Source organism: Telopea speciosissima, chromosome 7 (genome assembly GCF_018873765.1).
Source record: "Telopea speciosissima isolate NSW1024214 ecotype Mountain lineage chromosome 7, Tspe_v1, whole genome shotgun sequence".
Classification (NCBI taxonomy): Eukaryota; Viridiplantae; Streptophyta; class Magnoliopsida; order Proteales; family Proteaceae; genus Telopea; species Telopea speciosissima.
The window spans coordinates 66,399,657-66,464,687 of record NC_057922.1 but is presented as its reverse complement, the minus strand read 5'-3'; the positions used below and the strand labels follow the sequence as shown (position 1 = coordinate 66,464,687).

Below are 65,031 nucleotides of genomic sequence, written 5' to 3'. Positions count from 1 at the left end.
ACAATAGGTAGTTCAACCGGTCAAGTTTCACTGGCAGAAGTGAAACGATATTGGTTGGAGAGATGAGGGTAGGAGAAGAGGTGGCGGTGAAGCTTGTTGTTGTTGTTGAGAAGTCAGAAGAGGCCATGATCGATAGGGGCATTCTTGTTGTGCTTTGATACCATATAAGGAGTTGAGATATGGTTTGAATTCCCTCAAGTCTTGGTTTTTTTTTTTAGCCCAAATATTCTCTGGGACCCGGGCTGGCCCCTAGGATTTTATTAAAATTGAATAGAATGAAGCAATACAAGAGGGGGGGACATACCCGCCTTACCCCTGGCCCAACTCAACTGACACATCACATACTGCAGCTCCAAAGAGCATTCCCCGACCCCCGTAGACACCCTAGGCTAATGCCTAATGATCAGTAATCCCATAGCATCTTCTTAGATAATCTGTCGCAGCTCAAGAGGCATGTTATCCTCCCCTTCAAACACTAAACTCCTCTCCATGTTGCAGGCTAAATTCGCCAAGCAATCCGCAGCTCTGTTTCCCTCACGAAAGGTAAAGGTAATCGTTGAACCCAGACAATCCACCAACTCCAAAACCCCTTGAAACCAGTACCAACATTCCCAGCTACCATGTGTTTTCTTTGCTATGCTCGACACAGTAGTCATTGAATCTGAATTGACTTGAAAGTCCTTAAGTCCCAGGCTTTCACAGAGCTTTAAGCCATATCTTAAGGCTCTTAGTTCTGCAATCGTGTTCGTGCACACTCCATAGCACGTGGCAAAGGCAGCAATCACACGCCCTTCCCTGTTTCAAATTACCCCCCCCACCCCCTCCTAGACCGGGATTGCCTTTACAGGCCCCGTCCACATTAAGTTTGATATCCGAGGTGGGAGGGTACCATGAAACCGAAATTGGCATTTTCATCGCTTTGGGGCAGTGCTTTAAGCCAAAGAACTGTAATGTAATTTCTTCCTTAAAGGAAGGGGTCTTACCCAAGGATAAATTGAAGGGCATTTCAGCAATCCATCTTCTTATAACCTTCACAATGCTGCTCGTAGGTCTCCCATTTTCCCCATGTCTTCGGTTGTTGTGCTCTTTCCATAATTCCCATACAATGAGAGAGGGCAGTAGGCCTATAATTGTGCCAAGTAAATTATAATCCTTCGCATGATTATGCCAGTGTAGTATACAACTTCGAACATCCTGCAATTGAATCAATTCCACGTCACATAAAAGTGAAAAAAATTCCCATACCTTACTAGCCGTTCCACTTGTCACCAGCACATGAGAAGCCGTTTCACATCTTGGCTGACCACAACACAGGCACTTCGATGCCAGCAGCACCCCCATCCTCATGACTGCATCGTCAGTAGGAACCCCCCCCACACATTATCTGCCATGAAAAAAAACCCACCTTGGATGGGAGTGTCCGGTTCCAAAACCATTTTGCAAATGGCTTGACACTAGAGCCTTGTCTTACTTCATTCCAAATGGATTTAGTTGAAATGTTGCCATCCCTCGAAGTGGTCCACACCAGGTAATCCTCTTTATTAGAAAGAATGAATTTACCATTCAATACGCTCTAGCGCACCATATCTGAGTCGATCATGTTCATGATCCCCATATTCCACAACCCATCTCTACATAGCACCTCATTTGCACGAATGGAAAGGTCCACCTATTTACACCATCTCTACATCCCCATAGTCCTTCAAGTCTTAGGATTGGGATTATGTGTATTTATATCTCCAATGTAGTTACAATGTACAAGAGTTGTGGATCGACTAGAACTGTTTACAAGAGGTGTAGATAAGATAGAACTGTAAGGACTGTTACATTGTTACAAGATATCCCAACTATGGTTGTGCTACCAACTTTTGAGCGGGAGTGCTAGACGCATGAGGTTGAGCTGGAGAGATAGAGTTTGTTGAGATTAGTTTAACATCCTTGATAGGTTGGAAAGAAACTCTGATAAAGATGATATTTTCCATCATTTTGTAAGGATTAATTTATTCTTCAAGATTTTAGTAGGGATTCTTGGATTTTTTGTAGGTGCAAGAGAAGGTGTTATTTCGACAAAAGCTGTGGCCCACTATTTGACCCATCCAATGTCCAAAATTCCAGATGCAAATGTCCAAACAGTGAATGCCCCAATTCAGCTGAAAAATCTGTAAAGTTTTTATGAAAATTTAATTTTGCCCAGGCTCAAGAACTCTGCTATGAAAACGTTAGGTAATTTCTTTCTTACAAGGCTCTAGTGATTGATCCCACTAGTCACACTCAAACCACACTGAGATCATGTTCAATTTGCACTTCCAGGATTGAAATAATTTAAGCCCCAAGAATAAGGGTTTGGTTCAGTTTCAGATTAAACAGTTCGGTTCAGTGCAAGTGTAGTTGGTAGAAACCGAAATCGAACCGTTTATCAAATGGTTTCAATTTGTGATATCGAAATCTTTTATTAAATGGTTTCGATCTGAATTTTGTTATACGTTTTAGGTAATAGGTTCATAAATGGTCCTTAAAACGGATTGTTAATGGTTCTTAAATGATTTCTCAGTTCTACCCCTTTACTGATTGTATATTTTGCATTTCTGTAATTTTTTTAAGTTGGGTTGAAAGTTTATCTTTAGATCTACATGCAAACTTCCTTTTTTCTGAAAGGGTACTTGTAATTTCATAGATAGAAATCCAAAAAAAAAAAAAACTTGTACATTCATAAGCTATACGAAATCTCTCACAGTCCACAAAGACCTCTACACAATAGAAAAACTAAATGCATTCGTATAATACCAAAGTTAAAGAATCCCTTGTACCTCCTTTCACCTCAAACAAATTTTCCCATTGGTAATATATTTGATTGTTTAAACAATAAATTTTGGAGAGTATCCAGGGAAGCAGATAAACGGTTAATACTTAATAGTTCTAATAAAATTGGTTTAATGTTTTGTAAGTGATTCAAACCCGATGGTTAAACTGTTTAAATTCAAACCAAACCATTTCATAAACGATTGTATTTTTCCAAACCAGAATCGAATAATTTATTAAATAGTTTGATGGTTTCAATTTAAAGGATTAGGTTCAGTTAGAGCAAAGGGTTTTTGTTTATATTTAACATTCTTACTAAATAATTGCTGGTATAGTGAGTGGCACCTTGCTGCCAGTAGATAGCAAGGGTCTTACGAGGTCATGGGATAAACTCTCGTACTGCAACAGAGAAAATGGTTGGGACTTGGGAGAGTTAAAATTAATATATTTTCCTGTACCCGATGAAAAAAAATTTGAACTCATTCATCCTCTATTTCTTTGCCCAACATTTGTGGAAATATAGTTGGATTAGGATTAATTTCTGTAAGTACTCTCTAAAAATTTAAAAACAAAAACTACAAGTACTCCAAAATCCAAACTGGTTTCTCTTAGAATAGTTTGAATATAGCTTGGACCAAAGGGTGTTACATAGTTAGCCTTAGATAGGCAATTCTTGAATATTGGTTCTTCCTCTACTTCAATTTTGGCTTCTAAAAATAAATTGTGCCACCTAATTTTAAATTTTGGAGGGCTGAACTTGAATGGCATGCGTGTGTTGCATTGGGTTATCAAAAACATATCCTGTCATTCTGTCAATAATTCAATGTAATACTTTTATAATCTGCTCGATAAAATGTTTTTATTTATAAAAAAAAAAAAAAAGGGCAATTTTGTGGTTAATATGAAGCTTACATTTTTTGGACAGGACCCCGAGGTCCACTGCTTGCCAGTGACTGGCTTAAGAAGACGTTTCAAATACCATAAATGAGTTACTAAACATGCCAATTTGACACATCCCATTTGATATATTCTTAGCCTAGAATCGACAAACTCGACTCCACATTGTTCACAGATGGTCGGGTCTTTATTTTCATCTTCGATTACTCAATAATTTCCACAAGCACAAATTCCACTTTTGATAGGAAAAATTCTAAAAACAATCCATCTTTTGCGGTTTATTGGTTTGCTTATACATCTTCAAGCCACAGTAGAAAACTGTCGGCCCAGCAAGAAATGAAGGGAAGCTCTTGGAGCTCTCTCCGTTAGCAGCTTATGTAGTGTCGGTGCTTCAAGAAACCAATTCCCAAGGTATGATCAGGCGATGTGTACAGACTTGTGTGAAAATGGCAAAAGCCACTATAAAGGGAAGATGCACATCTTGTACCTACATCTACAAGTTTAATCCAGTGGAGTTGGCCAAATGACAAAATAAAACATGAAAAAAACCCTACACCATAGAGAGGATGTATGGGTCTACGTATACAGAGAGTGTACCATTAAATGGAACAAAAATGATTAACAATGAGGTTGAAATTTGACATGTGACCAATTAAAACAATTTCTTAGATATCCAATTCTCATAATTACCACATCACTCTTCCCTGTGGCAGAGAACAGATGCTCCCATCCACCAGTTCTACTAGAGAGTTGCCAACCACGAAAACTTTCACCAATGAAGTTGAGATCGGGACACTTTTACAAAGTTCACTGATCCTCCATACAAAACTACAAACTTGTAAGGCTACCCAACCTACAAACCACCCATCGGACAGACTTTGACAAGTGTGATAATCAAGATAAAAGTGAAAATTGTAAAACCCACTGTAATCGGGAAGGGTGTGGTTATTAGATTTGGTGAAACTTCCAGCATTTTGCTACATAAAATGGCCTGTATGATGCATTTTGACAATGCAAAACCAGTGTCAAACAATTTGTGTTCTTTACAAAAACCTTGGCAGAATTACAGTTCCAATTTTTATCCTCTTAGGTTCTCTGCCCGGTACTGTTGTCTGGTGCCTCTAATAAGAAGGGGATGGGGAGGGGGGCGGACCCCACCTGGGCAGTGTGTTAGGGTGGGGGGGATTAGGTCGTCATTTCCGCCCCCCCCCCCCCCCTATGAGAGGAACCGGATAACTGTACTGGGCAGGGAACATGAGAGGATAAACATCCCCTAGAGTTCAAGGACAGTTTTTTAAAGAAGTGAGGGGAGTTCATATCACACAAAAGAGAGGGCAGTCCAACTCCAGGTGAAGGTGGGATCCATTCCCAGGTCTGAGCTACGACAAGCTAGAGACTTTTCCAGCCGAACCAGTTGGTACCATCAGCAGAAGTATTACCTGACAGAATTAGATCTGCTTTTTGCTGCAGTAAACTGCTACTACAGTGCAGAGACATTATCGAGCGCTACAACAACAACAAACTCAGCCTTATCCCAACTAAATGGGGTTGGCTAGACATTATCAAGGGCTAATAGTCAGTATTGTTTGAGAAAAGGACAAAATTAACACTACTCAACACCCATGCAGATCTCTTCCAGTACACTAAACAACTTTTGTACCAATATTGACTTTTTTTCCTCCAAAGAGGGGGAAAATTAGGGGAGGGGATATGGTCTAATTCTAAACACATTTCAGGAACTGTAAGGAAAAAATGAAGCACCTATAATGCAAAAACTAATTCATCACCAATTGGAGCAGAATTGGAAAATTGTGAAGAAGAATTAGTACTCCCGCTATTCTATTTCATAAAGAAAAAACTAATTCATCACCAATAAAAGAAATTGCATAATTACCATGTTATAAGTAGATCCCTCTTCTAGTATCAGCCAAGAATGGGGAAGATTCGGGTAATGTGCTCTAAAGGAATTCTATCTGCAGTGTTTTGCTTTAGCTCCGGCTGGTTAAACTTATTGCGAGGAAGGACAATAAGCTGGCTCCGACCATGGCCCTTCTCAAGAGCCCACCCACAGTTGGAAACCTGATGTTCCAGGTACTTGTCCAGTGAAAGGCCTTCAATGTTAATAGCCTGTAAATTCATCCAAAATTGGGGGGAAACATTCTAAATAAACAAATCCAACAAGTTTTACAACAAGACTAGAATGAGACAGGAACATCTCAACCCTTGAAAAACTTAGGGATTGGGTGTCAACCATATATAAGGAAACCAGATAAATCAAATGGAAGGGCAAAAACAGTGGAAAAAAGGGAAAGAAATCATAGGTTACCTCCGCAAGTACAGCTCTGGGAACCTTTTGGAAAGTCAGGGAAAGGACATGAATTGCGTAAGCTTGTATTGCTTGCTCAAAACCTAGATTTATTCACCAAAGAAAACAAAATTGCAATTTATTATCTTGTAAGCAACAGAAATGGGTGAGACAACAAGAAGACTGTATTAGCAGGACATCAATAAAAGGGGAGTAGTGAAATAAGTCTCTGAAGACTTCAAAACTAATTCCCCAGAAAAAAAATTCACCTCCCCCCCACCAAAAAAAGGCAGAGAAATAACAAAAAAAAGCAGAAATATAGCCAATTGAACCACATTACGAATGCCGTCCAACTGAAGTGAATTGTTCTTCCACATGGTCTACCTATTTGCTCATTCTGAGTGTTGGATAGATGTGGAATAAGCTGGACAAGCCACATTTCAATTTAGGATGCTACATCAACCATATGGCCACCACGTATATGTTTTTTGAATGGTTCCTGTACTGCTCCCATTACCAAACAAAATAATTATTTGGAAGCCCTACTCTTTATGTGGAGATATCAGGTTGAAATGAAGACAGACTCATGGTTAGATGGTGACATGGACAGTATTTCGACAAACTTGGGCCCCGTCAGAAACTGCTATATGGCCAAAAAGCTGCTTCAGTTGCAACACTTCCCAACCGTGTGTTTCAGCTGGAACCCCACTCCCAAAAGGAGAAGAAAAAATATATGTGAACCCTCTAAATCCAAGTTTAAAAAGGACTCCATTCATGCTAGGTGGCTCACTGGCTCATGTTTTCTTCTGTTTCCTCTAGTAATACATACACATCTGTCCTATAGTTTTTAAGAAGAAACATATTTATCTCAACTTAACTCAGCCTTATCCCAACTAAATGGGGTCACCTAAGAAACATCATTCATTTATAGCTCTGAAAACATGGAGGAAAAGGAAAGGAGACGTATGACAGAAAGATGACTCACAAATTGCTTGTCCAAGCAGTTTAAAACAGCGCAATAAATATATACCTAGCATATCAACTGATTTATATGAACAACGAAAAATAAGCCTTACTCGTTGATTAACCAAATGAACTAAACAACACTTTAAGAACTCATAAAGCCCCTATTCCCTTTATCTTATTCTTTCTCCTTCGAGTGACCATAAAGGCAATGATTTTCAATCTATTTCAACTGTTATCTGCCAGGATAACATAATCTATAACTTGCATTTACTAGCAGCTATAATTTTAGGACCAAATCTGCAGGGAGGTATGAAGTAGGACCACTTCTTTTTTACTATTGTTTCCTTTTTTTTTTTTTCTTTTTTTTCAATTACTGCACGCCTTCTGCCAAATATTTGATGCAGTCATCTTATTATCTTACTCGATTAATTGGTAGTTTTTTTTTTTCTGGGTAAAGATTAATTGGCAGTTTGAGATCTATAAATAGAAATCACTTATGCTAATAGTGCATATACAGAATACTACCAATTGTGTATTTTCTGAACAGAAACTAGAAGCTTCATTTTATTAGTCCAACCAAGCCAACCATAATAACACTCCCCCCCCCCCCCCCAAAAAAAAAAAACAAAAGAAAAACTGCCCTACTAAATAATTCTACTTCATGCTCCAAATTATGATGATTCAACAATCTTTCTTGGGCAGAACGAATTATATCTCATTCAAGGGAAAGAACAGGGAAATCCCATATGACCTAAAATGTCAAACAAGTTGCACTATACGTCAACCCAAACTGCATCTTCCTCTCCGGGACCATAAAAAGGGACTTTTGGAAACCAACAGGCATTAAATGAAAGAAAATGGGGTTAAGTGCTATAGAACTACACAAGACTGAATTGTTACCTAGCACTACTTCAAGTATATGGCGATTCTTTGCTGCCTCATCACAGAATTGGCAGAATCTTGCTGTCTGTAAAGGATGCATACACTCTAAGGCCATTACAAGCATGTGTTTACGTGTATTAAACGACAAACAACAAAGACATACCTCCAAATAGTGTGAGAGGACAATCAATGTTTTGAACTGTTCTTCCATTTGCTGATAATCAAGACAGCCAAATAAAAGCAGTGTCACAGCCTACTTATCACAAGAACTTAGAAAAGAATAAAAGAGGGTGTAAAAAAAATGTCATTTGCAATGAGACAGAACTTGGTCTTCTGGAATTTCAATATCTCTAAATTCTAACCAAACCACCACCCCTCGCTCCAAAGAAAAAAGATATAATTGAAATGAAAAGGAACCATTAAAAAATAGGGGAAGCATTAAAGTTCCAATTCAATCTTGATTAGTATAGATAGAACATCAACGAGTCAATTGCAACCAGATGCAAGCTGACGTAGGCACTAGTCGAGCAGTGTTGACAATTTTGGCCACATTTGGAGCCAACTAAATTCAACCAATATCAAGTTGGTCTATCAACTAGGTCAATTTTTTTCACATATAATTTAACCTGGGGTAGGAATATCAAATCAAGCTTTGTATTGCATATTTATGTTGTTAGTGACTGCCACTAGCCAATTTCTTTTTCCCCATCACCCCTCTCTCCAGATTTTTTTTTAATGAAAACTGAGCAAACCTGACCTCACTAACCTCAGGAAAAAAATACAATAAGCTTTATACAACTCTGATGACATGTTAGTTTAAACTTTCAAGAACACAACTCATTCCCAACACATTGGGACATCAATAATTAACAACCAAACTAAATGAAGAGAATAAGAAAATAATACCACTCGCTCTGGGATTAAAAAGAGACAAAGGCTGAAATCTGGAGCTGGCATTGCCATAAGAGCCTGCTCAAAAAGGAAAAGAAAATAAAAATCAGGCATTTAAGAGAAACTTGGATATAGAAAGTTAGACAAACTTCTTAAATATTTAAGCATGTTAACAAGACCTTGACCAAAATGCGTGCGACAATCTGGGTACTCATTCGCTCTGGTTCAAACTGCAGAATGAACATGATTTCAATGGATGTAAATAGCACACAATACTTCATCCATTTAACAAATAGGGAATCTTAAACCAGGAATTTCATGAAGAAATTAAGGCATCTATGAGTGTGCGTCTTTCTGTGTTTCATTGTTTGTGCTTGTGTTAGGGGTAGCAGGTTGTGTGTGTGTGCACGCTTTGGATAGTGAGAGAGCCAACCTGATAGAGTCGAAGTAGGCACAGATTTGCATCCAGACTGTATGTTTGTGAAGAAACCTATTTTGGAACAAAACAAATATACCTCCAACGTCATGAATGGGAAAAAATATACATATTACTGACCTGTATATGCATCAACAGATAATACTTCCTTGTCATAAATCAGAAAATTCTAGGGTTTTAGTAGTTGATTTGCAGTGTCCTACTGAAATTGATGGGCATATCTAAAAGGTTACAATAACTGAAAACACTATCCAAGATGAAAATAGCATAAAAGTAGGCAAAAAAATTCATTAAATCTTCTGAAAAGATTCATAAATTACCATGCTCAATCATTGGAAAACTTCTCAGGGGGTTCTTTTTTTGGCAAGCAAAGCCTTAGTAATGTAGTACTGTATTTGAGTTGTCAAAACAGTACCAAAATAGGATCTTTTCTCAGAAAATAAAAATCCAAATTAGGAGAATAATTAATAGAAGCAAATCAGATGGTCAGACAACCACCAAACTCAAATCGATTTCAACAAATAAAGGGATGAACACTTGCTGAAATTCTTTGGTAGATCCAATGGCTTGATCAGAAGATAGGAGGTAATCCTAGTTGTGCTAGGAGGGTAGAACAGTAACTTCACTACTCAAAACAGAATTCAGAAAAGAGGGATAGATAGCTTAATTGATCTTGAATATATATTATAAATCTCAGCAATATCAGATTAGTAAAACCAGTAAATAAAGTCAATATTCAGAAAGCAGAATCTCAACTTAAGAGATAAGGGCAGAATGGGAATTTCAATATAATTCTAGATTGGCAAGTCTGATCTGGACCAAATTCTGATTGGAGGATTTCTTAAGGTTGAAGAACAACTGATCAAAATTTGAAGATGATCTAATGGTTGGATTTCCCTCGTCAGAATTCATGCAAAAAAAAAAGCCTTGCATATGAATTCTAGTTAGAACAGAATTTAATTTCAGAACTAGAACAGCAAGTACTAGAAGATGAATTGCAGAAAATAACTAGAACCTGAACTGGTGGAGGGCCGGTTAGGAGAGAGGGAGGATTCCGAGAGGGGATCAGAGCGGGTTGTCCGTGCATTGGCCATGTGGGGGCCCATGGCCCAAAGCTGGGGAGAGTTGATGCAATGAGTACGCTCCTTGCCAGGAATGGGAGGAGAGTTTAGTCCCATATTGATCAGGTAGTGTTCAACAGTTTGGCATATGGCCTTGGAAGTGCCTCTCTGCCCCGAAGCTCGGGCTTTTAGATTGGCCGCCATCAAAAGCTCGATTGGTTGCTTGAGGTTTCTTGCAACAATATGAGCTAGATTATGACGACACATTCAATCAGGTTGCCAAAATCCCAACTGCACGGGTTTTGATAGCACTTGCAACAAGAAAGGCATGGACATTATAGTAGATGGACGTAAAGAATGTCTTTCTTCACAGAGAGCTTGACCATGACATCTACATGGAGTAAACAAAAAGATTCATGTGTCAAGACCGACAAAAATAAGTATGAAAAATACGAAAAGTTTTGTATGGATTGAAGCAAGCACTAGTGCATGGTACAAAAAAATAGCTTAGTTCAAAGTGGATACTCAGTTACACCTCCATATTTGAGCTTGTTCGTTAAAGTTCAAAATGGTAAGATATCAACCATACTCGTCAACATAGATGACCTAATCATCACAGGAGATAATGAAGATGAATTGTCAAATCAGGGAATATTTATCTGTACGATTTCATATAAAAGACCTCAAGCATTTTTTAGGCTTGAGATTGATCGAGTCAAAGAAGGGTTGTTCCTTTGTCAGCAAAATTCACATAAGAAATCTCTTACTAAAATACAACTTGAAAAGATTCCAAGTCTATCTATACGCAAGTAGGGGTCAACACTAAACTAAGTATTGATGATGGAAATGATTTGGAAGGCTCGACCATGTATGGGCAACTCATAGGTAGTTTATTTTCTTGACAATGACTCGACCTGACATCACTTATGCAGGTGACCTAGTGAGTCATTTCATGTAGAAGCCAAAGAAGCTTCATCTGGAAGCAACTTGTTGGAATTTGTAGTATGTGAAGGGAATTGTGGATTTTGGTCTTCTATATGGAAAAGGAGAAGCTTGCAAGCTATTTGGCCATTGTGATACTGATTATTCAGGTCACACAAGCAAGAGAAAATCAATGATTGGATATACATTCAGTTTTGAATTTGTAGCAGTCTCTTGGTGTAACAACAATCAAAAGTATCTATGTCAATCACAAAGGCAAAATATAAATCAACAATGGCAATACAAGAAAGCCCATGGTTGATGCAATTAATGAATGATCTACATCAGCCAGTGAATTATTCAATATCCCTATACTGTGATAACTTTTCTCTCATACGATTGGCAAAAATGCCTGTTTTTCATGCAAGGACCAAACATATGGAAGTAAACCATCACTTCATTCGAGAAAAAGTCTTGCAAGGAAAAGTTGTTGACGTGTTCACCAAAGAACTGTGCTTTACCAAGCTTGACAAATACAAAGATGAACTAGGCATGACAAACAAGATTGAATTAAGAAGAGTCGATATTGAGGGGAGAATTAAAGATCAACACTGACCGTGGTCATCGATTATAGCAACCAATTTGGCCATGTGGTCCTTGAAACTAAGGATCGAAACCTACAAGAAAAACTCACTTGGCTCGAAACCGAAACTTTGAACCTTGTTCCCAGTGTACATGCAATCATAGTTCTAAGTTTGCAATAGAATGTGTTTTTTTTTCCCCTTCTCTATCTCCACATATATGACCCTAAATATGTTCCAGGAAATAAAAAGGAGTATATGATGGCATGGAGACTGATTTGGGAGCAGCTCTGATAAATGATAAGCTATAAGAAAGTTGTTTGAGGTGGCAAGGCTATGTTCAACAAAGGCATTTGGATGCTCTAGTACGGAGGAGTGATTTGATTTAGATTGAAGGAACTAAAAGACCCAGAGGCAGACCTAAAATGATCCTAGGAGAACTGGTGAGGAAAGACATGCATAGCTAAGTATGACCTCCAATAAAGCTGATTGGAGGGCAAGGATCCATGTGGTGAACCCCATTTAGTTGGGATAAGGATGAGTTGTTATTATTGTACCTGACGTCATGGAGACTACCAAAACTCTCTTATACACTGGCAAGATACCCAATATAACTTTTAGAAGAATAATGATAAAGAATTAATCAAGAATCCTACCCTTTCCTTCTTCCTCTGTTCAAATAAGTTACAGGCCAAAATTCTTATTAACCTAAAATCAATTTCAATCGTGATGTTTACTAACATTTAGGTCCAAAAAATGCCACATTCTACTCCACCATGGCTCTTTTCTTATTTTTATTTTCAATTTCTGGCGTATTGGGGTTTTTTAAAGTGGCTTTCAGTAAGAAGCTTAACATCCTACACCAATACTCAAAGCAATGTTGAACTGATACACATCCTCAAAACCCAACAATATCATCAAGCAGACTAAAAAAAATACATAAAAAGTCTCCTGTCCCGGACTCTCGGTAAAATTCCTCACCTTTCACCATAACTAATTATACTTTAAATTAGTAAAGTAAAAGAATCAAGAGAAACAGGAAACAGAAAACATAAGTGAAAAGAATTACGATATACGAGGAGAGAAAGAGAGAGGCCTGGATCTCTCACCTGCTCGTTCTCGTAGCTTTCGAGATCAGGTAGAATGTCAGGATTGTATGGGTTCACAGCGATAAGCTGCTCAACCGTGTACGAGACCGGCTGTTTTGGAACCTCTCGCTCTCTTCCCATGGCGTACTTCTGGGATTCGCCCAGTTACACAGCCTGCTACGTTCGGGAAGGGAAACAGAAACAGTAACAGAATAGACGAACTACAGAATGAGTGAGGAACTTTCAGTTTTAGGGCAGGGGTCGGAATAATATTCAAACGTCTTTAATCTCTAATCTCTCATCTCTATACGACTAAAATCAGATAGAAGGGAGGGTCACCAATTAAACCCGTTTGCCCGTTTTACCTGCCTTACCCGACCCACATTTGGAGGAGGGTAAGGATTGTATTGGCACCGGTCTAGGTCTTTGCCGATACACATATGTACTAGATGTAACGGGCTGTATTGGGCCAAAACTAGGGATGTAAATGGATCGGATCCGTATCCGCATCTGATTAGCTTTCGGACGGATTCGAATAGTACTAAACGGATATAGACATGGATACGGATCGGATATTTTATCTGTTTACATGTAAATATAGCTTTTCGGCTTTTCGAATAGCTATAGCCTATCCGCATCCGCATCCATTTATCTTGCTAACGGATTCGGATAGTGCTATACAGATACGGAAACAAATTTCGGCTATTCATTTACACTCCTAGCTAAAACATCATTTTTTCGATCAATGTCCGTATTGTATCAACCGATCTGTATCAATTAGGTATTCGTATCGATCATCGAATATCAATACCTAAAATTGTGCATGGAATCCTCTCGTTATCGATGGTCCATGCACCACGTGATCGACTCCATTAATTTGTCTACACCTAGTTATATCACATGGAAGGATGGTGTAATATTAATTATAGGATTTTGAGGAAATTATATGATTAAATTCAAAATCATACATCTCCTCATACTATGCACCAACCTAGTAGCCTTGAAATTTTCAAAGCTTAAATTTTTGGGGAATTATTAGTGTAATAAGGGTCTGTTATTTATCCAAACATAACAAGGCTATAACTACCCTCTTAAACTACAGTTAGGGATACAATTGAAAATACATTTATGAGGGTAATTGAGTGAAATCGCATTCACTACTAAAAAATCAAAGAAATCTTAATACTTTAACTAACTTTTTTTAAAAAGGGTTAAAATGTAATTGACCACAACCCATCTTCCCCAAAATCATCTATATAGTCCCTCTTTCCCTCCCTCTTATTTCCGGCGAAGCTAAAGTTTCTTCTCCCTCGGTACCTCGACTCCCTCCCCTTCTCTCTCCTCCCATTCTCTCATTCCCTCATCCCTCATTTCTTCGTTCACTCCGCACCATGCGAAGGTCGGATTTGTCGAACTCTGCAACAGAGGCAGCGGTGCAACACTGTGCTTTCATGACATTGTGAACAAATCCTACTTCTAGGACTGTTTTTTCACGGATCATCTGAAATTCACGACTAGATCGATATCAGCAACTTGGTCCAGGATCTATTGCAATTTAAATTAAACAAAAAAAAAGGATCATGAGTTACTGACTGAACATTCCTCCAATCTTGCTTTATGGAAAACAAACACAACCCATCAGGTACAGTTTGTTAAAATCATTCATCAATGAACAGTCTGTCAGCTTGGATGCGAGTTTGGGGCATGTTTGAGTTTGGGGGTGGAGGACTACTATACGTTTATGTTTCCAACGCTCTCACTATGTCGCTTTCCTATTATCAAGAGTGGTCACCTCCAAAGATAAGTCACATGCCAATTCAAACCACCCAACGAATCAAGAGGCACCAAGATTGGCTGGGTTTGGGCATATGAAAGACTTTAGATTGAGCGCACACTATTTGAAACAGAAGAGAAACAAGAAGAGGTTTTCAAAACTTTTTTTTTTTTTTTTTTAAAAGAAGAAGAGAAAGAGAAGAAATTAAAGCACTTCAAATTACTTAAAAATCAGAAAAATAAAGTGGTCAATAATTTCCTCGGCAACGGCGCCAAAAACTTGTTTGAGTTTAAAAATTACCGCAAGCGTACGGGTCAATCGTAGCTACGGGTCGAACACGAGGAGATATACGTCACTCTATTTAACTAACTTAAAAGTAATGCAAAGTGAACAAAATTAAAGTGTTAAATTAAACTAATGAAAATTAATGCATCCGAACTCATAAACATCTAACAAAATTAAGGGATTAAATTGGCATCCTAACACATGAACATCTAACCTATCAAACTAACGTAAATTGGAAGGAATAACAAAAACGCAGTCACACTTCATAATCACATAAAAAGAAATAAGGAAATAAAAGTGCATCCACATATCACAACCATATAAAAAAAATAAAAGAAATAGAGGGAGAAGAAGAAGAAGATAGAGAGAGACAGAGGAGGGGGAGAATGAGATTGAGAGTTTAGATAGTAAAACCTGGATGTGCTTGCATGAATATAATTGAAAAGCTTGAATACTTGCATAAACTTACCATGGCCTCCTCTTCTAAATCTTCAAGTCTTGTCATCAACTTAAGAACTTAGACTAGAAGGCTTAAAACCCAAACTAGAATTAAGAAATTACAACCCAATTGAAGACTTAAATTGAAATTAAAGCATAAACTAAACCTATTACAACCATTAAATGAAAATAAAAAAGCAAACTAGAACTTAGAAAAGCCAAAAATCACAACTTAGAAGGAGAAGAAGAAAAGAAATTTTACTAAGTGAATGAACTAAAAATTACACTAAAAACTGAATTAAAATTGAACTAAAAACTAACTAAAAACTGAACTAAAAAACTAACTTCTTACAACCCAAAGGGCAAGAGGTATTTATAGGGGGAAGAGAAGAGAAAAGAGAAGAGGGAAGTGTAGGAGAAATATTCCCTAAGAAAAGAGAATATTCTCTTCTCCTTCCTCTATTACAATGCCTTGAATCCTAAGAAAAAAGGAAAAAATAGAAAAAGAAGAAGAGAAAATTGTTTACATGTAACTCTATTTCTACAGAAAAGTAAACTTTCAATTCTAACAAGTGATTTCTTTTCTTTGTAGATATCTTCTCCAAGCAATAAAATCAAAGATGCTTTGACTTTTCAACTTTCCATAGGTGAGAGAATATCTTTCAAAATAAATCTATCCCAAGTAGAATTTCAGAAATGCCCTTGAGAAGTTGGAGGAGAGCGAGAGTAAGGGTGATGACTAGGATTCCTTCAAGAATAAATAAAATATCCATTCTGTCATTCAGAAAACGTGGAGTATGGGATGCTTATATAGGCATCACCGTTGTGTTCCTTGCGAAAAATCACCCAAAATAGACCCAAATTTCGTCCAATTTGGAGTTCGGGAGCCCAAGATATCTCAAGTTGAAGTTGGATTGTCCAGAGCCCTCCAAATGGAATCTTTCGGGTACAGGAAATATAACTTCTGGTTATTACGTTAAGGCTCATAGAATCCGAACTTTCGCTTCACTTTGTCTCCGATCGACTGTCAATAATTGCAAATAAACCCCTACAGACCATTTTCGCGCTTCATTACGGAAACGGCCGTAATTTCTTTGTTTCAACTCGGAATCATATACCGTTTGAACCGTTGCGAAGCTGACTCGATGGGCTACGCATCCAAGCCATTAACACCTCTAAATTGCTTTAAAATATTTTCTTACATCATCTCCTCCATTTTCATAAGAAATCACCTAAAACCTGAAAAGCACAAGAAAGCAGCGAGTAACTCTATCCAATGTGGTAAAATGTATGTTTTATGCCCTAAAATTTCACACATAAATGTGCTCATCAGATTCCCCCACACTTGAACGTTATTTGTCCTCAAGTAAAGCAAAAGATAAACTAACCTAAAATACAAAAAAAATCCTAACTCACTTTCGTAGGAATCACGGTTGCACTTAGCATGTGCAACAAGCCTTTCAACCCCTAGGTTACCCCTAGTGGACGAGTTGTGTCTTGTGGGTGTTTGCAGTGAATATACACCCAAAATTCAATAAATAAAAAAGAATGATGTAAATTTTTCTCATGGCATAAGTAAGATAGGGCACACAATCTCAAAGAAATACTCAACTAAAGATTAAAGAGCCAAAGGTTCCCCCACACTTGAATTTTATCACCCCACATCAATTCAAGTAACAAGCATGCAACAAGTTCAAGGGATCTCCTCATATTTTCTGAACATTACTCACTTTCAAGTAAACCCCCTCATAGCATCGATGGAACCAAAGACTTAGGCATTGAGTATTGTTGATCATACTTTTTTTTTTTTTTTTTCAGGCATTAAGGCAAAAGTTTTTTTTTTTTTCTCAACCACAAACTCTATTTCTACTCCACTATTGTTCTCTGAATGACATGGTGGAGGATACACCAAACACTCAAATACTTGGTAGCTTTGCTTTTTTGCATATATCCATAGAGACTTTGAGACATTGATGCAAGAGTTTTTTGAGTTTCCTTCCAAGGATTTTCGATCAAGTCACCCTGCTTCATGAGACACAATGCTCTGTCTAGTCCCAAGGAATTCCACTTTCTTTTCTGTTTCTTTTTTTTTTCTTGTTCTTTTTTTCTTTTTTCTTTTTTTTTCATTTACTTCCACTTTCATGCCTTGCCTTGCCACAAACAACTTGGTCTCAACTACTAGCCAAAAGATCAAAGGGTCCGTAAAACACATAAAGGAATCTAGCCATCAAATGAAATAACGTTCATATTTTCAAACTCAATTCCCATCACCGGATACAAATCAACTACCGTCCTTGAAAATGGATTTTTTATTATTTTGCATGTTAGGACACCTAATTCCCTCTCTCTCTCGTTTTGCAATCAAAGAGACATATGCACAAAACCAAACTATTGTCACAATCAAAATTCACCAATTAAGTCCAACATCCCCCCCACACTTAATTCATGTAGTGTCCTCAATGCATGCATAAAAGAAAAAAAATAAGGACAAAGGAGGAGATGAAGGGGTTTACCAGATATAATCAACAAAGAGGATCATGAAGAGTCATGAGCTCTACAAAAAGTGCTAGGAGTAGCAATAGAAATCTCAATCCATGGCCAGTAAATGGAGAAATAGCTTCAGAACCAGAAAACACTTGACCATGAATTTTAGTAAAACGAGAAATAATACGAAAGTTAAGAACAACTGAGAAATATCCAACAGAAAAATCTATCCTCATGGGACAGTGAAAAAATGAAGGCAATAAAACTCAGGCCATAAATCCTTCCCTTCTCTCTCATTTGCAATGTAGAACACCTATTATTCTTTGAAATACCAACAAAAAACGGATCACAATAAGCATAAAAAGGATTATGAATAATTTTATCTAAATAATCATAAAAAATTGGAGGTTTACTCAAATCAATCCTAGCAATACAACTATCCGCTCTTTGCATAACTTGGTTTGGCAAATAAGGATCATGGAAATATGCTTGAAAGGCATTATGACTAACATTGTCCTCGTCAATAAAATCGTCAAACCTAGGAGGTTTGGACAAATCAACATGTGAGACAATGGAATCCTCAAAATGACAATTATCTAAGTTTTCCAAATAGAGAGGGGGAGATCGAATTTTCTGGGTTTCTATGTTATCATGAAAATTTGATTCAAAATCAATAGAAACACTAGGCTCACTAAAATCAGAAAGTTCAAGCAAAAGTTGGACTTCCCCAGGTAGCTCATCAAATCTCGCTTCACTAATATCCTGAGGAGACTCAATCTCAACAAATAAGTTATCATGAAAAACAGTTTGTTGGGAATGACTCTCATTAACCTCAAACTGGGGTGGTGGACTTTCAATATCATTAAATTGGGGATGTGGTGGTTCATTTTGAACAGGAATCTAGTAACATAGACTAGGTTCAGGCTGACTAGGTAATGCACCCATTTCCTCCTCCTGTAACATGGTGATCAGTTGAGAGAGTTGCTTCTCCATGGTATTATGGTTTGTTGTGAGAAGGGCTATGTTCCTCTCAAGTTCACTCAGTCTAGCCTCCTCACCCATGTTCTGAAATTCAAGAGGTTGGTGGTATGGTTCAAGGAGAGGTGGCCCATTGAGATTCAATGGAGGGTTGGGCATTGGACTACCAAATTGATCATGATATTGGAAATTGGGTGGTCCAACTTGGTTATTCCATTGATCCCACGAAAAATAGGGATGATCACTCCACCCGTGATTGTAAGTGCCAAAAGAATTATATTGAAATTGAGGACTCACATTCTCATCACCATTGCTACCCCCATAAAGATTAGGGCATCCTTCCATAACATGGATAGTCTGGGGATGTGACCAATTTAAATTTTTCGAAAGCCCATAGTTGGGTTGGGGAGCAAAATTGTACTGGGATGGTGTAAAATTGTTCTCTATCTCACTACTTTTGGTTTCTCTAACCTGTTTAAATATTTTCTCCAAAATCATGGTTGCCTTAGCATAGGTCCAACTTTCCCCTAAAGTCTTATATGAAAGTGTATCTTCCATTATTCTAAATTAACCACCTATCTCAAATTGAGGTCTCCCATAAAAAAAAAAGTTTAAAGAAAAATAAAAGACTAGAAAAAAAATTACTAAAAACAAGAGGGAGCCCAAGGTAGATAGTGCATCTATCCCTCAGAAATCGAAACAATGGTTCCAAAGCTGTAAGATTGTCCTATAGGTTGACAGCAAAGGAACCCGCATAGTCTTCACGAGCCATCTACGGACAACTCCAAATGGATTCTGATGTAGGGTAGAGGACTACTAGACGTTTATGTTTCCAACGCTCTCACTATGTCGCTTTCCTGTTATCAAGAGTGGTCACCTCCAAAGATAAGTCACATGCCAATCCAAACCACCCAACGAATCAAGGGGCACCAAGATTGGCTGGGTTTGGGTATATGAAAGACTTTAGATTGGGTGCACACTATTTGAAACAGAAGAGAAACAAGAAGAGGTTTTCAAAAACTTTTTTTTTTTTTTTTTAAAAACAAGAAGAAAAAGAGACGAAACTAAATCACTTCAAATTACTTAAAAATCAGAAAAATAAAGTGGTCAATAATCTCCCCGGCAACGGCGCCAAAAACTTGTTTGAGTTTAAAAATTACCGCAAGCGTACGGGTCAATCGTAGCTACGGGTCGAACACGAGGAGATATACGTCACTCTATTTAATTAACTTAAAAGTAATGCAAAGTGAACCAAATTAAAGTGTTAAATTAAACTAATTAAACTAATAAAAATTAATGCATCCTAACTCATAAGCATCTAACAAAATTAAGGGATTAAATTGGCATCCTAACACATGAACATCTAACCTATCAAACTAACGTAAATTGGAAGGAATAACAAAAATGCAGCCACACTTCATAATCACATAAAAAGAAATAAGGGAATAAAAGTGCATCCACATACCACAATCATATAAAAAAAATAAAAGAAATAGAGGGAGAAGAAGAAGAAGATAGAAAGAGACAGAGGAGAGGGAGAATGAGATTGAGAGTTTAGATAGTAAAACCTGGATGTGCTTGCATGAATGTAATTGAAAAGCTTGAATACTTACATAAACTTACTATGACCACCTCTTCTAAATCTTTAAGTCTTGTCATCAACTTAAGAACTTAGACTAGAAGGTTTAAAACTTAAACTAGAATTAAGAAATTACAACCCAATTGAAGACTTAAATTGAAATTAAAACATAAACTAAACCTATTATAACCATTAAATGAAAATCAACAAACAAACTAGAACTTAGAAAAGTCAAAAATCACAACTTAGAAGGAGAAGAAGAAAAACAATTTTACTAAGTGAATGAACTAAAAATTACACTAAAAACTGAATTAAAATTGAATTAGAAACTAACTAAAAACTGAACTAAAAAACTAACTTCTTACAACCCAAAGGGCATGGGGTATTTATAGGGGGAAGAGAAGAGGAGAGAAGAGGGAAGTGTAGGAGAAATATTCTCTAAGAAAAGAAAAGAGAATATTCTCTTTTACAATGCCTTGAATCCTAAGAAAAAAGGAAAAAAATAGAAAGAAAAAGAAGAGAAAATTATTTATATAGAACTTCTATTTCTAGAAAAGTAAATTTCCAATTCTAACAAGTGCTTTCTTTTCTTTGTAGATATTTTCTCCAAGCAATAAAATCAAAGATGCTTTGACTTTTTAACTTTCCATAGGTGAGAGAATATCTTTCAAAATAAATCTATCCCAAGTAGAATTTCAGAAGTGCCCTTGAGAAGTTGGAGGAGAGCGAGAGTAAGGGTGATGACTAGGATTCCTTCAAGAATAAATAAAATACCCATTCTGTCATTCAGAAAACGTGGAGCATGGAATGCTTATATAGGCCTCACCATTGTGTTCCTTACGAAAAATTACCCAAAATAAACCCAAATTTCGTCCAATTTGGAGTTCGGGAGCCCAAGATATCTCAAGTTGAAGTTGGACTGTCCAGAGCCCTCCAAATGGAATCTTTCGGGTACAGGAAATATAACTTCTAGTTATTACGTTAAGGCTCCTAGAATCCGAACTTTTGCTTCACTTTGTCTCCGGTCGACTCTCAATAATTGCAAATAAACTCCTACAGACCATTTTCGCGCTTCGTTACAGAAACGGCCGTAATTTCTTCGTTTCAACTTGGAATCATCTGCCGTTTGAACCGTTGCGAAGCTGACTCGATGGACTACGCATCCAAGCCATTAACACCTCTAAACTACTTAAAAATATTTTCTTAGTATCATCTCCTCCATTTTCACAAAAAATCACCTAAAACCTGAAAAAACACAAGAAAACAGCGAGTAACTCTGTCCAATGTGGTAAAATGTATGCTTTATGCCCTAAGATTTCACACATAAATGTGCTCATCAGGGCACGCCATTGAAGATCAACCCAATTTAACCTCTGTTCTAGCCTTCTTGTAGACTCTTTGACAGATGTCCAATGATTAAATCTTCAGACAAGCTTCCCTTCATTCACCATATTCACTATCTGCTAGTCACGACCATTATTAATAGAGAAGAAAATAGAAAGTAACCCTGCTGAAGTAAATAACTGTCTTACCGAATCTATTTTAAAGTGTTGATGTTGTAACCACCATTAGAACAATCATGCACTATTACTATCTCCCTCGAGTCCTTGCCGGATTGCATGTTGCAACGGTGGTCGAAATCATCGAACGGGGAATTAGGGTTCTTGCCTCGATCCTCAGTCGGTCTCCTTACGCCTTTAAACAGTGGTAAATTAGAAATGGAAAGAGGGAAAAACCCCAAAGAGGTGAGCTCAGTTCCGTCGTCGGCCAGAAACAAGAGATAGGTTAGGCAAGAAATATGATGAAATGACAAAAATGCCATTTTAAATGTCGATTCATGGGATTCTAATAAAAAAAATTTGAAATGTCAAGTTTACCCCAACCTAATTGACCCTTCAATACCTCATTACTCATTGCATATTGGTCAATTCACCATTTTGTTATTTTTCCAAACATAACCCACCCTTGTTACATGAATAACAATCCTAAATTTTTTTTGCTGAAACCAATGGTGAAGAGAACACACATATCTACAATTATCATTACTCCCAAGATATGTTTGAGGTCGAAAATACAGTTCATTGTTCCCCAATGCTCATTCAACACCAATTTCTTTTGGTGAAGAAATTCCTTCTGCATCGTGGTTTAGGTAAACTTGGACTTTTACTTATATACTTCTAGCAAAGAAAAACGTTGCATGGTCGTGTGGTCCCAACATCCGTGCGGGGGTTAATAAAGGAACGCATAGGGGCATCGACTAGAGGGCGTTTTCATTTTGTAAGGGAGCGGGGCAGTCATTTCTTGGTTTTGTTGACCAAGAAAGTATATATTGTCAATTGTATGCACTAGTGCACATTAAACACAAGTTAATTTGAACTTGGTTTTGTATAGGAGAGAGACTTATGACTTTCACTTCTTGGGCGATTGTTCTCTGACTGGGAGCACAGGCAAATCCCAAACACATGGAACGGTCATTTCGACCATTCAGGGGGGGGGGGAGGCAGGGCGATCATTTCACTCACCCCCATGTGTTTGGGCACATCGTGTACCCCGACACAGAGAACATTTTAACCCACTTTCTTTTATTTGATGCTAACGAGTACTATTAACCTTAAGAAATTCACAAAAATAACTTTGAAATAATTGAAAGTCTAAGTTTTATATCATTTAAATTTATAGCGTAAAAACTTATTTAACAAAGAAAAAGGGAAAAACACTTATAGCGTAAAAACTTATTTAACAAAGAAAAAGGGAAAAACACTTATAGTATCTTTATTTATTTATATTAGGCCAAAGGTTTAGTGCAATGTCGTGCATCATGCATGGTCGGCTTGGTCGCACACAAAAATGTTGGATAGAAACAATAAGGGTCAAAATGACCAAAACCCTCATATTTGACTAATGGTTCATTCTCATATGCGACCGTACATGAACTCCTTCCTCTTTGTATTTTTAAGGTAGAAATTCTGCGAGCATTTACTTGATGAAATCTACCATACGATGAAAATATTCACTAAGAAACTACAATTTTATCATAGGATATATCCTTAAGAAACTCAATCTCTTTTGTGTGAGTGTTGGAGGAAAAAATGGTTTCTAAGGAATATCTCTACAAAGTATGAATTTAGCTTGTCTCCAGGGAGGCGTGCGTCTAGGGTGCTATCAGAGGGCATCCAGCGGTTGAGCTGTGCCGCACACATCTCGACGCACGCCTTGGGATGTGTGCATAGGGATGAAATTCGAATCCGAATCATCATCCGTATTCGTTTAGGGGCATTCGTATTCGTTTAGAGAATGTGAAAAATGAATACGATCACGTTCTGTGCCCCCTGGTGTATTGATCACATCCGATCCGTATCCGATCCGAATCCGATCCGTTTACATCTAACCAATGTGGGATCCTAACAAGTGGCATGGGCAAACAAAAAATATCTAATAGCTGCATAGTATGCAAATCGAGTCATAACTCATAACTCATAATCCTGCAACCATAGTGGCTTTTTTGTTTTTGAAAAAAAACAAAGAAAAAGAAATGTAGTGTGGGTGGAGTGGATGATGGGGGTATGATGAAACGGTGGGTGAGCAACTAATTATTGATTAACCACCTGATTCTTGAGTCTGGACAACCTTCTTACTTAGAATGCCTTCAAAGTTCAAACAACTCAAATACAAAAGTCAATCAACGTTGGTTGTGAGGTGTGATCTGCCTGACAAAGAAACAACCGATTAGGTTAAATTCAACAACAACATTAATGATAGAGAACAAATGATAGAGAACAATAAGCCTATGATCATAGACTCTTGTATACACCATCTCACATTCTTTTCTTATTAAACGCCCTTGCTAGATGATTCGATCAACCACGCTCGTTGGTGGGAAAGTGCACTTTAACATTGTAGTAATGCTCTTTCTTAATTATGTTATGGGTAAGAAAGAGATCATTGTTTTGTCGTGCGGTGCCTGCACTAGCATGGGGTCAATGAGAGCGTATGCATGAGGCATCGACATAAATATGATTTTTTATTTTATGAGAGGTAGGATGGTACTTCCACTCGCTCCTGTGTTTGGGCGCAGGAACAACATGACCAGGTAGCATCGTTGTTCCCTTATATTAGTGATCTTTACTTTAGCTATACCAAATATCAATCGATAGTACATAAGAAGAATGGGCACCTAGCTTAAGGGTGTCAAAACCTAATCTGAACTGGTAGGACCGATAACAAAATCTGGACCGAACCAATCCTTATCAGATTGGGTTTGGACTGTGTATGATAAGACCGACTGAAAATCGAACTGCACCGAATCGATTAATATCCAAACCGAAAACCAAATTGAATGCAACTGATAAAAAATCATTGAGTATAAGGTTATGAATAGATGAATTGATTAGTCATTGATTTCAATATTAGTGAGAAAATTTCTGATTGTAAGGAAATTATTTCAAATTAATAAGTATGAGATTATGTGTTGTGTTTGTTTTATTTAAAACACTAGTTTCAAAATATCCCTTTGCATTTATTACATTTGGTTTCTTGTTTTTTAAAGTGGAAGAGAATTGATAGAGACATATATGCGCAAGCGTTGAGCCGAATCGTGGTAGTGCGATGTGGTGTATTTAATTTTGGTTCAAAATTAGTCAGTTCAAAGTTGATCGGTTCAAAATTGGCTCGATTTTGGATCATTCTTTGGTTCAAAGTTAGCCTGGTTTTTTGACTAAAGGACATATATCTTTAAAGAGACATATCTATTTGTATAGGTGCATTCATAGCACTTAGATTAGAATCTTTTAATCTAATCCGTTGAATCAAGAGACACACCTACATCATGGGGTATCTTCAAGAAACACTTACATATAAGTGCTTGGATTGATTCTTTTAATCCTATTCACTCAAGTCAATGGACACATCCATTCCATGAGGTACCTTGAAAGGATGCATCTACCATTATAAATAGAGGTGAAATGAACAACCCAAAGTATTCCATTTTGTGGTTTTTCTCTCATTTTTCTCTCTCTTTGGTTTTTCTTTACAAAAATAGAACCTTGCTTTTGTTTTTGTTTTTGTTTTTTTCTTTCCTTTTTCGATACTGCATACAGTGGTTTTCTAAACTCATCTTTTGAGCCTAGCCTTGCTCTCCCTTGTAACCAAAGTCTTGGTGCAAATGACAGCGATTTGGTGGTTGTTTTATCTTGGAGGTAAAACGTAGAGAACCTTGATTGCAATGATACATGGTGCATTTCAAACCTTAAGAAGAATGTCTTTATTGATACGATTCAACCGCATTTACTGTTCATGATTGGTTCGTGACTATCAACAACTTCATTGCGGTCTAATCTTCTCAAAATCAGATGCATGTTTCTAACATTATGAATAAGAAAATTGATTTGTAGCAATGCTTCCATTGATCTCCTTATTCATTATATATTGGTTGAATTGTCAAATGAATGATTTGATGGTAGGATCCATTGATCTCCAGAGTGTAACCCTTGGCCAGCTAGTCTACATAGGAAAAGAAGGCAAGTGACGAGGCACGCCATTCATCAAAATACATAGAGCCTATCTCATAAACTCCGTATTAGGCACCCCTTTCCATAACAAAGAAAGGGGCGTTTAGCCCTTATGAAACCAATCGAAAGCAACCTGTGCGCAGATGAAAGAAAATCTCTTCCTGGATGAGCTGTCCAATCCGAGGCAATGAATGATTTTATCATTCAGAAACCTTATGTTATACCACAATGATTGATTTTGTTTTGTGGAAACTAATTTTTTTTATTTTTTTGGAGGGAGGGGGGAAGGTGAGGTTATGAAAAACTACGAAAAATTGAAGCCGGATCGTGTCCTTGTACAAGTACCGTCCAATGCCCTTCAAGGCTAGTCATATGGAATCTACAGTGGAACCCACAAGAGGAGTGGATTCCATGTGCCTAGCCTTGGAGGGCATTGGACGGTACTTGTACAAAGAGACAATCTATACTCGAAAAATTCAATTCAATTGAACGTTGTCTCACATTTGGACGATCCTTGAAGAATAAGCAAAGAATTCAAACCCCAAAGGGTTAGCTCAGTTGGCAAAAGATCAACTCCTCAAATAAGAGATCGTGAGTTCAAATCACGTTGGGGCCCAATCCCCATCCCCTTCTCCTATAATCCCCACCCCCATTATACAAGCTCTTAATCCAATAATAAGCAAAGAGTGCAATTGGGTGTCCATCGTGGATTCCACCATCATGTTGACTTTTTTGTTTTTTCGGTGAAAACACCACCATGTTGACTGTGACACCATCATTTTGCCAAATCTAAAGTCTCAACAATCCTATAATTTATTAGTTTTTATGTCCTAACTTGAGGAATTTGTACATGTGAGGTTAGAAAGACGAATTGTGAAAATCCAGTGGGCGGGGCCTGCATACCATATTACTGTTTACTGGTTTACCAATTTGACAATATCTAGGTGGTTTAATTGTAGTTGCCAAATTTTTTTTTTAATGGTTGAGAAGATTCATATTAACAAAGGGAAATTCGAATATCTACAATATTAAATTATTAATTGTAATTGCCATTAAGATAACATTCTTTCGTGTGCATAGGATAATAATTAATAGGAAAAAAGAATGCTAACCCGTGGCGTGATTCTTGCGCAGATCGGGTTTCTCTCCTGTGACCCCAAAGCCCAGAGGGTGCTTGGAAAGGCATTCAACGGCCCTGGGTTGTTAGGCTCACAGGGATGTATACTTGATGGGGTCTGGTGCATATCTCGACACGCCTAGCAGCCCAAGGCCGTTGGATGCCTCATTGGGCACCCTTTGGGAGCTGGGTTCGTAGGAGAGGAGTCGAATCCTACCTGTGCCCGACATAGGACCATGTGTTTTTACGGTTAATTTAAAAATTCCATTCCAACTAACCCCTTATGTGCGCTCTCACTGACCCCTGTGCTGGTGCAAGCGCTACATGCTTACACAACAGTCTTTTGCCATAATAATAATAATAATAATAATAATAAGAGTAAGAGATCTCTACTTGGTCGCATGGTCTCTATACAAACATCTAGGCCAATAGGGTGAGTACGTTTGAATATCTATTCAAGGGGCACAGGAGTCATCTCATGATGTCCTGTGAGAGCATAGGAAATACCACCAAGTAGAAATCTTTTTTCCTAATAATAATAATAATAATAAATATTATTATTATTATTATTGCAGCCTTTACCCAACCAAATCAATGAGACCCCGATGGCAAAAAAATATATTCTTTAAGTCAAAATGACCATTACAAAATCAACCTTAGAAGTGCTTCAATACCCACCTAGTTGCTCCATGTGGGAAAGGAGAGAGAAAGAGAGAAAGGTTGCTAGCACTTTTTGTGCCCTTGGCAAGAAACATTATCTAAAAAAAAAGATACTGTTCTTTGTTGGGAGCGTATCTTATGCTAACACCTCATGTCTACCTCTCTCTCTCTCTCCTCCCTTATGAAATGACATCTCTATCCTTGTTGGAGAGAGAGAGAATTAACGCATGCTATGCTTGCAAACAAGAGAACTTAAATAAAATAAAAAAGGGGCAAGAGAACGCTAATTAGTTGTGTAGGTTTTGATTTGGATTCGATTTTCAATTTCATTGGAGGTTGAATAGTTTTTTCACGCACAAAGACATAACACAAAAAGAAAAGTTCTCTGTAAAATAGTATACCACCTACATCCAAACACAAAGAGAAGTAAAACGACCGCCTCACTCTCCATGAAAAACGAAAAAATCCCACTCCCATGATGTTAATATGCATTCTATCATTAACCCTGCGTGCATAGAGGTCACGCTCCCCACGGATAATAATACCAAACAAAAAGAAAAACCATGATAGCAGTACTTGGGTTTCATGTAATCCTTTGTATTTTCGATAGTGGTATTAATTTCGTTTCGTCAGGTAGAGTCCCAACGTGTTATTAAGATGGAGAAGAAAAGGCGTGTGTTGGGAATGCTTGGGAATGCCTGGCCGGCAGGTACTACAAGTAGGGGTGTCAATGCCAGGCCGTTTAAAGACCGAACCGGCCCGACCCGATTAATAAACGTGTCGGACTTCAGCCCGACCCGTTTATAAACGGTCGTTCCCGGTGCTGGAAGTAACACCGTCGGGTGCCCGACCGACCCGCCCGTTTAAAGGCCCGACCGAGCCCGACCCCCTTTGCCCGGTTTAAACCCGACCCCCTAAGCCCGATTATCATTACCTATTCTACCCCCAACCCCAGAGAAAATTCCCAAACGTATACACGTTCCAACTTCCAACTCCCTAACAAGTAACAACCCCGGTAACCTAACCGTCCTAAATGACTAACCATTAACCCTAATTATTTACCCAAAAAAAAACCATTAACCCTAACTAAACTTCCAAATTCCACCTCTGTTTTTTTTTTTTCTATTCAATCTCACAAAATCAAAATTTCAGTCTTTGAGTCTCACACAGTCACACGGCAAAATTGCACTTCTTTTTTCTTTTTTTCTTATTTTTTTTTAAATAGGACATGGGACATGGGACGTTATAGTTTGTGGACATGGGAAATGGGACTGATATTACTTTTCACACCGTTTAGTGCCCGTTTAGAGTTAAATAGGCCATTAGCCCGACCGAGGCCCGTTTAAGACCCGTTTACCTTGAATAAGACTGTCCCGATTAAAGACCGAACACCGACCGACCGAAATTAAACAGCATCCATGTCCGCCCAATGCAAGTCCGAACACCTAAACGGTTGGACACGGTGCAGCTATAAAATTGGTGAGGCCCGTCTAGGCCCGACCGAGACCGACCGAACCCGACCGGTTGACACCCCTAACTACAAGTGTACAACCTTTGAAGGTGAGGGTGGAAAGTAAGGACAAACGCAATTTTGCAAAATAAAAGGAAAAAGACATTTCTCAAGTACCGGCCAAATATGCCATCGAGGTATCCGTATTTTTGTGTATAAATGTGAATTAGGCGATCGGTCCGACTATTGCCACTTGGAAGAAGCTGGAGCCTGCAGGTACTGGAAGAAACTAAGAGTCTCGTCACGAGAAAATTCAGAAAGTTGCCCTACAAATCTGTAATTGTGTGCTGCTGTGCATTTAAAGGTTTAAATCGTGGTTACCAAGTTTCCATCTTCTTTATCTCAAAGAAAAAAAGGAAACAAAAAAAAAAGAGAGGTATCAATCGGTAGGTACCGGTCAGTTTTGATTGATTCTTCCTATCTCAAGGCGTTGCATTCTTACAAGTTTAAGTTAATCGAGCCTCATGTGATAGGTATAGACATGTTTATATTCGATACGTCGATTACTAATCTTTAATTGGAGTCAAGTTAGTCGGATTAATCAGACCATAACTAAATGGATAACAAAAAAAAAATGCAGAAAAGGTTATATAAATAAGTTGATCAAGCTATAAACAGACTAATTGGACTATATATATATATATAGCTAGTCTTGATCAATTACTAATACCCACAACCAAACACCATAAATGCCCAAATAATAATCGACCTAGATCTTGTACTAAAACATTCACTATTTGATGAATTTTTATCCGTTGCTGTGCACATCGTGCGGCACAGCAGCGGCCATGTGTGCACAACGGGCCCCACTGTGCACACATGGCCGTTGCTGCATCGCACGATGTGCACAGCAGCGCTATAGTTATAGCAACGAATAAAGGTCCCTATTTGATTGGTCCAGTTTCGAGTTTTAATCAATATGTTATGATCAGGCCTATTGATGCACGCCAGTTTTTGACACTTGTCACACCTCTACTTTGTATATCATATTACAAATTGTTTATGGAAATGCTGTTAAATCAGAAAGAGAAAAGGGTGGGTACGTAGCAGCATGACTACCATGTGTCTGTCTCTCTTCCATCCCTATGAAAAGAATGGATTCGACTCCTCTCCAGCATGGGGGTGTGTTGGACATCCTCCAATGCAGCAGCATATGTTGACACGTGGCCTGAAGTTAATCGAACAGAGAGAATGGAAACAGACGTGGGACATGTGGCATGCCCCATTGCTCAACTCAACAATTGGAGAGCGCGGTAGGTGGAAATAGCTGGCGACCCACGATTTCCTTGTAGGACAAGGAATCTCCTCAACAAATGATCAAGTGACGGTTGGAATAAACCATCACATCAAGGCTCCAACAAAAAAGATGCCATCCATCACCTAAGGAGCATGTCCCACAAATCAAGGAATAAACCATCCCTACTCTGCCAGGTGCAGAGAGGATACGAAGTCTGAAGATTCCAACCACCTCGATAACTACTCCAAGTATAAATTATGAGTTTATGACAGAAGGACCTAGGTACGATCATCTGAAACGGATCAAATTCGATCGGATAGTGGTATTATCATATTCATATCCGATTATATTCGGATGGATTCGGATAATATTCTATTAGTTTTCAAACGGATTCGGATAGTGATTTTTGGAATACAGCTTCTCCTAAATGGATATGAACGTGGATCGAATAAGAATATTCGACCATTCGTAGACATCTTTACCATTTTGTTGATGAGGGTTAGGGTTGACACTTGAGAGCTCCACAATTACCATTTCTTTTATTCTTCTTAGTCTTTGATTTTCTTACGTTTTTACTTTTGATTTTATCTTGTATTTATTTTAATAGATATGTGATTCCATGTATCATAGTGCATAAAACAATATATATATATATATATAAACCAATAAAAATCTAGAAAAAAAATAACATTATCTTATCTTAACTGATAAATTATAAACACAAGAAAACAAAATCCAATAAGGTAACTTAGTCAGATAGACGGACACAAAGATATATTTCAGACATTTTATTACCGTCGGATTGCTAAACGAATCGGATAATAATCGATTGGATATGGGGATTATCATATTTATATTTGATTAGTTTTCAGACGGATTTAGATTCTCCTAAACAGATACAAATGCAAATTGAATACAAATATTTGAATATCCGTTGACATCCATAGATTAATTAGACTATAACTAGATTTAAATGGACTAGCTAATTGGACTGCAGACAAGATGTAGAAAAGGTTATAAATAATTTGATCAAGCTATAAATAGACTAATTGGACTATATATAGCCAGTCTTGATCAATTACTAATACCAATCCGGCATCCAATGGGCTACAACTAAATACCATAAATGCCCAAATAATAATCGATCTAGGTCCCGTACTAGAACATTCACTATTCGAAAGGGAAAAAGGTGGGCACACAATGGCATGGCCACTCTGTGTCTCTCTCTCCCACCCTTTATGGAAAGAATAGATTTGACTCCTCTCCAACGTGGGGGTGCCCAACGGCAGATGTTGATTCGTGACCTAAAGCTAATCGAATAGAGAGGATGGAATACACACATCTAATGTGTAGAATAGTAGGAGGAGCAATAAAGATAGGGAGGTGAGGCTTCTCTCCATGTGTGTATTCCATCCTCTCTGTTTGATTATCTTCAGGCCAAGTGTCAACATATGTTGCCATGCTGGATGATGTCCAACACACCCTCGCTAAAGAGGAGTTGAATCCTCATCCTACCCCCTCACATCACCCTGCCATTGGTCAAGGGCCTCAAGGTTGCCCGCATATCTGGAGCGGGCTGCATGCCCAAACTCTGCCCAATCAGTAAATTAAATTGATTACCATTTGATACACTCTCAATTTCTAAAGTTGTAGGGGTGCATTTGAACAAATGGGCATTTTCAGGGTGGCATATCCCCATTGCTCAAATTAACAATTGGAGAGCGCGGCAGGTGGAAACAGTTGGCGACCCACGATTTCCTTGGAGGACAAGGAATTTCCTCAACGCATGACCAAGTGACGATTGGAATAAACCATCACATGATTCACATCAGGGTTCTAACACAAAAGATGCTATCCACCAACTGAGGAGCATGTCCCCCAAATCAAGGAATAAAGCATCCCTACTCGGAAAATAATCCTCTCCAATTTCCTAAAGCTGTGCAGTGCGGCAGTGCTAGGTGGAGATGTCAACACGTGGCAGCTCGGACATTCAATGATCCGAACTCATTGACTTATGTTGAGCTCGGACTGTTGGATGTCCAAGCTGCCGGGTGTCGACATCTCCACCTAGCACTGCCGCACTGCACAACTTTAAGAATTGAAGATGATTAAAATCCGACCCTACTCAACCGCACATATAGAGAAGACACGATGTTTGAAGATTCCAACCACCTCAATAACTGCTCCAAGCATAAATTATGACAGAGAAACCCATGTAGGATCATCTGAAAAATCATAATTATTATTGCTCTTTTTCCCTTTACCAAATCTAATTGCACATTGGACTGACTTAGGCATCAAAGAATCCCCCGTCAAAGTCTGGGTCTCTTCCAGGACTCCCATGTCAACAGGAGATCTTTCGGCAACAACACCACCCATTTTCAAGTCAGGCCCGTAGTCATCGACAAAACCCAACAGCTGCAAAGCTCCACGCCACGCTGCCAACCTCTCCCGTTCTGTCCTTAGTCTTACTTGTGCCTCAAGACAACTACATTTTGTTTTTCTTCTGGTAAATAACACTACTACATTACTATAGGCTCACTTGAAGTTGGTAGGGAAAAAAAACCACATTACTTGTACTAAACTACATTATCTTTTGGATTTTGGTCCAAATTCTAAATACGGATAAAGTGGGACCCGCACATCCCTACACTGTAAAAGTGGAACCCACCCTCTACCGTCCGTGCACTACGGGCTTCTTTTTCCCCTGCCGGACTCCTCTCTCTTCCTTTCTCTTATATTCTTCCATTTTTCTATTTTCACACCATGGGCGGCGGACAGCGGACGGAGATGGAGCATCTTGTTCGCTTATTATTTGACATTCCCGTTTAAATTTTAAAAGAAGAAACAGTGGGTCTGAGTGTCTGACTCGAACAATACACAGGAACCGTAGAACGTAGAATTTATAGAACTCAGAAAAAAAGTGAACTTATTATAAAAAATAACGAACAAAAGAAGAAAAATAGTTTTTTTTTCCCCAACCCTTTCGACTTGTTATTTCATCTTTTGGAATTGGAGAAAGTTTGTTTTGAACCATGAAAAAGTGGACACGAAAATAATAATAAATTATTGGCGCAGCGGTTTCTAAATGGTGAATCTGGTAATGGTGAAAAGCGGTTTTTGTGAAAGCGACACTGAAACAAGAGGAAGCAGGCAGGTGTGAAAGTTCCTTCACAGGTACAGTGGAGGGCCCCTCTCTCCTCTTCCTCTCTTCCTCTCTTCCCCACTCTTCCACCGAACTAGCAATTCTAAGCTAAGCACTTTAGTTTTTGCTATATAAAGGGCAACCAGACTTGATCTCCCTCACATTGTATCTGTATCCCGTTCATTTGTTCTTACTCTTCTCAATTCTCATTCCATTCCTGCATTTCTTTCTTTTCTATAATTGGAGATCGTCGTCAATTTCTCGTCTTCTTCACTGGTTTCCTATTTTTGGGAGGTAAAATAGCGTTTCGCTTCTACAGCTCTAGCTTACTGTTCGTCTCTCGCTCATTTCCTGTTGTTAAATCTTAATAGCTTAAGCGCAATTGCATGTCGAAGCCCGAATATTCCTGCTTAGTACTTCGAATTTCCATTTAAAGAGATAGATAATTGATCCCAGCTTCTTCTTTTTTTTTTGGGGGGGGGGGGGGGTTTGGGAGGGGTGGAGGTTGAGATCAACGATGTTCCCTTTGTGCATAAAAGGAAAGCGGTGGAATGAGATCATCGATGATCGATCACGTCATTTAGGTTTCTTGGTTTACAAGTTAAAAAAGAATGGTTGAAATTCCAAAAAAAAAAAAAAAAAAAAGAGGACATTTTAGGAAACCAGATAGCTTCACAAAGCTTCTAAAAGATTCAAATTAAGCAATATGCGTATTATGAATATTCTCAATTTCAATGCATGTCTTTTGATTCCTTTCTTTTTTTTTTTTTCTGTTCTATCGCAGTACTTTCCTTTCTACATGCAACTGTTAATTATTTTGTTAGTTGACTTCGTGTTTTGCACTTATAAATTTCCATTTTCTTGACTTGTTCTGCACTCTTCGCTTCTGTATTTAAATGCTCTGAGCCTGAGGAGCTGCTCTACAGAACTCTCAATTTCTTCTTTTCATGTAAATGAGTATTGTTTCCCCCCCCCCCCCATTAAGCATATGAGTTCTAGGACCGATCTTCTAACCATGCATTTATTCAAATTCATTGGGTCAAATGTGGTGGTTGGTTTAGAATATTTACGCTTCTAGAAGTTGCTTTCTGGTATTTAAATTGACTTCCATGCCGCAGCTGCCCTTTAAATTAGTGTTTTTTTGGATTATTGATTTTAAGGATTTCTTGTTCACTGCTGTTTCTGTGTTGCAGTCCGAAGTTTCTTGAGTTGTAAGAAGTAAAGGCCATGGCGGAACGTGCGCTCACTCGCTCTCATAGCCTTCGAGATCGCCTGAGCGAAACCCTGTCTGCTCATCCGAACGAATTGTTGGCCCTTTTGTCAAGGTATTGTTACTTTTCTCATGTATCTTTTGGCTTTCTCTGTTGGCTTTTGGGTTCCCCTATGTAGCTAATATTTTCTTTGTTTTTTTCGATTTAAATCTGTAACAAGTGAAATTTGAGAAACATGATTGATCTTTTTCTCCTGCTTAAATTAACCCAAGCGTTCCCTAGGTTTGGCTTATTTCTGGTGTCATTTGATCTTGTAGACTGGAAAGCCAAGGGAAGGGAATTTTGCAACCTCATCATCTCTTTGCTGAGGTTGAAGCAATATCCGTAGGGGACAAGCAAAAACTAACGGATGGGGCATTTGGGGATCTCTTAAGATCCACTCAGGTGAGTTTGATCACACCATCTACCTTATAGAGACGTACAGAATCATCTTTTTAACTGTAATCACATTTTCTTTTTCAATCTAGGAAGCAATAGTCTTACCTCCATGGGTTGCACTGGCTGTTCGCCCAAGGCCTGGAGTTTGGGAATATTTACGTGTGAATACCAATGCGCTTGTTGCAGAGGAGTTGAGTGTGCCTGAATATTTACAGTTCAAAGAAGAACTTGTGAATGGTGGAAGGTAATTTGGACTTTGGATGTGCTAACTTAACTTATTTTTGCATTTATCTAAAAATATATTGCTTACTCTGTTGCAGTGACCAAGATAACTTCATGCTTGAGTTGGACTTTGAACCATTCACTGATTCTTTTCCAAGACCAACTCTTTCAAAGTCCATTGGGAATGGTGTGGAGTTTCTCAATCGACACCTCTCTGCAAAAATGTTCCATGACAAAGATAGCATGCATCCACTGCTTGATTTCCTCAGGGAACATCACTTCAAGGGAAAGGTAAACTCGGTACTACTGCAGATTAGCAGTGCTTCACTATCTATTTTTGGTTTAAATTTTCTTATTTAATTAATCATACAATGTGTGCAATCTTTAATTGAAGAAAGCAAAAGAAGTATCTATAAGATGTTTTTTTTTTATGAGTTTCACATTAGTACTGTTTGATGGGCTTGTGCAGACTATGATGTTGAATGATAGGATACAAAACCTTAATTCTCTCCAATCCGTTTTAAGGAAGGCAGAGGAGTACCTGTCCACTCTCCCTCCAGACACATCATATTCCGAGTTTCATCATATGTTCCAAGAGATCGGCTTGGAGAAAGGGTGGGGTGATACTGCTAAACGTGTCCTAGAGATGATTCATCTACTATTAGACCTTCTTGAGGCACCTGATCCATGTACTCTTGAGACATTCCTTGGAAGAATCCCTATGGTTTTCAATGTTGTGATTCTTTCTCCTCATGGATACTTTGCCCAGTCCAACGTATTAGGCTATCCTGACACTGGGGGACAGGTATGTTTGTTTACATTAAGAAACAGTTTTACCTCCTTACCTCTTCCAAGTTTGAGTTTTTAATTCTGCATATTGGATTTCTTTTTTCAGGTTGTTTATATTTTGGATCAAGTTCGTGCCATGGAGGCTGAGATGCTTCAACGCATCAAGCAGCAAGGACTTGACGTTACCCCTCGAATTCTCATTGTAAGATCCATGACTGTCTTATATATGCCTGTTTAATCTCTCTCTCTCTTTTCCCTGTTTAATTTTTGGTCTTGCTGTCAAATTCAGGTGACTCGACTTTTACCCGATGCAGTAGGAACTACTTGTAATCAGCATCTTGAAAAAGTTCTTGGAACGGAGCATACTAGCATTCTCCGAGTTCCTTTCAGAACTGAGAAAGGGATTCTTCGTAAATGGATCTCCAGATTTGAAGTATGGCCATACTTGGAGACATTCACAGAGGTAAAATGTAATTCAGACTACTGTTCTTTATGGTACATGGAGACATAATTATATCTTTCACCTCTTGTAAGCATTTATGAATACTCTCTCCCGCCTTGATTGCTTTGGCGTGCTTAAAAAAAGTATGTAATACTTGCCTTGTTATTAGGATGTTGCAAATGAAATAGCTGGAGAGATGCAGGGCAAGCCAGATCTGATCATTGGAAACTACAGTGATGGAAATCTTGTTGCCTCTTTGCTGGCACACAAGTTAGGGGTCACACAGGTAATGTGTTAAATGAGTCTCTCTGCTTAAAGGAATATGGCTGGTCGCATTCTCCTTCAGCAACTAAGACATCTGTTCTTGTTTTCTTTTTTCTGTTCTGCAGTGCACCATTGCTCATGCCCTCGAAAAAACCAAGTATCCAGATTCTGATATATATTGGAAAAAGTTTGAAGACAAGTATCACTTCTCATGTCAATTCACAGCTGATCTAATTGCTATGAATCATACAGATTTTATTATCACCAGTACTTTCCAAGAGATTGCTGGAAGGTACCATTGCCTGTTTCTCTCCAATCATCCTTTTTAATGTGATTAATTTAGTACCCTGTTTTGAAGATCATAATTCTTATGCTTTTAATGTTTCAGCAAGGACACTGTTGGACAATATGAGAGTCACACTGCATTTACACTCCCTGGACTCTATCGAGTTGTCCATGGTATCGATGTCTTCGACCCCAAGTTTAACATCGTCTCTCCAGGAGCAGATATGAAAATCTACTTCCCCTATTCAGAGAAGGAAAAGCGACTCACAGCCTTCCACCCTGAGATCGAGGAGCTTCTTTATAGCCCTGATCAGAATGCAGAACACATGTGAGTTTTGCTTTATTTTGCCTGCTCTGTTTTTGTCTTCTCTGTTCTTTTCTTAAAATTAAATGTCATTTCATTGGGAGTCTGCAGAGGTATGTTAAATGATACCAGCAAGCCAATCATTTTTTCGATGGCAAGATTGGACCGTGTGAAGAACATTACTGGATTAGTTGAGTGGTATGGTAAGAATTCCAGGCTGAGAGAGTTGGTCAACCTTGTTGTGGTGGCTGGTGACCGGAGGAAGGAATCAAAGGACTTGGAGGAGCAATCTGAGATGAAGAAGATGTATGATCTCATTGAAACATACAAGTTGAATGGTCAGTTCCGATGGATCTCTTCCCAGATGAACACTGTGAGAAATGGTGAACTCTACCGTTATATAGCAGACACAAAGGGAGCTTTTGTACAGCCTGCTTTCTACGAGGCTTTTGGTTTAACAGTTGTTGAGTCCATGACCTGTGGCCTGCCAACATTTGCAACTCTACATGGAGGTCCAGCTGAGATCATAGTGCATGGAATATCTGGCTTCCATATTGATCCTTACCAGGGGGATCAGGCTGGTGAACTTCTGGTGAAATTCTTTGAGAAGTGCAAGGAAGACCCAACACACTGGGACAAGATTTCGCTGGGAGGCCTGCAGCGAATCAAAGAGAAGTGAGCAAAAAACTGACTCTTTTTTGTCAAATTAAGTTCTTTCATTTATAAACCAAGTTCCTGTCTGATATGTTAGAAGAAGATATAGCAATTTTTCATGTTTCTTTTTCTGTTTCACAGGTATACTTGGCAGATATACTCTGAGAGATTGATGACATTGGCTGGGGTCTATGGCTTCTGGAAGCATGTCTCAAAGCTTGAACGCCGTGAGGCCCGGCGCTATCTTGAGATGTTTTATGCCCTCAAGTATCGTAAGTTGGTAAGCTTATTTGCCTATCCCTATGTATTCAATTCTCCAACTCAATGTTACATTGTTCTTTTCTCCATTGACACATCTTCATACCTATAAATCAATCAATCTGTGAATTTCAGGCGCAGTCAGTTCCTTTGGCTGTGGATGAGTAGATCATTGGTGGGAGCAGTGTGCAAGTGCAAGCTTCTGGAAGTAAGCTGTGGATGAAATAAAGGTCATTGTTTGAGATTGGAACCACAAAGGATTTGTTCCCTCCCCATTCCATATTTCTTTCTCTTTTTTTTTTTTTTTTCATTTTACTGGCAATGGTTTTCGTACCAAGATTTCAAGCATGATTGTTCCTTCCCATTTTACCTACAAATTGTATTGGTGCTTTTATGTTTTATCTTAATAGAAATTTCAATTTTGAGTTTGCAATGGTGGTTGCTTTTGTGGGTTTTCTTTTTATTTTGTTAAGTTACGCTTGAAGTTCTTCAAGTGCGGGTGTCTATGCCATAGACCACCTAGCATTTTAACTACGTTTTGGTGTTAGCTTAGAAATGTCCATGCGAACTTGAGTGACTACATTTTCCGGAATTATATCAATTGCTTTACCCAAAAAAATAAAATAAAAAAAATAAAATAAAATAAAAATATATATATATATATATATATATCAATTGTATCAATTGGAAGGATACAATTCAATCATTATATTTCTATTTTTTAAAGTTTTTTATTTAAATCAAAATCATTAATTTAACATTCTAAATCATAAAAAAACATGGTTCTACAAAAATTTAAGATCACTGTGTGAAAATTTTTCATTGAAAAGATATGATTCAATTAATCATCTTATTTTAGCCTCTTTACTCCTGATTTGGATCATGGTATAACTAAATGGCTATTCATAGTCTTTGCGTGAAAATTTTTCATTGAAAAGATATGATTCAATTAATCATCTTATTTTAGCTGATTTGGATCATGGTATAACTAAATGGCTATTCATAGTCTTTGCGAGGGTGGTTACTACACATGACATGCGAATCCTTATTATCATCATTTTTTTAGCATGAATATTATCTACACCTCGAAACTCCCTAAATTTTTTTTTGGATAAAAGGGAGCTTTATGTTAATAGAAAAATTAAATGTCAATAAGAACAGAGGGGGGACATAACCTGCTTGACCTCAACCCATGGAGAAAAAACCATTCTCAACTCGAATCCAAATCACCTTTTTCCATTACATAACTAAAAAACAAAATTACATACGAAAAACTGAAAGTTCGGCTTTGTCCTCTCAAATAATACGACAAAGATCCATAGGAATGCCCTTATCTGCAAAGAAGGTAGAGCAAGTAAAAAAGATACAAGCACAATTAGCCAAGTAATCAATCGCCTGATTACTTTCTTGAAACGAAAAGAAAAGGTTTGCTCCAAAGAAGACAATTAAATATAGAACCTCCTGGAATCAATACCAACAAGTCCATAAATGGCAAAATCTCTGGGTGACAAAATGCACTATGATCTGGGAATCAGAACTGATATGACAATATGTATAACCCAATTCGGCACACATACGAAGGTCATCTAGAAGTGTCCTCATTTCCGCCTTCGAGTTAGTGCAAACTCCATAATAATTGACAAATGCCTTAACAAAGGAGACATCCTAATTGTGAATAATGCCGCCCCCTCCACTAATACCAGGATTTCATTGACTCGCTCCATCAACATTAAGCTTTATCGCATTAAAGGGTGGGCACCAATTAACTGGGCAGGGGGGCGATGTTTTATAGAATGAAGCTTTAAATTAAGGATCTTCAATATCAATTCATCCTTTAGGGAAAGCTTTTTGGTAAACGTGGAAGGATAAGGAATTTCCCTAATCCATAATTTTTTTTTTTCAATAACAGTTGAAGTTGTGCGCATATAGTGAGAAGCTGCGATTATATGCCAAAATAGAATTCTATGCCATGCCAGCGATTATTTCTTTCCTTCCAAAGCTCCCACACTATCAAAGAAGGGGACAATACCTATAATGTATTCACAAATAGCCGCTTGAGAATGCCAAAACAAAAATTCGGTTTTTTACTTCTTGAGATGGAAGAAATGCCACATCAAAAAACCTACTAAAGTACTCCCACACTTTTGAAGCAATCCCTCCCATTGCCAGAACGTGGGAAGTAGTCTCTCGCCAAGGACTTCTACAACAAGCGCATTTAGAGGCCAATGGAACACCTACCTTCATTAACATATCATCTGTTGCAATATTCCCATTAAGGAGATGCCAAGTAAAAAAAATCGATTTTGGTAGGCACTGACGAGTTCCAAAACCATTTTGCATTGGGGACCAACGATGATCGAGTACGAAGTACAGTCCGAGCTGATTTAATAGATAACAACCCATTACTAGCTGGTGTCCAAACAAAATGGTCTTCCCTATCCGTTATTTTTATAGATAAATTCTTTCCCGAACAACATTGTTATCAATAGTGTCCAGCACCACATGATTCCATGAACCATCTAGGTTGATAACATCTTTAACTTGAGTATTCAGCATGATGCACACCATCAACATGATCAATCATGGGTCCTTCTCCACTCCAATCATCCAGTCAAAATCCAACATTACCCTTTCCAATCAACCATTTCGAATTGGCGAGAATGATATGTTTGAGTCCCAATGATCGCCTCTAGATTTTAGAACCAAAATTGTTTGGCTTTGCAAAGATGAGATGATCCTCCCTAAGGCATTTAGCCTTGAAAAAAGAGCTCCAAAGAGAGTACTCAGAGAAAATTCTCCATAGGCCTTTAAGTCTCATGGATAAATTGAAGTCCTCCAACGACCTAATACCCAAACCACCCTCCATTACTGGTCTATAATTTTTTTGCCAACTAACCCAATGGTGTTGCTTTCCTAACTCTGAGTCTCCCCATAAAAAATTGGAGCAAATGGAATAAAAACGAGACATAACCATTCATGGAATATCAAGGCAAGCTAGAAAGTGAATAGGCATAGAAGATAGAACATGCTTAAGAAGGATTAATCTCCCCCAGATGACAGGGGTTTTCCTTTCTATCCCGCCACTCTTTTCCTCACTTTAACCAAGATATCATCAAAGTAAGATCCTTTCAGTCTACTAGAATAAAGGGGAGCACCCAAATAGGTTATAGGCAATTTTTTCCTAACAAAACCTGTTATTTCACCGACCACTTTGCAACGATGGTCAGAGGCTTTCCAACTCATTACAAAACAGTTTTTCTGCCTATTTACAAGTTGCCCCGAGAAACTTTCATAACGGAAAAAAAAAAATCCATAATTTGTTTCAGAGATCTCTACTTGGTCGCATGGTCTCTACACAAGCGTTTGGGCCAATGGGGGGGCACGCCTAGATATCTATCCAGGGGGCAGAGGCATCACTTCAAGGTGCCATGTAAGAGGAGCGTAGGAAACACCACCAAGTAGAGATCTTTTTCTCTTCAGCGCCCAACCATCCAGGCATCCAGTTCCAGCACCTCCTTTATTTATTTATTTTCGTCCTTATCTACTTCTTCTATTTCTGAAATTCCTTCTCTAAACAAAACCAGAAATTTGGAAGGTGAAAGAACCTACCTTTTTGAAGATCAACTCCCACTCTTAGCTTTTGCTCTTCAAATTCCATGCTTCTAGCTCCTCCTTCCTTTGCTCCTTAATTTACAGCCCCAATCTCTCTCAATGCCACTAATTTTTTTCCTCTCTTCCTCTCCTTGCTTCCTCCATGTTCCTTTCTCCACTTGTTCTACGAATTCCCAGCTTCACAGGCCCAAACCACCATGGATTTTCCACTCTTTTCCTTAAGTTTCTCTCTTGTACTCTAACCCTCTCACAGCAACAAAGTAAAAATGGGAGTAAACTCCTACGTTTTCTTAGTCCCTTCTGTTCTAAGTGTAAAGTTAGGTAAACTTCCAAATTGCCCCTAATTATTACCCCCTAGATCCCATGCATGTTCATGCATTTTGGTAGTAATGGTACCCTTTTCATTTGAAATGACCATCAACCCCTTCCTATAGTCCACTATTACCATGCAAACAAAGAACCCACTTGAACCAAATGCAACCCAATTGAACCCATCAACCCAATTCCTCTAAAATGAACCCAATTCTTACATTGACTCCCTATTGTTCAATTGAACCTAATTAAATTAAATTATTTAGATGGGAAATCTTTTTCCTCATTTGTGGTTAACTGGATGTCTGGTATCTCGGATTTGATACTCAGATCTCAAATGAATTCACAGTTATTTGCTTTGATTTTTGGACTGTTTAGAGCCCTAGATTTGGATAAATAACTGTTTAATTAAGTCTTATAATGTAGAGTGAGGCCATAAGTGGAAAGCAGCCGTTGAAACAGGGCTAGTAAAACCTCAACATGCAAAACACACTTGAGCAAGCAAGTCAATGACATTACCTTCCTCTAAGATTGTGCGCCAATTAATAACTGACATTCATTGCGAGTCTAACCTCATTGATTTGTCAACTCAACTTGTGCTTATTTGCAAATCCCATCAAAAATACCTTTGTTTTGGACAACTTTCCAAAAGATTGTTCCTGATACAAATTAATGCTCTACATATATTATTGAAAATTTTTGAATAGTTGAATTTTTATAGCCAGGGAGGCGCGCTCCAAATACATCTTTTACATCTTCTTTCTAACCTCCAGAGTCCAGAGATGCTACACTTGGTCGAGATAGCAGGTTCAACAAAGATAATAAACTAAAAGTAATAGTAAAAAGACGAGAATATAAAACCATTAAAAGAAGCACATGGAAAACCAGTTAAATGGAGTCGGTTACATGGATCTTAGCCCTTCACTCAGCTCTATTTGAGGCCATACTAGGGGCAAGGCCCAAACTGTGCTTTTATTTTCTCACTACTTCTCTTATGGTCAATTTAGGCCTGGCCCTTGCTTTTGTAGATCTGTCAATTTGAATCAACTCGCTCCTCCATACTGGTTCATCTCAAGGACTCTATTGAACATGACCATGCCACCTCAAACGACCTCTCTCGTAGCTTCTCAAGTATAGGGTCACTCCCAACTCAGCTCTAATATGATCATTCCTTATTTTATTCTTCCTAGTCTTGCCATACATCCATCTTAACATCTTTATCTTTGCATAGTGTGTCTATGTGTCGTTTTTTTACGATCCAACATTCCACACCATACATCATAGCCGGTCGTATGGCAGTCTTATAAAATTTCTCTTTGAGTTTTAAAGGGATACACCGATCACACAGAACTCTGATTGCACCTCTCCACTTCAACTATCCTAGTTTAATTTGTTAGGAAACATCATCTTCTCTATTACCGTCTTTAGTTACGATAGATCCAAGATATCTAAAATAATCACTTTGAGGTATCTCTTTATCCTCAATCTTGACCATCTGACTTTGTTCCCGAGGCTTTCTTCTCTCTCTCTCTCTCCCCCTATTTTCGGTCTCTGTTTACATTTTAACTATTTTCTTATATTGAAGATCCCTCTTCTTTCATTGATGGTGCAAACATACTGCTGTTGTCCCATGTAGGGAAGTAGGGGTATGGTAACTCAAAATTTTTTTTTAATTGATTTACAAGTTTCATGTTGGTGTTAGTATTCTGTTCTCCTTGTGCATGTTCCTTGTTCTTCATATTCTATCTAATATCTTCCCAAAACCAACTTACCGATATGTTTTCCACTTTACCCTTACCGATGTCTCTCTTTGTCCTTCGTATTCATTAAGAAGTATCACTCCTTTGCCGCAAATAATGGAGCATAGTCGTCATATTTTCAAAATTTCAGCAAATACAGACATTAGCAATGGGCTTTCCGGTACTGGAGCAAGTGCAGGAAGCGGTTACAACTGTTGGGATGCAAGAAGCGGTTACAACCGTTGGGATGCAGGTTCTGATCGGCAATGCCGAAGTTGATCTTTGAGGATTTTGTGAAGCTGTTATTTGGATCAAACAACAAGAACGTTATTTCCTATCCTCAAAATTATCGTTCATCTTCACCTTTGCACATTGGATCAATCTTAGAAGATATTACCTTCTTGTTTTCATAATTTGTATGTTGTATTTTCAACTTTGTTCCATGAGACACTAACAACTTGGCTGACTCGCTGACTTGGAGGGCATTGTTGGTGACTGTGTACGACGATTTTGTCCATTTCCATTCCATGGATCCAGGAGGAGATGTGCTCTTTTCCTTCCATGTGTGTTTTACGTGGATTTTAATAAAGACTTTTATTACCAAAAAAAATATAGATATCTTGACCACCTCATTAACCAACATATTGTGGCTAAAATTGCACACCATGTACTCGCTACTGTAATATCTGGGAGGGGTAAATATAAGCAGTCTTAACCCCCCTTTTGCGGAGGGATTGTTTCCATGTTTTCCTTAAGACCATAGATGCCCCCTGTTATACCACACAATGGCCCGCCAATGGGAAACAAACACGTTGATGGCAACTTGTGCCGCACGACTCTCAACGTGACATACCACATTCCTGGTGGGACTCTGATCACTGACGCGATCGCATTGGGAATGACCCCTAAACTTGGGGAGCACGGAACCCAACTAAGGGGTCAGGTGAGAGGCGTACGGAAGTGGAAGCCTTCACTGTCTCGGTAACTGTAAGCCCTATATAAAGACAACGGGAGATCACGAAGAGGTACATTCACTTTTCTGACTTTGACTCTTTCAGTACCCTTCTCTTACTGTTCTGTCGGACTGACTTTGGAATCGAAGAGTCTCTCCTCGGAATCCGCTCTGGGCCTCTTCAATGTCCTCTTCTTTTGCAGGTCTCCACATCATCGAGCAAACATTCCGGCGGCAACACCTCCAATTGTACATCATCGACAAAAAATCATCTGTCCCTGTTTTAGAGCAGATACTTTATTTGTAGTGCACGGTTGGGAAAACTTAAATGATTAAAACCCATAAGGCTTTTTAGTTTTTAGGGCCGGAAACGTTTTAAGGATCATCTGAGGTGGCGGGTTAGGGAAAAGCATTGCGTCTGAGACTCCCCCTCTCAATCTGCCCGACCTGCTGGATTGCCGCATTTAGAAGCCCTCCGGTTACCATCATGGCAATTGCGATTTTAGAAATCCAGAATCAGATGGGTGAATTGGTCGATTTAAGTTAGAATTGATCGTGATCAATTTCAATTCCGGCTGATTCAATTTGATCGATTCATGCCAATAAATCATAGAATCGATGTGTTTTTAGATCTAAAGGATGATGCTAGGAGCGATTAGATAAGCTTTTGCTATTTCAATGATAAAGATAGGGTCTCGCACAATACAATATAGAGAAACTCTAAAAAATTCGGGATCATCAATTTTGGGGAAGAATCATCAGTACTTCTTGGATTAAGATGAGACTTGGCTTCGCCAATAACAATTGATTCTAAGGTTCCGGGGACTGATTCCAATCTGAATCAGTTTATGCTGATTCTTTTGATATGATTCAATTCCCGATTTATGTTCGAAACGCTGCTGGCAACAAATTGGGCTCTACCTGGAGTTTTTTAAATTCCTATGGTGTTCTTGAAAGAAAGTATAAGAATGTATAACCTTAATTGCTCCTCCTGCATGCCTCTTTGTTAATTTGTAAAAGGTGACAAACTGAAGGAAAAAGACAAAAAAAAAAAAAAAAGAAAGAATAACATCAATCAAATTTCCTTATACGATTTTGGATTCGTTCCCATGTGAGTGTTTCATGTGTCAGTAGACTCTGTACTGTTCATTAAAATCGATCAGCTGTATCCAACATGATCCGAAGTAGAATTGGTTGAATTGAAATGGACAAAACATGAGATCTTCAGGATTGATTTGCCATATCTGGTAGAACAACAACATGTCCCGTGTCTGGTCACACTCACTATTTCTCATCATCCACCACCAGCCACTTTGTTTCATTCAATACTTTTTGACCTCAAAACTCGCCTTTGCTTTTCCTTAAAAAGCTATATGCTCGCTTAGATATGATATGGGGGGAGTTATAGACAAATAGTTTCACATAACCAAGATCTTGGATGTGTCTTAATATATCATTAAACTCTCGTAAAAAACGAAATCTAGCTATACTGATGCAAGCTAAAAAAAAAAATTCGCAAACAAACAAACAATCACAAAGATGAGATTTGGTTGAGTAATATCAATGGAGAATAGAGTTATAACCGTTTGTCCTCACACTTCTTTCAGATTGCATTACAGAGAATTAAAGAAATCTTACTACAAATTTATAGCGAAACCCTATGTATAAAATATACCAAAAAACCCATATAATCCTCAAAAAATTTCCCTCGAAGCCTATGGCCTCTTAACGGCTTCTTAACAGCCCTTTAGAATCAAACCCCCAAATCCAAGTGACAAAATACAAGACATCGTACCCCCAACCAACAACTCTCTCCACCTAACACTTTAAGGTTTTGGATTGACACCCAAGTGGTACTTTGTGGACTCACCCCGAATTCCCAAAGAACCAAATTAATTTACAAGGCTTCCTCCATTTCTTTCAACAATTGCAAAGAAAATAATCAACCACGTATATGAGAGGGTATTCTTAAATGGCTAATCTCAAAAAATTTCTTTTGTATATGTACATAAAAATTTACGTAGATCCAACCATCCACCCGTAAAACATTTTTCTGGGATCAGCAAGTTTTATGTATTAACAAAACAATGAAAGCATTAGACAATCCCTTTCTCTGCTGGTAGAGAAATTAGCCCTATCACCTGACAATGATCCTTCTAATGATACCCTGATATGCCTAAGCACATGCCTCAATACCTGTAAAATCTTAGATTACTGAACTACTCATCTCTCTCGAACTTGATTTCCTCAAGCACATGCTTCAACAGTTGAACTCATTAGGGGTTTATGGAGAGAGAGAGAGAGAGAGAGAGAGAGAGAGAGATCCAACATTTTATTAACTTGATTGGATTGTGTTTCTGAAAGAGAATCGAATAGCATTACCTTCCTAAACATATAGGTTCATTGATTTTGTCCAAACAGAGTTTAATATGTCTTATTTCAATAAATAAGAAGTGGGTTTAATAAAAATTGAATCCAAATGATTAGATGAGGACGTGATAGAATCTTGAGAACCACTAACCTTCATTTGTCTTTTGCAAAATCATTTATTAATTAAATAGATAATCTCTTCGTCCCTCTTCATGTTGAATAGTAATTCGTACTTGTTCATTTTAATTTAAGATTGATATATACTTCAACTTCTTCTATATATGAATAATTATGCTAAAGACTCCTTTCTTTGGTCTCATACCCTATATCTTTTTCTAATGATCGAGTAGGTGCCCTTCAATTTAGGAGAACAAATAAACGCCTGACATTGGTGAAGTTGATTAGCAAATATTGCATGTTTAATTTTATTTATTATGGCACTAAAAAAACTATAAAATTAGAGATGTTGGTAGGATGGTATATATCTCCACATCTTTTAATTTATTGATTCTCAAAAGTATCAAACAAATTATCCTTATAACTTGTTAGGTTGTGTTTGGTATGTGCATTCTTGAAATAGATTCTTCGTCTAAAACGCAGTTTGAGGTGAGAAAATAGAAAAAAGCAGGGTTCGGAATGCGTTCTAGACCTAGAATCTATTCCAAGAATGGATACCAAACTGTCTATTTTTCATCTCTTCTACTATAATTCTTGTAGCATCTAAGTCCCCTTGGGGAGACATGGGCATGCTACAATCTCATGCTAGCCATAGCAAGTGTTGTCCATGACATTATTTCTATGCTGCCTTGTGTTTTTCATGAAATGGTTTTTCAAAATGTAAGCAATAAGTTTTTATTTTTTTATTTTTTTCTCAAGACCTCAGCTGGTGAGTATGGACATGAAGCGCATCACAGCTAACCAACTGCGCTAGGCAGCTGTTGTTATGTAAGTAATAAGTTCTTAAATAAGAATTCAAGGGATGGATTTGAAATTAAAGTTTACACTCTACATAAAAAGCAATGTTTTTCATGAAATCTTTTTAATGGACTTTGTTATCTCTATTTTTTTTTTTTTGTGAAAAATATTTCCCAAACACATTAGGTTCTCTTTTTTTTTTTTTTGCTCTCTCGAAATTCTTAAGTATATTATTGCCTCAAATCTCAATATAAAATTCACACAATCCAAAATGTTTAAACAACCATAACCTCAAACTTATAATTGCCATTTGAAGTTGATGAAAGTAATTAGTTAGCCTTTCAAGAATCTTTCTAGAAACAAAAGTGTTAAAATATTCTAGGCTTAAGAATCATTATAGAATAAACTATAATTAATTAAAAACCGAAAAAGTAGTTACTACTGTTCGTTGGTGTGGAAAAGTCAGCTCTATTGTTTTAATTATTATTTTCTTAATTTCTTAAGAAAGTCATATAAAATCAACAAACACTATTAACAAGATAACAGTTTTGAGACCATTTGCTGATTGAGAATTATGGTTTCACATGTTTGTCACTTTCAATTCCCTCTCTCCTCCACTCTTTTCTTCTTTTTTTATTAATCGCTTCTCCTTGGCATTATACAGTATTACATGTTATCAAACTACCAATGTTGGAGTTTTTAACTTAAAAACTTGAAACAAGAGAGAAAATATTAATTAGTAATCTTAGACTGTTTGGAACCTAATAAAGGGTACTTAAAACAAGATTGATTCGGAAAACGCCCTTGACCCTGATGTTTATTTATTTATTTTTTGCACCCATCTTGAAGAGAGAATTTCTTGAATCACACCATGAGCGTGGGGAGAGGTACTTTCAACCGCATACAATAGAGGTGAATTTAATGATGAAACTGACCCTCTAAAAGTCCAAATCATAAAATCACATTATTGTAGATGAAGAGGTGGCAAAAACTTTCTCCTTTTTTTTGCTTTCAAAACAATTCAGCTCTTCAAGCGACAAAATTAACTCATGTGTTTTTTAACGGGCAAGAGGTCGCTACTTGATCGCATGGTCTTTGTACAAGCATCTGGGCCAATGGGTGAGCACACCTGGATATCTACCTAGGGGGCAAAGGCGTCATCTTATGGTGTCCTGTGAGAGGGCATAGGAAACACCACCAAGTAGAGATCTCTTTCCCTTTTTTTAACTATCATATATATATATATATTATATTTTGTAAAGGTTGGGGACATCTGCTTTTGGTCTATAAAAATTTAGAGGGTATCTTTGAGTGGAAAATTGTCTCCTCTAGTTTCCCATCTGGCCTAGTTCTCCAATCCCTCTAATAGGAGGGGGGGTTCCCACCCGGACATAGTGGTCAAGCAGAGGTGAAATGATAATCACGCCCCCCTTGTTAGGGGCACTGGGGAACTAGGCTAAACAGGCAACTAAAGGGGATAAAGATCCCATCTTTGAACTGCACACAATAACGTCCACGGGACGTCAAATGGAATTAAAATTTTATGGACATACAATTAATTTTGAGGTTCACTACTTATATGCTAAGTATCAGCCAAACAAAGTTGACTAAGTGACATCAGCTATCAAGTAGATGCATACCATATTACCAATACATAGGAGCTCATATAACTGATTTTTGAGAGTGATATTTGACATAGTCATTTCAGACCATGCCTGATATCCAAACAATGTTTATACAAAAAAAAAATCTAAATTACCAAATCACACTATCACATGGTAAAACTAGGTGCATACCCCACAAATACTATTCCAATTAAGTGGGTAGAAAGGAAGGAATGTAAAACCAAAAAACAACCAATACTTGGGTGCCTATTGGCATCAAAAGGGTGATCTTTAAAAAATGCTACCAAAACCCTTAACACATTGACAATTAATTTATATTTATAAGTCTCATATATTTTAGTGAAAGTTTTCTACATGTGAAGAGAGAATCAATTCATATGATGTGATTTGACCTTTTGATTGAGCACTTGAACACTTGGAATAGTGAATGACATTATTAATTCGTATCCCTATTCTCTAAGGTCCAATGTACTTTGTCTTAGTGCAATCAAAATCAAATATTATGAATTAAGAGATTTTCTCTTGAGTGTGAGCGAAGATAAACTTGATTTTGTTTGTTAGATCAATTGATTCAAGATCTAAATAAATTCGGTTTGGATCATACCTGAATGTATATGGGAAGATATTGGAAGAAAGATCAAGAACCAAGTTTTTGGTTACAAGCACATGAACAAATCTTCTTCAATCTCTAGATATCTTGAAACAATTCTCCATAGAAAACTTCACATCATATATCTTTAAGAAAAGATGAAGTCCCACAGAGAACGCAAATACTTGGAGAAAAGAGAGAGAGAGAGAGAGAAAATTTGGTTTCTAGTTATGTGGCCTTAGGGTTAGGAGTCCTCTATTTATAACCAAAACCCTAAGACCCCCCTTTTAAACTCATACTAGGAATGGACCAAAGAGGTGGTGGAGAGAGTCAGCCATTTAAGTGGCCGGCTCTCTCCCATGCATGGGTTGGGTCCAACCTGTCCCTTGAGGGTGACTTGGACCGGGCCTTGGGCCATGTCCATTTTACATTATTATTTATGATAGAATGTGTTTTCTTTCATTCTCAATAAATATGTAAGGTTCTCTGCAGTGTGGGCATCTTGTGCCACACTGTAGTGCAGGCCTAAGAGCTCGACATGTGAAAATTGCGATATTCAACAGTGCCGAGCTCGAGAAAAAAGAAAAGAAAAATTGTATTGCATCGAGTTCGCATCGTTGGATAAAGCTTCTTCTATATGACGACCTCTCAACCCGCACTGCAATGCACCGCAAGATACCCACAATGAAGAGAATTTTAATCCATCATTATTCCCCTCCCATATGTTGAGGGGAGTAAATTTTCATCTTTGCTCCTCTCCTCAAAGACTGCTGCAGGTACCAGTGTTATTTGGAAAATCAATAGGGGTAGAAAGGACATTTGATGGAGGAAACCTTGTAATTGGGTGTGTCTTGGCAAGCTCACCTTTTGCTGTACAATGATGAATTTATCAAAACAAATAAATTCCAGATTGTTACGCAATAAAGCGACTTCGAGATTATCTATTGTCAGGGCTATCAAATGGAACGTTCGAGATTTAATCCACATTATCATATGCTATCAAATGGGACATGATTAATAGAGATTCAGTTCGATTACCCTCTCAACCTCTTCTAGGGTTAAAACACCAGCCCTAGGCCCTTTAAAAACAGGTTCTTAGTTCAACAATGCGGTGGGAGGAGGGTTTGATGTCTTTGTGGAAGGTTATCATGCTCTCGAATTTGGATCCTCTATTGCCGAATTGCTCGGCAGGATCGTGCTGTTCAAACACGGTATTACGTACAATATTCGTCTTACCCTTGCCCAAATGCCTTGCTTGAGTGAGGATAAAGCAATCTTTACACACAGTATCGTGTCTAGGCAGCACGGTCTTACCGGGCAACTCGGCAGTAGAGGATCTCTTACTCTCTCTCTCTCTCTCTTTATAGGTCGGTAAAAGTTGGAATAAATAAATCTGATTTTAGTGGCAACAATAGGGGCATATTCGTTAATATCCTCTAAACGATGGTTATAGTTTAACTTTTTTGTTTTGTTTTTTGTTTTTTGTTTTTTGTTTTTGAAAGTAGAGAAAATAAGGGGTCTGTTTGTAAACTCAAACTTCAAAGTGAAACCGCTGCAGGTTTTGCCAACAAATTAAGGTCCTCGCTGTTATCTAACAGTGGACCCCACAACTGTAGCTCCCCTCCAAAATAAACTAAAACTTTTTTTCGCTGCTTCCCCTTTCTGTTCCTTCTTTTATATATACGAACCTTCTTCGTTCTTTCTCATCCTCCCAACCAAACCCTCTCCTCAAGTTTCTCCATCTCTATCTCAAAGTCTCTCTCTCTCTCTCTCGTTTCGCTCCACAGTAGAGCATTTCTCAGTCTTCCTCTCTCTCATTCATTTGGGAGAACCTGTAATTGCGATACAACGTAAAACCCCAAAATTCCCCAATCAGAAATGGCGAAAGGCGGTAAGCTAACGAAGCTGAAGTCGGTGTTAAAGAGATGGCAATCAATGAACAAGTTCGGGCGTAGCAACAACGGCAGCTCCATCGCCGCCGCTAACCCTTCCGATGACGAAGACTCTGTAGCCGTCCCCGGCGGCGGAAATGTTCCGGAAGGATTTCAGCCGGTGTACGTTGGGAAGTCTCGCCGGCGGTACCTTATCAGCTCCGACGTCATTGACCACCCTCTATTTCGTGAGCTTCTGGAGAAATCGGACGGGTCGGATTCGATGACGGTCGGGTGCGAAGTAGTATTGTTCGAACATATGCTTTGGATGCTGGAGAACGCAGAGCCACAGCCTGAGTCTTTAGATGAGCTCGTCGAGTTCTACGCTTGCTGATGATGAAGGAAGAACATTGATGCATGCTTATTATGCTTGTAATTCTATTCACCCACACAAAGAGACTATAAATTTTTAATTGTAAATTTCCCCCCCTTTTCTTCAAGGAATTAATAACAATTGAAGTAGCGGTGTAGGAACCATAAAAAAGAGAGGAGAAGTTAAAGAAGAAAACGAAGTTAATTAATTCAGTAGCCATCAAGTGTGAACTGTTTGTTGAGGATTAAAGATTTAATCCATTCTAGAGAACTAGAAGTGCGTTTTGAATCTTGAATTCTTGATGGGGATTTGTAATTCTCTTTACTTATTATTGTCTGCGAGTCTTAATTTCCTTTTCTTTCTCTGAATTATCTTCCTTCAATTCGTTAGTTAATTACTGCTTCTTATTGGTTATTCAATTCCTGTTATGTGTGTCTCTAATTCTTGTATTCGTTTGAAGAGTCGCGAGTTGTTATGTGTTTAAAGAAAGGTCTTCACTCTAATGTATGTGCGTTAAACTAGGCCAGTATAGGATAGGTTAAAGAGTTTGATTGAAATTTTTACGTATCGATTAAGTATCTAACATTTGGTATCAAAATTAGACACCATAGTCACGTGTTCAAGTCACAAAAAAAACTACCTAAGGTTAGGAGAGGGTTTGGGCCAATAACATCTTCAGCTTCGCCCATTGACGTAGCACCTCATATTAAACATTTTGTTTGTTTATTGTTGGTTCTAAGTTTTTTAATTAGAGTATTGGGGATTAGAGTATTGGATTAGAGACTTGGATTGCTTTTCACAGGTAAGGTAGGTGGACTGGTTTTTTCCCATTTCATTTCGAAAGTACAAATCATATACAGCTCACAGTTCAAGGAAGAAGAATACAGCTCAATTCAAGGAGAGGACGACTTACCCTAACTACTATTTGGTCTCGTCTCATCACATCACTTCACTCATAGAATGAAATAGAACAATATTGAACGATGAATGACCTGCAAACTAATTAACTATTATAGAAATTTATACTATAATTAATAGCTATGAAACCTCTATATATACATAAAGATAGGTGATCCGGTTTAATTTGGAAAATTCTTTATCTTCTATTTTTATTCAGTGTATTACGATTTTATATGAAAAATATTGTTGTCAAAGCGTTGTTATTTCATCATTAAGTTTCTAATTTATATAATATATAATAATAATATACCCTTAAGATGTCATTTTCTAATCATATGATTGGGTTGGGTCCATTGGGAGTGGGAATTCTCATTAAGTCACTCACCTGCACTTTGGAGTGTCCCCCAACATCTTATACTGTTTTGTTTTGTCTGACAAATTGAAGGTATTCATTAAGGTGAATGTTTTCCTTCATTGTTGATGGAGAGAATGTTGGGGGTACGATGTCTTGTATTCTGTTGTTTGGGTTTGTGAGTTGATCTTAAAAGGTCGGAAGTCTCAAGGTCTAGAAGAATCGGTCCACTTGTGCATTAATTTATTGTATTAGTACGGTTTCGATAAACTAGTGGGTTCATGTGAGGGTTTGGGGCCGGCAACCTCTAAGGAAAATTTTTAAGGACTATATGGGTATTTTTGTAAAATTCCTATATAAGGTTTCGATATTAATATGTAGCGAGAATTCTTTCTCTGTAATGCAATTTGTGAGAGATGTGAGGATAAACTACAACTGTAATTCTATTCTCCATTGATAGTGAAACAAATCGCATATCACCATGGATGTAAGCAATCTTGTCAAACCACGTAAATCCTTGTGTTCGTTTGTGTGATTATTATTTATGATTTGCAATCTTTTTTGTATCATTATAAGTTTCGTTTTTCAACAGAAAATCCCACTGTTGGGATGCCATAGTGATTTACATCCCTTGTGTACAAATGTTCTAATTAATTATAGATTTAGGTATCAATATGGGCGAATACTGATATGGATTAATGGAATTGATATCATCGAATGGTAAAATAGACTGAAAATTGATCATATTGACATATTTTTGCAAGGGATTTAAAATGGTCTGATTCTCTTGTCAGGAAGAGCAAGTCATTGACATGTAGGACCGATTGGCAAATTTATACTCCATGATTTTTCGAAGCTTATAATTCAGAATCCATGTATATTATACGTTAAAATTAGTATCAATCTTGATATGATCCGATCCGTATTTATCGAAAGTCGAGACTGATTCTAACACAAATTTTTTTTACCATAGATACTAATACCTATAACCTATGGTTAAAAAATGCCAAAAAGGAAGAGCAGTTCTTCTGGCTATAGATTGAGTATTATCTATTTCTGTCTTAATCAATGAGGTAAAGTCGATTTAGTTAAGGTATATAGGTTGGTAGGAAGTAATTGAGGTTGCCAGTTGGAGATAGCTTAGCTTAATTAAAAGTGTTAGAAGGTTTGGGGTCCATATAATACACAGTCATATTCAAAACAGAACAGAACAGAACAGAACAGGGTGAGAGAGCTAGAGTAGGTGATGTTGAACTTGAATCCTTAAATAAAATAAAAATTCTTTGATAAACATTGTTTACGTAAAGTAAATGATTGGGTTTTTTTATTCAAAAAAATATGTAACCAATGATTGGGTTGGTGAAGATTCTCTCTTTTTTTTTTTTTTTTTTTAATTTGTTATGTCTCCAATCATTTTTTCTGTTTATTTTAAAAGGGGATATGATCCTATCCTACTCGCTCCAGGAATCAGTACTTCCTCCGTGGGTAGACGACATGTTGTACCATTAGATTCAGAGATCGTCCGCATACGATGTACAGATTCGTAGAGCTGAGTAGGATAAGATCATATCCCCTCTTAAAATAAACTAAACAGTGAGCATAGTCTCTTTCTGTTCATTGGCAGCCACTCACTTTTTTTTCTATGATTTTTTTTTTTTTTTTTTGCTTTTTGGATTTTTATTTTTTTATAAATTATTTCTTGGTCAATTGGGATACCAATACACAAAAAATACCCTTACCAACCAAATTGGATCGTTACATATCGATACATATCAGTATCGATATTGATATCGAATATCGATTACTAAAATCTTGAGACCCTGACGGTATAAAAAATCAACAAATTAATGGGTATTAATAAGAAATTTTCATATACTATTTATATACTTTTTAGAATGTTGTAATATAACAGGATTTATCTTCATTGGAAAAAAATATGTTATATTAAATAATTAAAAATAAAATTACAAGTGATTTAACATCTTAAAAGATAAACAATAACATATATATGATTTTATTTTAATATTAATTTATTTTATATTATCTATCTGTGGTGTGACCCTGACAGATTCTGTAACGAGTATATATATCTGATTTCGATAGAATTCTGGAAGGAAACAAGTAATGTGAGCTGTAGGACTTTACCAACACAGCAAAGAGTTACATATGGAGCTGCCTCATGCACCACATTTATACCATAAAAAAAATCCTTCGATGTGAAGCAATTTTAGAATTTATCAGTTGGACGTTTGGTGTTTTTGGGTTTGGGGTTGCAAATCATCATGCTATAGACTCTTCAATATATAGGAAAACATTATATACTTTGACACAGTTTTCATAAAAAATAGGGTAAAGTACACATACCCCCTTAGAATGCACCCAATATTCCTCGTATTCACTTAAGCAGCTCAATATTTCGTGTAATACCTTTCAATATTTCACGTATCATCCCTGATTTACACCCCAAATGCCAGATAGGTCCAATCTGTTAAATTCCACCGTTAGATGACAATATTTTGATCATTTTACCTTTCGTTTCATTTTCTTAAATCTGAAAAGACTTAAATACCCTCACTTATTTGTTGTCCAAACCTAATCGAAAATAACCAATTTACCCTTTGTTTTATTTTCATAAATGAAAAGACCTAAGTACTCTCACTTATGTATTACCCCAACCTAAGTTGAAACGACTATTTTACCCCTAAACATTTGTTCCTAAAAACCAATCCAATCTAACCTTTGAGGAAACGAAAGCTTGGGAGGAACTGCTGCTCCGGCAAGGCGTCCATTAGTGGTGCTCCGGCGACTTCCTTTCTTCTCCGGCTACGATCTAACCCAGGTAACTCTTCTCAGCTTCTCCTTCTTCTACTTCTTCTATGCTCTTTCTTCTCTGAACGATCTCTGTCTCTTCTTCTGCTTCGACTTCTTCTCCTTCTTCTGATTTCGTTGTTAAACCTAAAATAAGTAAGCGACTCTACAATGGGATGTTGCAACAATTAAAACAATGGGATGTTGCAGCCTGAATTTAATCGAACCCTAATCAAAAGGGTTTTCGAATTGGGGTTTTCGAACCCTAAAACGAGCTGGATCTCAAGCCAAGTTCTGCAAATTTTATTTTTTTATTTGATAAGTTTAAACTTCATCAGTGAGGCTGTCTACTCTATTATACAGAAACGTTAGTTTAAATTGGCAGATATTAGTTTTCATTGGCATTCATACTTCTATATCTCACTTCAATTCCTTACTTTCTTTTGATTGAGAGGAAGAAGATATAGAGAGGAGAGAAGAGTTTATTGTTTATAATGATCATCTGGACTTCTTGGCCGTTGTCTCTGTACTGTCTGTATAACCATTCTCTTTTAGCTTTTACACAAGGATGGCATGGCATGGCATGAGCAGGGAAGGGGAACTATTTCATGGGTAGAATATTAATGATGTTAGTGGGTTGGAATACGGTTCTTTGTATACAAAATAGTTCTGTATTATGCTGTATTGTTGCAGCCTTTATTTTGTGCTTCAGTTTAAAGGCAAGCATAACCAAGGATCTTTCGGCCAGTGCAAGAGCTCTCTGATCTCATCATTTCCTTCCTTTCTCTGTTTTTTTAGGACCCCTCCCCTGTTTCATAATATCCCCTCCTCTGTGCTGCAACGCAGACTGTGTCCAGGCACATGGGGTGTATGTAATAACCTTCCTGCCCTTGCACAGGATACTCATATGCTTGGGCGCACCCTGCGCTGCAGCACACAAAATATTCTCCCAAAATATAATTCATAGAGTTGGAAAAAAGTGAATTTGAGACTGGTACAATGATTAATTTGTTGTAGATGTAGTTGCAGTGTAGTCACCTTTTTTAGCTCGACTCTGTTGTCGTCTCCTCACCCTCTGATCGGAGTCTTGCCTTTTTTTCAGTCAGACCTTAGAGTCTGTTGTCGTCGTCTCGTCACCCTTTGATTGGAGTTCCCCCTTTTTTCAGCTCTCTGTAGGTCTATAACTCAGTAGTACTTTAGGCTAATAATATAGCCCTGTAATAACCCTTTACTTCTGTTAGCAAAAAAAAAAAAAACCCTTTAACTTCCTCTCTACTGTATCATCTCTCCCTCCTCTCCTCCTCCTCCCCCAAACCCCCCCCAAGGCATGGGAGAAATGACCACCTTATCCACTGTCTGAGCACCTGTTCTAGAGGAATTCACGTGGGGTTCATGCCCTGTCTATGTGAGGATGCATGTTGGCTGCACGAGCAAACGGCAGCAGAGAATCCTGATTACATTTTTTAATGGACCAATTCTGTGTTAAGTGGAACTGTTATCGACAAATAAGAATGACAGCCTTCGGTTTGACTTTCGTATGAAAAGGGATAAGTATTTTAGGTAATCGAGATTTTAAACTTACGTCAATCTTATGTTAACGTCATATAACATTTTATATATTTTTTTATAATACTTATACTTTTTATGCCACTTAAATGGTGCTCTTTGTAACAAGTCATTGTTAGACCAAGATTAACCTCTTTTTTTGTTGGGATTTTCTTATAACAATTCTAAAGGTGTCAAATAATTTGTAATTGTATTTTTTTTTTTTTTTCCCCTTTTAACATGAAAAACTATTTTTCCACCAATGGTGGTACTAGTGTTATTTTACATTTGTACTTGAAGAATGTGTATGGCAATGATACTTTTTGATAATGAACTTTCAACTTATTTTTTAAAATTCTTTTATGCCCGTGGGCAAGGTGTCGAGTTCAAAATAAACTGATAGAGATATAATCTAGACACTTCATTTTTAATTTATATTAGTTTGTTCTATCTTGGTAAGGGTGAGCGCATTTGTTACGTACGAAGATCTTGGTCGAGAGAAAATAGATTAACAAATTAAAAAAGGAGAAAAGACAGAAGATAACCGAGATAATATAGAGAGTTGGCTTTATGGACGAAACCGGACTGGCGCAATTGGGAAGCCACCAATCCTCTCTCGAGATAAACTCAAAAATTAATTAAGAGTTTTCTCATTACTTTCTACTTCCCCATTCCTACAATTTCTCTCAACTCTTAGAATATCTCCCTACAACTCATTCCACTTTTAATAACTACATATAATAAATAATCACAATCCCGTACATACTTATAATTAATAATAAATTAATAATAACTGACTACAATCACAAATAACTACACCAAAACAAGAACCGACACATAACAGTATTATTAATTTGATCTGATAAGTAGTAATTAGTAGTAGTAGAAGATCTCTTTATACATCAATGGTGACGATGGAGTCCTATTTAGTCTTAACTGGATCAACGATATTTACCCCAAAAAAAAAAAAAAAACTGAATCACTGATCATTGATGCAACAAGCTTGGGAGCAGCTAAAATATAAATTGGCCATTGATTCATAAAGAACGAAATGGACTGATGCTCTCTATCGTTAAGTTCTTAACTGGTTAGATTGAGAGACTGCTACGAAGGCATTTACATATATATTAATACACAGGGTAAAGGAAACGAATTGATATAAAAGAAAAAAAATACCCCAATTCATCCTATTGTTCCAAACTAAATCCAGGTGCTTGGAACGAGGGTCAATTGAACAACCACCCCACACCCAAACAAAACAAAACAAAAAAAAACCAACACCCACCCACCTTGTTTCTGAATCATAATATCCTAATCTTGATATATCACGTACCGGTACCATAAACAAAAGGAAAGCATCAGCAAAGTGGGCCGAGTTCTTTTGTCCTGTACTTGCCGACGGAATCCATACAGACGCGGCGGCTGTGGGAGAGAGAGAGAGAGAGAGAGAGAGATCGGTTGCAGCGAGAGCGACTCATGGTCGAATGTCTCTTGTTGGCCGTAATAGTCCAAGACATGACCATGGTTGCCCGTCTCTCTCTAAGACTGAGATAGAGAAAGAGAGAGAAAAAGGCCGTCGCCCTAGGGGATAAGAAGCAAAGATCAGCCCACGTGGGATTGGGCCACAATATGAGATTTGGGTCACGTGGGCCGAGATATGAGATTTAGGGCATGAATGACGGCCCACTGTGGCATTTGTGTTGCTTGGATTTTTTGTTTGGAAATAAATAGAAATGGAAGATAATCGATTTGATACAGAATAAAATCACCTCACCAGTCAGAAGCCATCACGTGGTCGAGCCGAGGTCACTCCGAGAATTGAACCGAGCTGAAACAGAAACCGAGCCGACCTGCTCTCCATCAAGTCGCATGGCTGGGCTAAGCACTCGGTTGAGCCCACGACACATCACCGATGCCGACCTCCCTGGTTGAGCATATACAGGACGGCCTAGGTCGTGGTGACTGCCAAGATCGACCTCCCATGCTGACCTCCATGGTCGACCTCCGAGGCCGAGCCCTCCACCAAGGTCATCACAAAGACCCGCCAGGAATCGCAGAGCCACGTCAGCACATCCCGATAATCACGGGATAAGGATCGAGCCACAATCCCAACACGATATGGAATCACACAAAGTATGGACTCTTACCTTAACAAGAGTCCGACCCCGAAAATAACTCTCCACTTCGCTCTACGCGAGAGAGCCTTCCAAGAGAAGAACTCCTACCATACTGAGACTCTCCCAACCGCCTCACCTCACTCTATAAATACTCAGGTATGGAGCTCTATTGCTCATCTCACTTTTTACTAGCTGTTACGCTGTTGCATTGGAGACCTGACTTGAGCGTCGGAGATTCCTAGGCCGGAGCTACACCAGATCTCTTGCGCTCACTCGTCTTTTTGCAGGCTTATCCGTGGGTGGACCGAACGACGGAGGTTTTCACATGCAACAGATTTGGGGCCGTCTGTGGGAATGACGTCGGCAAGCCATCGTCATTTCTACCAACTTCAAGAGTAGGAGCAATGGTGCAAACAAGATCAGGACAGCACGGCTCCGCCTCCAGCAGGGATGAGCCGCAACTTGATGGGCAAGCGAGACGTTCACCGCCCCCTGAGGCATCACGGCAAGGCGCGACCTGAAGACCCCCTCGGGTAGGGGGTGTGCAGCCCAGCATGGGTACTGCGGCCAATCCAACTCCCCCACCGGAGGGTGGGAATGGTGGAAGTGTGCTGGACACAGCAGCGGCTGACCGGACACAGGTCGAGCCAAACTTGAACGGGTTGAGCCTACCACTGCCGCCACCCTTATAGGAGAATTTGGATCCGGAAGCCCCGACGAATAATCGACAAGTTATGGATTTGCAGCTGCAGATGCTCCACACCAACGAGATGCTGCGTACTTTCATGACCCAGATGGCCCGGGGTGGACTGATGGGTCAACCACTGATCGCGTCCCCTCCAGCCCCGGTCAACGTAGAGGGAAACCTGCTGTAGAATGGTGGCCGGCATCGGGCCAAACTGAGCCGAGCCGCATCATCACATCCGCCTCGTCAGAAAACTCCTCCGCGTCCCAATAGGAGAGCTAGGCTGGGTGAGCAGGAGCATTGTCGGAGCCCGAAGATCGGGCAAGAGATCGAACCAGTGGCATCGGTAGCAAGGAGATTGGTATTTTTGGGCCGGCTCAGAAAGGACAGACAGCCGAGGGCACACCAAGAATAGCAGGAGGTAGCCCCCCGACTTCGAAGCCTGCTGCCTCTCCAAGAAGAACAGCCGAGAAGTCCCCGTGTGTTCAATTTCCAGATGGAAGGAAGAATGAGGGGCGATTCTGACCGAGCCGACCAGAATGGCCGACCTCAACTGGACGACTGAGCAAACCGAGCTCGAGCTGAAGGACAAAATGGCGGACCTCGGCCGAATGAACGGGACGATTTGCACCGGGTGGATGAGCTGAACGACCGAGCACATGAAACCGAGCTGGAAAAGCGACTATGAGGCTTGGCCGAGCAAGTTGAGGGATTGAAGAAATAGGCGACCTCGGATGCCTATTCATTGGTCGGACGACACCCATATCCTCCCGAGATCATGACCGTGCCACTACCGACCGGGTTCAAGCCTCCTCCCTTTAACTGGTATGACGGGACAACCGACCTGACGGATCATATCAACTACTTCAATGCGATGATGACCATGTATGGGGGAACCGATATTGTCTCTTGTCGGGCTTTCCCTGCATCCCTCAAGGGCGCGATGAGCTCATGGTTCTCCTGGTTGCCACCGAACTCCATAACAGGCTTCGCTCAGCTCTATCGAGCCTTTGTCACGCGCTTACAAAGTAGTATGAAACACAAGAAGACGACGGTCAACCTCCTCAACGTGAAGCAACGATCTGATGAGTCGATCCGATGACCGATGACTGCAAGGAGGAAAATCGGCCCAGGACGGATCACCGAACCAAGAGATTAGACCGAGCTTGGAGTCCCGATTACACCCCACTGAATACCTCTCACAAGGAGATTTTGATGAGAATACAGGACGACGGGTACATCCGTCGACCTCGATCGATGCAAGCCGGGTAATCTCAGAATCCCAACAAGTATTATCAATTCCACAAGGACATCGGTCACGACACCGAGGATTGTTATTAGCTGAAAAGAGAAATTGAAGAGCTGATAAAAGCGGGGCACCTGAAGCGATATGTCAAGGGAGGCTGAGAAGAACGTGGGGGTCGGCGACCTGAAGATTGTGATCAAAGAAGAGCCGAGCCGAGGTCCAAAAATAGGCAGGCCGAGCGTGACGAAGATAAAGCCCGAGCTGAGAAGAAAGATGACGGATCCGGGCCGAGCAGTGACAAGGGAGCTCCCATATACACTATCCTTGGAGGGCCCGGATAAGAGTCCACTCGGAAGGCCAAGGCAAATGCACGGTTCATCGGAGTCGTCGAGATGCCAGGCAAAAGGCCGAAGTCTGAGGCGACGATCTCCTTCACCGAGGCTGACCTGGAAGGTATAAGTCTACCTCACGATGATGCTTTGGTGGTGCAGGTGAAAATTATAAAGAGACCCGTTCATTGCGTATTGGTCGACACGGGCACATCCATGGACTTTATGTCGCTAGACGCGTACCGACAATTTGGCTTCGACGATGAAGCGCTCAAGCCAGAGGGCACCTCACTTCATGGGTTCTGGGGAGCCGCCTCCACCATTAAAGGCTTAATCGACCTGCTGGTCACGTTCGGACAAGCTCTATGTCAAGCGACCATCCAATTCAAATTCATGGTAGTGCAGTCGGTGGTGGCCTTCAATGCCATACTCGGTCGCCCATCATTGACCGCTCTCCAAGCCATCATCTCATCGACACACTTGAAGATGAAGTTCCCAATAGAGAACGACATTGGAAAAATTTGAGGTGATCAAAAGAAAGCTCGGGAGTGTTACGCCACATTCGTCAAGTAAAATAAAGGCAACGTCCGAGGAATGGTGATGTGCGTCGAACACCTCCTAGAAGACCAGTGGGATGAGCTCACAGAAAGGCACGGAAGACCCATAGAAGATCTCACCCCATTCTCCCTCAGTGATGAAGATTCGACGAAGACGATACAACTCGGGTCATTGTTGAGCGAGGAACAAAGGAATCGATTAGAAAACTTCTTGAAGGCTAATGCTGACGTATTCGCTTGGTCGGATGCCGACATGCACGGTATACCTCTGCATATAGCCGAGCATCGACTACATATAGATCCGAGTCGAAAGCCGATTCAATAGAAGAGAAGGAACTATGCCCTTGATCGCCAAGCCTACATCAAGGAAGAAGTAGAGAAGCTACGCCGATCAGGATTCATCCGAGAAGAAAAATTCTCAACTTGGCTGGCGAACGTCGTTATGGTTCCCAAGCCGAACGGGAAATGGAGGATGTGCGTCGACTATACCGACCTTAACAAGGTCTGCCCAAAGGATGAGTACCCGCTACCTCGAATTGATCTCTTGATTGACGCCATGGCGGGGCACGAAATGCTGAGCTTCATGGACGCGTACTCCGGCTACAACCAAATCATGATGCATAAGGAGGATGAGTCGTACACGGCATTCCGAACTGACCAAGAAAATTTTTGCTACAAGGTCATGCCGTTCGGATTGAAGAACGTCAGAGCAACATATCAACGTCTGGTGAACTATATATTCCGCGAGCAGATCGAAAGAAACATGGAAGTCTATGTGGACGACATTTTAGTAAAGAGCTTGAAGGCCGAGCACCACTTGGCCGACCTGGAAGAGGCCTTTGGCGTATTGAGGAAGAACCAAATGAAACTGAACCCCGCTAAGTGTGCATTCGGCGTGACCTCAGGAAAGTTCCTCGGCTTCATGGTCTCTGTCAGAGGCATCAAAGCCAATCTGACAAAAATCAAGGCCATCCAAGAGAAGAGCCCTTCAAGGACGATCCGAGAAGTACAAAGGCTAAACGGGAGAGTGGCGGCGTTGGCACAATTCATGTCGAGGTTGGGCGACAAGTGCCTGTCGTTCTTCAAGGCCCTCAAGAATATTCGAAACCCGAAGGACTTCGTCTGGTCGAACGAGTGCCAAAAGCTTTTGAAGAGCTGAAGAAATACTTGGAGAACCCGCCCCTTCTCAGCCGACCTGAGCCAAAAGAGGAGCTTCAAGTTTACTTAGCTGCTACCTCGATGGCGGTAAGCACGGTGTTGGTCAAAGAAGAAGGCCGAGCTCAGAAGCCTATGTACTACATCAGCTATGTTCTTGTCGATGCCGAGACGAGATACTCCAAGTTCAAGAAGGTAGCATTCGCTCTTGTCACGGCCACGAGAAAGCTAAGGCCATACTTTCAAGCTTATCTGATCGCAGTGCTGACCGACCAGCCTCTCAAGATGATATTGCACAAGCCCAATGTGTCAGGTTGGCTGATCACCTGGGCGGTCGAGCTGAGTGAGTACGATATAAGCTATCGCCCGAGGACCGCGATAAAAGGACAAGCCCTTGCTGACTTCGTCGTCGAGTGCACAATGCCCGACCTCGAGGTTGAGGAAGAGAAGATAGCAGAAGAAGCCAATGCATAAGCTAAGGCAGACCCGACCTGGACCATGAACGTTGACTGCTTAGGCAACCCCGGAGGAAGCGGGGTTGGGCTAATCCTGGTGAGCCCCGAGGGCTTTT

The 65,031-nt window shown here is 38.9% G+C and overlaps 3 protein-coding genes across 3 annotated transcripts; 2 read left to right on the top strand and 1 right to left on the bottom strand.

Moving 5' to 3' along the window:
• Positions 1-5,522: 5,522 nt before the first annotated feature.
• On the bottom strand, positions 5,523-13,060 carry LOC122667143 (eukaryotic translation initiation factor 3 subunit K-like). The gene is made up of 8 exons (XM_043863345.1): positions 12,849-13,060; positions 9,174-9,230; positions 8,920-8,970; positions 8,756-8,818; positions 8,013-8,063; positions 7,868-7,934; positions 6,023-6,105; positions 5,523-5,823 (listed from the first exon to the last, which is right to left on the bottom strand). The coding sequence occupies exons 1-8, from the start codon at positions 12,966-12,968 to the stop codon at positions 5,620-5,622; spliced, it is 696 nt and encodes a 231-aa protein (XP_043719280.1). The 5' UTR covers positions 12,969-13,060; the 3' UTR covers positions 5,523-5,619.
• A 20,663-nt stretch (positions 13,061-33,723) lies between these two features.
• On the top strand, positions 33,724-38,835 carry LOC122667141 (sucrose synthase-like). The gene is made up of 14 exons (XM_043863344.1): positions 33,724-33,830; positions 34,725-34,866; positions 35,070-35,196; positions 35,280-35,434; positions 35,511-35,703; positions 35,882-36,217; positions 36,308-36,403; positions 36,491-36,664; positions 36,813-36,929; positions 37,033-37,199; positions 37,296-37,520; positions 37,608-38,171; positions 38,292-38,430; positions 38,544-38,835. The coding sequence occupies exons 2-14, from the start codon at positions 34,769-34,771 to the stop codon at positions 38,574-38,576; spliced, it is 2,424 nt and encodes an 807-aa protein (XP_043719279.1). The 5' UTR covers positions 33,724-33,830; positions 34,725-34,768; the 3' UTR covers positions 38,577-38,835.
• Positions 38,836-52,266: 13,431 nt separating this feature from the next.
• On the top strand, positions 52,267-52,846 carry LOC122669320 (auxin-responsive protein SAUR76-like). The gene has a single exon (XM_043866069.1). The coding sequence runs from the start codon at positions 52,401-52,403 to the stop codon at positions 52,785-52,787; it is 387 nt and encodes a 128-aa protein (XP_043722004.1). The 5' UTR covers positions 52,267-52,400; the 3' UTR covers positions 52,788-52,846.
• The last annotated feature ends 12,185 nt before the right edge of the window (positions 52,847-65,031 follow it).

Bases quoted from the DNA above. Each gene is read 5' to 3' on its own strand.
- LOC122667143 (XM_043863345.1), bottom strand. From the start codon at position 12,968: ATGGGAAGAGAGCGAGAGGTTCCAAAACAGCCGGTCTCGTACACGGTT. The intron at 8,971-9,173 runs GTTGGCTCTCTC...TTCATTCTGCAG, and splicing joins GCCTACTTCGACTCTATCAG to TTTGAACCAGAGCGAATGAG. The intron at 5,824-6,022 runs GTAACCTATGAT...ATGAATTTACAG, and splicing joins CCAGAGCTGTACTTGCGGAG to GCTATTAACATTGAAGGCCT.
- LOC122667141 (XM_043863344.1), top strand. From the start codon at position 34,769: ATGGCGGAACGTGCGCTCACTCGCTCTCATAGCCTTCGAGATCGCCTG. The intron at 36,665-36,812 runs GTAAAATGTAAT...CCTTGTTATTAG, and splicing joins ACTTGGAGACATTCACAGAG to GATGTTGCAAATGAAATAGC. The intron at 38,172-38,291 runs GTGAGCAAAAAA...TCTGTTTCACAG, and splicing joins CTGCAGCGAATCAAAGAGAA to GTATACTTGGCAGATATACT.
- LOC122669320 (XM_043866069.1), top strand. From the start codon at position 52,401: ATGGCGAAAGGCGGTAAGCTAACGAAGCTGAAGTCGGTGTTAAAGAGA.